Source organism: Chiloscyllium plagiosum, unplaced genomic scaffold (assembly GCF_037043375.1).
Source record: "Chiloscyllium plagiosum isolate Xiang-an unplaced genomic scaffold, Cpla_swu_hap1 HiC_scaffold_6, whole genome shotgun sequence".
NCBI lineage: Eukaryota > Metazoa > Chordata > Chondrichthyes > Orectolobiformes > Hemiscylliidae > Chiloscyllium > Chiloscyllium plagiosum.
This window is the reverse complement of record NW_028270144.1, coordinates 2,379,156-2,451,244: the sequence shown is the minus strand read 5'-3', so window position 1 is coordinate 2,451,244 and position 72,089 is coordinate 2,379,156. Positions and strand designations below refer to the sequence as shown.

The window sequence follows — 72,089 nt, the reverse complement described above, 5'->3', positions numbered from 1 at the left end:
CTATACTTTAGAGATAATGAGAAGGCATTGGAAAGCATTTAGAAAAGATTCATGTGAGTGAGTTATTCCAGGGAAGAGGAACTTCAATTATGAAGAAAGACTGGAGAAGTTAGGAATATTTTCCTTGATGAAGGTTGAAAGAAGATTTAATTTGGTTTTCAAACTTATGAGGGTTCTGGACAGAGTAGATAGACAGAAACTTACTACTCATGGACGTATCAAGATTGAGAGGGACAGATTTATAGCAATGGTTAAGAAACATCAAAACAACAGGATGAAAATCTCATTCACACGTGAATACTGGTAGATAAGTTCTGGATTGCACTGCCTGAGAGTACGATAGAGGAGAAGTCAATCGAAGCATCCAGAAAGGAATTATACTGCTATCTGAAAAAGAAGATTGTTCAAAGTTATGAGAACATGGCAGGAGAATGCCACTAAGTGTGCTGACCTTTCAGAGAGCTGTTGCAGACACAATGGGCTGAGAGAACTCCTTCTGTACTGTAATAAATATACGATTTTGTGAGAGCAAAAGTTAGGTTTTAAACAAAAAAAATCATGGAGCTGATTTTTACACAAGATTGTATTTCACATAACTGTACACAACAAAACACAAAGTATTTCAAGGACAACTTAAAATATTACAACTTAAGATTAACTACTTGCTACTTTTACAGATGTTTTAAATACTTAAAGCTAAAGTAATGTTCAAATGACACCATAAGTCATTCTCTTGAATTTACTGAAACCACATCTCATAGATTATGAAATAAGGAAAGAAGCGAAAGTCTGAAGCTAACAGCTGCTGCTATATTTATGCTTTATGTCAGAAAAATGACCACACCTTAGGAATAAAAATTGATCATTTCGATTGAGTTTTATTTTCGGGATTTTCTTTTCTTTCTTCATCAAGTAAGGATACACTCTAGTGAAGTATTTCATTTTTAATCAATCCATTCAGGAGAGCATTCCATACCAATTATCAGTGTAAGATTTCCCTATCAACCCAGCATGAAAGAACAACATTGTGCCACTTTGAATCAAATTTTAGTTTTCCTCATTCTTCAGAATGGAATCAGTGGCTGGTAAAGGCCAAAATTGTGGTTGCTGTCATTCAAATTAAGAAGCTTATGTGTGATTTGACAAAGGTGTTTAAACATTTGAAGGGATGGAAATGACTGTTTCCAGTGGGTGCGAGCTTTAGACAATAAGGCATAGATACAAAATTCAAATAGTAGATTTGTGTAGCAGGAACAAACCATTTTACACAGTGATGAGAGGTTTTGGAATAGGTTACCACAGTCAACATTTGAAGCAGAATAAGAAAGCATGATGAAATTAAATGCTTGATGAACACTCAACAGACCAATGTCAGACCTTCCTCAGGATTGAGGACTCCAGACTCAGAAGGTAGTTGACTCTTAATTGCCATCTGAGCAATCAGGGATGGACAATTAATACTGGCCGAGCCAGAAACACACACGCCCCATGAACAAATAAAAAAATGCTCTCTCAATAATTGATTTGACTTCCTCTGCACAAACATTAGAACGTGGAATCATAAAATAACTTTCTCTCCAGCTTATAGAATGATAGAATCCCTACAGTGTGGGAGAAGGCCATTGGGCCCATCAAGTTCACACTCAGAAAAACATCTCACCAGACATATCTGTGTAACCCTGCACCAATCCACCCTGACCTGCACATCTTTGGAGTGTGGGAGAAAATCAGAGCACCCAGAGGAAACCTACTAAAACACGGGGAGAATGTGCAAACTCCACATAGGCAGTTCCTTGAAAGTGGAATCCCAGGTAGACAGGATAGCAAAGAAGGCATTGGATATAGTTGAAATACTTGCCTTTATTGGTCAGTGCATTGAGTATAGTAGTTGGAAAGTCATGTTGAGGCTGTACAGAACATTGGTTAGTCTACTTTTGGAATACTGCATGCAATTCTGGCCTTCCTTCTTTAGGAAAGACATTGCGAAATGTGAAAGGATTCAGAAAAGATTTACAAGGATGTTGCCAGGGTTGGAGGGTTTGAGCTACAGGGAGAAGCTGAATAGGCTGGGGTTATTTGCCTATAGTATCGGAGGCTGAGGGGTGGCCTTACAGAGGTTTATGAGATCTAAAGGGGTATGGACAGGGTGAATTTCCCTGTGGTGTGGAAGTCAAAAACTAGAGGGCATAGGTTTAAGGTGAGAGGGGAAGAGTTAAAAGGGACGGAAGATGCAACTTTTTCACACAGAGGGTGTGGTGTGTATGGAATGAGCTGCCAACTGAATTGGTGGAGGCTGATACAATAACAACATTTAAAAGACATCTGAATGGGTATATGAATAGGAATGGTTTGGAGGGATATGGGCCGGGTGCTGGCAAATTGGATGACATCAATTTAGGATATCTGGGACTAGATTAGTTTAGGATATCTAGTCAGCATGAACAATTTGGACTGAAGGGTCTGTTTCCATGCTGTAAAACTCAATGATTCTACAACGGTCGCCCAAGGCTGGAATCAAACTTAGGTCCCTGGCACTGTAAGGCTAACCACTGAGCCACCATGTTACACCCTTATGAGGAAGTCTATAATATAGTAAAACCACAGATCTATGAAATGCATTATATTATTGTTTAGGATTGTCATCAAGTCAATATGCAGGGATCCTGTGCTGGTTGGAGACTCACAGGGGATGAGGTTCACTCCAATGGCAGAGCCAGCTTGAGCTTCCACATTCGACTCTACTCTCTTCCTACAGATGCTGCCAAACTGCTGGGTTTCTCCAGCAATTTCAATTTTTGTTGCATATTTCCAGCATCTGCAGTTCTTCATTTTAAATAAATTTTTACGGGGTTTAATCATTTCCATTTGACAACTCTAGCCAGAATCATAAATGAGTCATTTTGGTACAAAGGTCCATAAATGTACTTGTGAAATTTTGAAAAGTGCGATACCACCTGCAGTAAAGCCATTGCATGAGATCATCCAAATACTCAAAGACTGATCCACACCCCCATAAACCATCATCAAACAAGGGTATCAAATATCAGATGCAAAACAAACATGATTAAACAGACAGAAAAGCTGATTAAGCTCTCAGCATTTTTAATGCCTACATCACAGAAAAGGTGGAATGGGGTGAATTTAAATTCAGCTTGCTGTGCTCCATTTACAGCTAACACAGAGAGGTCTTGGATATTTTACTGCTTTCCCTGAGTATTCCCATCCCTAACTGAGGCAGGTCAAAGAGTGTTCTCCAAAAACTTGTTTTGGAAATCTAATTTTTGAGAGAAACCCACAGCAAAACTATTTAAGACAAAATCAAGCACAGTATTTATAACACAATATCTACAATGCAGGCTGTAATGATTGGAACAAGATCAGCCAGGTGGTTCTCACTGAGCGTGAGTTCCGTGATTGGCGCTGTTAACCTGGTCCAATCAGAGTCCTGACTGACAGATATAAACAGGAGTGTCAGGGGTTCTGCTCACTCTAGGAGCCAGCTCTGAGCTAGCTGGGTCAGGATCATGGATGCATGTATAAATAATGTGAGATTTTGGTGATTGATGTTGTCCTTCTTGGAATTATTTCATAGGGAAATTGTTTTGTTGTGTGCTGCACACATAGACACTCAGGAAATTAAGAAAGACAGAATAGGAGAGTGAAGATAGAGTGCAATTGATAAGAGTAAGCATCTATCCAGAGGTAATAAAAATTAGTTTGTATGAGTTACAACTTCCCAGATGCAGGTGTACAATAATTGGTGAGTTGGGTCAGGTAGTCTTCTTCTTGAAGGCAAACTTCTTTCCAGCCAGTAACTGAACATAGAAAATTAAAGTGTAATACAGGCCCTTCGGCCCTCAATGTTGCACCGACCTATGAAACTAATCTGAAGCCCTTCTAACCTTCTAAGTGGGTGGCATGGTGGTTAGCACTGTTGCCTCACAGTGCCAGAGACCCGGGTTCAATTCCTACCTCAGGCGACTGTGTGTGTGGAGTTTGCACATTCTCCCCGTGTCTGCGTGGGTTTCCTCCGGGTGCTCCGGTTTCCTCCCACAATCCAAAAATTTGCAAGTTAGGTGAATTGGCCATGCTAAATTGCCTATAGTGTTAGGTGTAGGGGAATGGGTCTGTGTGGCGGGTCAGTGTGGACTTGTTGGGCCGAAGGGCCTGTTTCCATGCTGTAAGTAATCTAATCCATAAAAATCCTACACTGTTCCATTTTCATCCTTATGTTTATCCAATGACCATTTAAATATCCTTAAAGTTGGCGAGTCTACTACTGTTGCAGGCAGTGTTACACACCACTACTACTCTGATAAGAAACTCCCTCTGACATCGGTCCTATATCTATCACCCCTCAATTTAAAGCTGTGTCCCCTCCTGCTAGCCATCACCATCTGAGGAAAAAGGCTCTCACTGTTCACCCGATCTAACCCTCTGATTATCATATATCTCCCAACATTCTCTCTAATGAAAACAGCTTCAAATCCCTTAGCCTTTCCTCATAAGACCTGCTCTCCATACCAGGCAACATCCTAGTAAATCTCCGCTGAACCCTTTCCGATGTTTCTGCATCCTTCCCATAATGTGGTGACTAGAACTGTATGCAATAACCCAAGTGCGGCCGCACCAGAGTTTTGTACAGCTGCAACATGACCTCGTGGCTCCAAAACTCAATCCCTCCACCAATAAAAGCTAACACACCGTATGCTTTCTTAACAGCCTTATCAACCTGGGTGGCAACTTTAAGGGATCTACGTACATGGACACTGAGGTCTTTCTGCTCATCTACACTGCCAAGAATCTTACCATTACTACAATATTTATTATTCCTGTTGCTCCTTCCAAAGTGAATCACCTCACACTTTTCCGCATTAAATTCCATTTGCCACCTCTCAGCCCAGCTCTGCCTCCGTGTCCCTCTATAACTTGCAACATCCATTGGCACTATCCACAACTCCATAGACCTTAGACTAACCCATCCTTCTATACTCTCATCCAGGTCATTTTTATAAATGACAAACAGCAGAGCCCCAAAACAGATCCTTGTGGTACATCAATAGTAACTGGACTCCAGGATGAACATTTCCCATCAACCAGCACCCTCTATCTTCTTTCAGCTAGCCAACCTCTGATCCAAACCGCTAAAACACTCTAAATCCCATGCCCCCATATTTTGTGCAATAGCCTACCGTGGGAAACCTTATCAAACTCCTTACTGAAACCCATATACACCACATCAACCACTTTACCCTCATCCACCTGTTTGGTCACCTTCTCAAGAACTGAGTAAGGTTTGTGAGGCACAACCTACCCTTCACAAAACAGTGTTGACTATCCCTAATCAACTTATTCCTTTATAGATGACTATAAATCTTCTGTCTTATAACCTTTTCCAATACAGTACCCATAACCAAAGTAAGGGTCACTGGTCTATCATTACCAAAGTTGTCTCTCCTCCCCTTCTTGAACTAGGAGACAACATTTGCTATCCTCCAGTCTTCAGGCATGATTCCTGTGGACAATGACGACAAAGATCAAAGCCAAAGGTTCTGCAATCCCCTCAATGGCTTCCCAGAGAATCCAACGATAAATCCCATCTGGGCCAGGGGACTTATCTATTTTCACACTTTGCAGAATTGTTAACATCTCCTCCTTGTGAACCTCAATCCCATCTAGTGTAATATCCTGCATCTCAGTATTCTCCACAAACAGTCTTTTTTCAGTGTGAATACTGGTGCAAAATATTCATTTAACGCTTCCCCATTTCCTCAGACTCCACATACAACTTCCCATTATTGTACTCGATTGGTCCTAATCTTACTCTAGTCATTCTTTTATTCCTGATATACCTATAGAAAGCTTTCGGGTTCTTCTTGATCCTAGCTGCCAACAACATCTCATGTCCCTTCCTGGCACTCCTTAGCTCTCTCTTTAGGTCTTTCCTGGTTAACTTGTAACTCTCAAATGCCCCAATTGAGCCATTACATCTCATCCTAACATAAGTCACCTTCTTCCTTTTGACAAGAAATTCAACTTCTTTAATAAACCATGGCTCCCTCACTCGACCACTTCCTCCCTGCCGGACAGGTACATACTTATCAAGGATACACAGTAGTCGTTCCTTGAATAAGCTCCACATTTTAATTGTGCCCATCCCCTGCAGTTTCCTTCCCCATCCTATGCATCCTAAATCTTGCCTAATCGCATCATAATTACCTTTCGCCTGGCAATAACTCTTGCCCAGCAATATATACCTATCCCTTTCCATGGCTAAAGTAAACATAACCGAATTGTGATCACTATCAGCAAAGTGTTCACCTACCTTTAAATCTAACACCCAGGACCAAATCCAATGTGGCATTGCCTCTTGTTGGCTTGTCAGGACACCATCCTGCATGCATTGAACAAACACTGACACATCTAAAGTACTTGAACTATAGTATTTCCAGTCAATATTTGTAAAGTTAAAGTTCCCCATGACAATTACCCTGTTACTCTCTCTCCTGGCCAGAATCATCTTTGCTATCCTTTCCTCTACATCTTTGGAACTATTCAGAGGGCTATAGAAAACTCCCAACAGGGTGACCTCTCCTTTCCTGTTTCTAACCTCAGCCCATACTACCTCAGTAGACGAGTCCTCAAAAGTCCTTCTGTCACAGTAATACAGTCCTCGATTAACAATGCCACATCTCCCCCTCTTTTACCATCTTCATTGTTCTTACTGAAACATCTAAATCCCAGAACCTGCAACAACCATTCTTGTCCTTGCTCTTTCCATGTCTCCAAAATGACCACAAAATCAAAGTCCCAGGTACCAACCCATACTCTAAGTTCACTCATTTTATTCCAGATGCTCCTGGGGTTGAAGTAGACACACTTCAAACCACCTTCTTGCTTGCCGGTGAACTCTTGCAACCTTGAAACCTCATTTCTAATCTTGTTACTCTCAACTTTCTGGACACTGGAAGCATAATTTAGATTCCCATTCCCCTGCTGAATTAGTTTAAACCCTCCCAAACAGAATTAGCAAATTTCCTTCCCAGGATATTGGTTCAGGTGTAGAGGTCCCACCTACCCCAGAATGAGCCCCAATTATCCACGTATCCACAACCCTCCCTCCTGCACCATCCCTATAGAGAAGTGTTCAATTCCTCCCTCTCTCTAATCCTCGCCTTGCTAGCATGTAGATAACAACTCTGCTTGTTCTAGCTCTAAGTTTCCACCCTAGCTCCTTGAATTTCTGCCTTAAATGCCCATCCTTTTTCCTATCTATGTCGTTAGTAGCGATGTGGACCATGGCTTGGGGCTGCTCCCCCTTCCCCTTCTGAGAGACAGAGATGGAAACTTTAAGGCAGGCTATCAACTAAGCCGAGGTAAAAACAATGACTGCAGATGCTGGAAACCAGATTCTGGATTCGTGGTGCTGGAAGAGCACAGCAGTTCAGGCAGCATCCAAAAAGCAGCAAATGCCGTTCATCAGGAATAAAGGCAGTGAGCCTGGAGCGTGGAGAGATAAGCTAGAGGAGGGTGGGGGTGGGAAGAAAGTAGCATAGAGTACAATGGGTGAGTGGGGGAGGGGATGAAGGTGATAGGTCAGGGAGGAGAGGGTGGAATGGATAGGTGGAAAAGGAGATAGGCAGGTAGGACAAGTCATGGGGACTGTGCTGAGCTGGAAGCTCTTCCCTCCTCATCTGAAGGTCAAACAGCAAATGATTCAGAATCATAGAAATATATACTTAAGCAGGCAAACAAAACTAAAGTTTAGTTAAGTAACAAAGGCAAGCATTTCAGATGTTGAGGGTCCATCTGTTGGCAAGTTGGAAAATCATTAAGCTCCCCCATTACAGCTTCCATTGTAAGGTAAAGAGATAACTGTAAAAGCATTAGCACCTATTTTATCAATGGGTATTGAAACTTTCTTTTTTACAGAGTTGACAGGAAGTGTCCGAATCACCTCTAGATGCTTTACATCAGCTTTAACTGGAAAATCTATACACAGTAGGTCATTCAGAAGGTTCTGGAAATATCATGTGAACAGTCCCTGTCATTTTATGACTCCAACAGACTGTCCATTTATAAAAAAAATTCAACATAAAAATGCAGATGAGAATACACTTTTCTTTGGTAGTTTTCTCCATGCCTATATTTTATATCGCCCAATGTTACTTTCCAGTCTGCTTTCCAACTTAGTTCTTTTCTTAAGTTTCATTTTACTGAATACCATTGATGTCCTAATATATCTCAAACACCTTGACAATCATCTAACTTATTAATTTCATGCATTTTTCCTGTTAATTTTCCCTTATAAATTTCTATGATTCTAATTATAAATAAAATTGCTAATATAAATTTGTCAGGCTGTAGTTCCACATTTCATCATTGAATACAATAATTGCAACTATTGACAGACTGTTTAGTAAAAATATGAGGACACAGCATTCAGTGATTCGTGGTGCACCATATACAGGGTAGTGAACATGTATCTGGTAAGGCAACATTTGATTTCAGAGTTGTGAGACCACAAAGTCTTGGATACTGAAGGAAAAGAAGAACCTTTGCTGAACATCCATCCTGATCGTTGTTGCTTTGAAACCAATTCCCGAGTGGCTGGCAGATACATTTCAGACTGGCCAGTTCTCAAATGCAGCAGCATTCATAAAGGCTTTTTCTTCACTCTACATAATGAACAAAACACAAACCTCAATAGATTCTGGAGTATAGTCCAACTAAGAAGTCAACCAGGATCAGCCAATGCCTCCATCTCCAAAACTGGTGGTAACAGAAGACAAAATAGACAGCATTTTGTTTACTGATTTTCAGATCACAGAGCCTCTCTTGGACTTTTAAACATCAAATTATTCCTTGAGGAAGGACTCCTTTCAATTATCAATCTGCTTTGCTGTGAAACCAAAGGATGACAAATTCTTCAGCTTTTGTGTCAAGTGTGTCAGCCACATGATAAACTCTGCTCAAATTACAGTGAGCCCTGTGAAATTCTCAAACTTACCAAAACAAGTTTGATTGTTAAAATAAGATACAATGCCACTTCATTGCAGCTCATTAGGATTTTCACACATGAAACTATACAGGAATAAACAAATAGATTTTAGAAAAGGAGTAAGTGGCATGGAGCCATCTGGAGAAACTGATTTTGAAGCAAAAAAATCAGTAGAAAATGCTCCCAGCCTAATTTTCTGCCAAAGAAAGATAGTTGCCCTGATTCAGTGTAGAAATATGTGGAAACATGTGTAGGTTGCACAGTTCTTTATCTCTTGTTGCTGGGACCATCTGTTTGTAGATAACTAATTTATTGTGGAAAGTAGTATTAACATAGAATATCAAGCCTTTGTACTCTTTCAGATTATGAAATCATATCTAGCGTTGCCCTTCTATTGACATTTTGTGGAGGAAGCAAGTGAATCATTAAAATTGGTCAGTGTATTTTTAGTTCCGTCATGTGTCACCACAGGCTTGGTGGGCCAAAGGGCCTGTTCCTGAGCTGCACTGTTCTTTGTGCTTTGTATTTATCATTCTTACAAAACACAAATACAACCAATTGCTTTTCTTTTCTTTTGAATCATTCGATGTGATCATTCGATAAATAATAAAGGAGCTAAATGTTATTTGCTACAGCAAGGTTCATAAATTAAATCTTCCAACTTTCTGTACATTTCTCTGGTTGTCCTTGATGTCTCTTAAAGGTTTTGCGGATGATAATGGTCAGTAGCATATCTTGGGTTGCATCATCATTTTATAAATTCCTGGCAACAGCACAGCAGTAAAGAGTATTTGGATGCAAACAATTTTTGTGGGGTAAACATTAACTTCTGCAGTATCATTATGCTCCTCTGTTGCGAAATCATCCAACACCCACTCAGTGTAAGTTATACATGATATCATTGGCTAGTCCAGTGGGAATAAAATCATACTGAGAATTACCCAAACTGCTGACATATTAAGGAGTGATCTAACTCACCCATGGTTCCAGTCTACATTGTTCCAGGTATTTTGCAATACTTAGTCTTTGATTGTTGTTCATTTATGGTGGAGCTGAGAGTATCAGTGAGGATGGGAGGGGATATAGTGAAACCTGCAAAATCTATTACAATGCACCAGTCATCTCTTGCATAGTTCTTCAGCAGCAAATATCAAGGCCTTACCCTCTTCCTATTTTTCATCATTTCCCTTCAGCAAAATCATATTTAAAAATAAGAGGCCATTCATTTAATTGAGAGAGGTGCACAGTGTAATGATTGGAACAAATCCATCCAGGTCAACCTCATAAAATATGAGTTCCCAAATTGGGGCTGTTAATCTGGTGCAATCTGGGAGTTCTGGCTAACTGCTATAAAAAGGAGTGTGTGCCTCACAACCTGAGCTGTCTCCGGAATTTTAGTTTTGTCCCTTTTAAGGACATAAAAAGGCGGGCCCTGTATCGACTGCTGCTGCACACCGTCCACCTCTTCTCCCTCATCCACCGTCCAGACAGGCCTTGGCGTGCCCATTTGCCATCGGGCGGTGGAGATCCCCAGTGGAGGGCTCTCTATGTGGGAGTCCTCCCCCTTTCTCTTGGGGATCTGAAATGGAGGGTGTTGCACGCAGCAGTCCCCTGCAACCGCAGATTGCGGTGGTTCACGGACTCCCAGCCCAACCGCTTGTTCTGTGGCACTGTGGAGTCCGTGGACCACGTGTATATTGGGTGTGGGCGTTTGCACTCCCTTTTTGATTTTCTCAAAAACTTCCTTCTCTGCTTTTGGTTGCACTTCAGTCCCACGCTCCTGATCTTCGGGCATCTGGTACGGAGGAGGGAGGGCGGGTATGAAGACCTCCTCGTGGGTCTGGCCAAACTGGCCATAAACAGGTCCAGGCAGCGGGCGGTGGAGGGGGTGGTTAGGGCCGACTGCCTGCCCCTCTTCCGCGGTTACGTTAGAGCCCGGGTGTCTCTGGAGAAGGAGCACGCGGTGTCCACCAACACCCTGGAGTAATTCAGAGAGAGGTGGGCACCACAGGGAGTGGAGTGCATTATTTCCCCCTCCAACTCTATTTTGATTTAATCCCTGCCCTCCCCTTCACTGTTTGATCACACAGCATTGCCCTATGATGTGAAGGGCGCTGCTTGTCACTGGCCACTCGGATGTTTTCCTATCTTCCTGGTGGTGGAAATTTGAATAAAGATTTGTGCACCTTGTGTCTCTCACTGTGTTTCACACTTGCACACACACAACATGGATCAAAAAAGAAAAAGAAATAAACAGGAGCATTCGAGGTTCTGTTCTGCGAGCTGGCTTTGAGGGAGCTGGATTAGTGTGTGCAAGGACTCTCCTCTTGATTGTGTTGAGGGGAGGGGACTGACTCTGGACCAGCTGCCCACAACAAAAAATAAAAAAAACAGGAGTGTCAGGGGTTCTGTTCACTCTCAGAGGTGGCTCTAAGGAAGCCAGACCTGTGTCAAATACACTCCACATGGAAATAAAGAATGATTTGGCGACATCATACCAGCTTCTGTGGAGTTATTTCCATAGCAATAAGTAGAACTTGCATCACTAATTAAATATAATTACTGAGAGCTCCTGGGAGCTATACAGAAAACATCTGCTCTGCGTAAAGGTTGGTGTACAAATTAGATACATCCACCCAAAGAACATAATGCCATCATATTGGGTGAAGCTCATGCAATTTCAGCATTACCTCTTTCAGGAACATTATCTTGTCCAAACAACAGCATCTTTTAAACATCCTTGATGTATCCCTGTTGGAGTGGGGGTGATCTTCTAACTTTTTGATTATCTGTGCCAATTCTGGAAAAACTGTCTCCTTTGCGAGAAAGAAATCTAAACTTCTGGATAATGTACTGTTTGACGACTGGTCTTTTGAATACAACTTTCTTGGTTTTTCACCATCCAGGAAGACTTATAGGTCCTTCTGCACTTTGTATCACCCTGTCATATTCTTTCAGAGTAACTAACAGCTTCCAACCTACTCTCTTTTTCCACCCCTCCCTGGGTAGATGCCATGATGTTGTTGGTTAAAATGGTTAAGGTGATGTAACTAGGTTTTGTTTTCTGGTGCAGATTCAGATTCTTCACATCAATAACTTGGAAGTAATAAAAGGAGGATGAGAAACACTTTCTCAGAAGTTGTCGATGATTATAAACATTTGCATTCTCTTTAAAATCCTGAACATGACTCACTGAACAGGTGAACATCAACATGTTTACTTGCTTCTGGCGATACTTGTCTCTCAGCGCTCTGGCAGTTCCTGCTTCTCCTAAGTAGAACTTTGAAACTGCAAATATATTTTTCTCACGAGAGATTGGAAGTTGTTCTTCCCTGGTATAAGCGTATTTTCCTATTTATTGAGATCAATTGATATTTTGAGATCAATGTAGATAGTGAGTCCTCAATTTCCAGTCTGTTTCTAATATTTTAAGCTGATGCAGCCTTTTAAACGATGCAGTTTCTTTCTTTTTATTCATTCATGGAATCTTACTTGGGCCAGCATTTATTGCCTTTGAAAAGGTGGTGATAAAAAGTCTTCTTGAATTACTGTCATCCATGTGATATCTGCACACCCATATAGCTGTTACAAAAGGAGTTCTGGTGTTTTTACCCATTGGCAGTCAAGGAATAATAATATATTTCTAAGCCAGGATAGTGTTTAGCTTGAGAGAAACCAGCAAATGGTGGTGTCCCCATGTGCCCTTTTTTTTTGATAGTAGTGATAAGGTTTGGAAGGTGCTGTTAAAGGAGTCATGGTAAGTGCTGCAATGCATCATGTAAATGGCACCTACCACTGCCACTGTATGATAATTATAGAGCTGTGAAAACTGATGTTGGTGGATGGTTAACCAAGCAGCTGCTTTGTCCTTGATAGGGTCGGGCTTCTTGCGTGTTTTGGAGTTGCACTCATCGGGACAAACGGCCTGCAATCCAGCAGATGGTTCAGTTCTCTAATCTCAGAGATGGTCATTGTCTGACAAAGCTTACTTGCTGCTGGTTAGCCCAAGCCTGAATATTATTTAGGTCCTGGTGTGTATGGACATGGACTGCTATAGCACACTTAACTCTGTTGCAGTTGAAATCGGAAAACTGTTGGAAACTTCCCAGTACATAAAAGAAGGCTCTGGGCTGTGAAAATTATATTTGTTTCTGACAGCATCAGATGCACCTTCAGGAATCCTACCCATTGTATTTCCAGTAGTCAGAGGAAAATCAGTTAAAAATATCTTCAATACCTTTTTTGAGCATTTTCCAGACAATTTTTCCATAGTTTCTCCAAAGTTGCTGCATTACTGCAGAGAATTCTGAAAAAGACCGCACTTTTAAGGCAACTTGTCAACTTCATGACATGTTACATCCTCACATAAAAGATCTCCATCTCTATTTAAAATCAGTGCAGCTTATTTACACAGTCAGTGAGTTGAACTGTAACAAACAGCCAATTAGCTATATACACACATATATAATAGTCTAACAGTAACAAAAGTAAACATAAATGCTATAGGCTACCTGTAAATTGAGATATCATATCAGTGTAAATCATTAATATTTTTAATAAATGTCAAGATATCTTTCTCAACAAGAACACAGTTTTTGAGGCTTTGTTACATGTGCTGACATAAAAGCAAGCACTCAGAATATATCCTGGAAGTGGCGTTTTACCCTACCGAAATCATTTTGCATCAAAGACAATTGAAATGGACTCTATGCTAGTGATAATTTATGCAATTGTTCTTCAAATGCAATTCTCCAGTAATGCTTACCGCATAGAGTCATAGAGATTTTCCGCATCGAATCAGACTCTTTGATCCAACTCGTTCATGCTGACCAGAAATCCTAACCTAATCGAGTCCCATTTGCCGGCACTTGGCCCATATCCCTCCAAACCCTTCCTATTCGTATACCCATCCAGATGCCTTTTAACTGTTGCAATTGTACCAGCCTCCACCACTTCCTCTGGCAGCTCATTCCATACATGTACCACCCTCTGTGTGGAAAAAGTTGCCCCTAGATCTCTTTTATATCTTTCCCCTCTCACCCCAAACTTATGCCCTCTAGTTCTGGACTCCCCCACCCCAGGGATGTGGAGTGGGTTGGACAGGGTTGGGAGGGTCAGATGGAGGTCAGGGTTGCAAGGGGTTTGGGGCGTCGGACAGTGTTGGGGTTGGGGGGGGGTTCAGATGGGGGCAGGGTTGGTGGGGTTCGGACGGGATTGGCGTTGGGGGGCTTGGACGAGGTCGGGGTTGAGGAGGTCGGATGGGTTACAGGTTGGAGGGGTTTGGACGGGGTACAAGTTGGGGGGATCGGATGGGGGCAGGGTTGAGGGGTTCGGTCAGGGTCGGAGTTGGTGGGTTCGGATGGGGTCGGAGTTGGGGGGGGTTGGACTGGGGAGTGGGGTGTGGGGTTGGACAGGGCTGGGGGGTGGATGGGGGAGTGGGGTTGGACAGGGTTGGGGAGGATGGACGGGAGAGTGATATGCTGCTGCCTAGTCTCCTGAACGGGAGGGGACATAGCAAATGCTCGCTGCGTCAATCCCATTGAACTGATGCGGGGAGGGTTCAGCAATGCTGCAGGTCACTTATGCACAAGTGTGTCTCTGTTCAGAAACAAACCTGAGACAGAGAGAGGGAGCAAGGCAGGCAGAGCAAGGAAAAAGGAAACTTCAGAAAACTCCAAGCCCCAGAGGAGAAGCATTGAATCAATTCACTGAATAATCAATTATCCAAACAAAATAGTACCCACCCATCTTGTTCAGATAATCGTGGTTCCTCTGTATCCCTGTCCAAGAAGCTTTCAACAACATAGCTCGAGGGATCATCAGAATGCACTGGTCTCTCCAGCACATCAAGATGATGATCCGCAGAGTGAGGCAACATTGAGAATCCCAGCAAACTGCAATGTTATTTCTGATATATTATTTCATTTCAGAAAAAAAAATTTAATGATTAATTATAAATACTTCTAAAACACATTTCTACAACATGAAAAGTTTATATGTGATACATAAATGTTTAGTAACAAAGATGGAAAATAGTTAGGAGGGATTTAAATGTTTGCTAAAAGTATTCAGTTAACCTGAAGCATTATGATCAAGTTGGAGCTTGTATAAGAATGTGTCTCACATTTTTTTATGACAAACAGCAACATTTCATTTGGGAAGATTGCTGCTCGAGGCTATCTTAGGGTAAATTCCATTCAGATAGATTCAATAAGCTCCTGAAACAGGAGTTACAGAAACCAACAGAATGTGTAGTTTGAAATAGAAGGGGTGGCAAAGACCATTCCACTCCATTGCCCTTTTCCAATGTGAGCTCATGCTGGACAGGAAATTCATGGACAGTAGGTGAGGTGGCCTGGTGTTCAGAAGCTACTGGCAGGAAGTGATGCAACAGCCATTTCACCACCTGATGCAAAAGGAAAAGCTGTTGCCATGCTTTAAGCACCACTACCACTAGTGTGCCCTGACCAGAGCAAGATCTTGTGTCAGCTGTCATTCCTACAACTATCCAGTGAAGTCTATGCCTTCAAGGTACCATGCAACTCTCAATATCCAGCAACTTGCCAAGTCACAAAAAACAGCAGGCAGCAAACAAACATAACAGCTAACAAACAGCTCAGTCATGCTTACAAGAAAGCCCCAATGCAAATGTACTCTGTGAATATTTTCTTTGGACTACTCAAGAAAAGGAAGATTTCTTCTCCAAGGTCAGGAAGAAAAGACCTTGCTATTTAGTCAAGAAAACTTGGATGGAGGTCGCAGAAGAGATCAGAAACCATGGGGTCATCCGGAGAACCTGACTATGTGATGTAAATACATCAACAAACCCCTATCTCCATTGACGATCAGCAAGTTTGCAAGATTACAAATGCTGGGGAGCTTATGGTAATGGATTGAGGCTGCAGATTTCCTTATTATTCATTGATGGAATATGGGTGTGGCTGGCTGGGTCAGCATTTATTACCCATCCCTAGTTGCCCTTAAGAAGATAATGGTGAGCTGCCTTTTAGAACCATGCAGATCACATATTGTAGATGGATTCACAATGGCATTAGGGAGGCAATTCCAGCAACACTAAAGGAACAGTGATGTATTTCCAAGTCAGGATGGCAAGTAACTTGAAGTGAAACTTGCAGGTGATCTGTTGCCCTTGTCTTCCTAGATGGAAGTGGTTGTGCGTTTGGAAGGTGCTGTCTTGACAGCCTTGGTGAATTTCTGTAGTGTATCTTGTAGATAGTACTGAGCATTGGTGATAGAGAGAGTGGATGTTTGTGGTGCCAAACAAGCAGGCTGCAGGAGTCAGCAGGTGAGTTACTCACTGTAGGATTCCTAGCCTTTGACCTGCTCTTGTAGCATGTATTTTTATGGTCAGTCCAGTTCAGTTTCTAATCAATGGTAACTCCCAGAATTGATTGATGTGTTTATTGTCATGTGTATTTATTACATATATTTGTTACAAAAACAGTGAAAAGTGCTGTGTAATGTTGTCACTTACCATTACCATCTTAACTCACAGAAATAAATCAGACATAGAGTATAAAGAAAGAAAAATAAGGAAATAAAGTTAAGAGTTCAATATTAGAGTCTTTTTAAAGTGCTTAGTCATGGGGCCTGGATCCAGGCTGTTCCACCCTGACAGTGAGACAATCACCAGAATGAAGCAGTCGGTCAGCCTGGAATCCTTTTGCCGCACTGCTGCCACAAAACCATGGCGCCATTCTTTGGCACCATCTCACCTCTACCACCGACAACTCTGCCATGAGTCCATACTGGGCTGATGTCAGAAATGCAGCAGCCAATGAAGCTGCCAGTCCTACACTGGGGACTGGGCTTAAACTTGCCTCCTTCCGCCATTGCCGGTAACACGATCACACCTGCCTCTGCCAGCACCGCTATTGGAACAAACCCTGGTCTCCAACGCTGGACACCTTGATGTCATCCAAGCTCTTCACAAGGAGTTAAATTAGGTAAATGTTTAATAAAAGCAGAAAAAAAAACAAAAGAAAACTGGTTGGAGCAGATGGGCTCTAGACTGCTGGACTCAGGAGCCCAAATGCCGCGTTGCTACTCCACTGCCATCTTGACAGTATGGATTCAGTGATGGTTAGATTCTCTCATGTTGTAGATGGTTATTGCCCAGTATTTATATGCTACTTGCAAACTTGGATGCTACTTGCCACTTGTCAGCCTAAGTCTGGATATTGACTAGATCTTGCTGCATTTGAACATGACTGTTTCAGTTTCTGATGAGTCATAAATGGTGCTGAATATTGTGCATTCATCAGTAATTATCCCTATCTCAGACCCTAAGGTACAAGGAAGACCATTGATGAACAGCTGAAGATGGTTGAACCTCAGACACAATCTTGAGGAACTGAGGGACCTTGTGATACAGTGGTATTGTCCCTACTTCTGAACAAGGAAACCTTGGATCAAGTCACACTAGCTCCAGACACTCAACAATGCCTTTAATTCCTCAGGGGTCTAAGGAAATTCAGAATGTCCCCAAAGACATTTCCCAAATTTTATAGATGTACCACAGAAAGCATCCTATTCAGATGCATCACAGCTTGATATGGCAACTGCTCTGCCCAGGACCAGAAGAAACTGCAGACATACATCATGCAAACCAACCTTCCAACCATTGATTCAGGAAGGCAGTGAACATAATCAAAGACTCTTCCCACCCAGTTATAATCTCTTCCAACCTCTTCCGTTGGACAGAAAATGCAAAAGCTTGAACACACATACCAACAGATTCAAGAACAACTTCTTCCCCACTGTTGTAAGACTTCAAAATGGACCTCTTAAATTTTAAATTTAATGTTGATCTTGATTTTTGTACACCTCCTCTTCTACTGTCACATGTACCTAGGTACAGTGAAAAGTTTTGTTTAGTGTGCATTACAGGCAGATCATACCTTACAAAGTAAATTAGGATAGTAGAACAGAACAAAGATCTGCCTGTAATGCACGCAAAACAAAACTTTTCACTGTACCTAGGAACATGTGACAATGATAAATCAAATCAAATGTGTATTAACATTTCTGAACAGGTTGATTAGAAAATACCCTGAGGAACTTTGCTTCTGTTGTCAGGACATCTTGCATGTAGAGACAGGAACCAATTTTGTGGTTTGGACCAGGCTGCATCTCAACTCTGTGGCTTGCTTTTTTAGTGCTCACTCACTTTGAGCCAGGCAACTTTTCATGATTGTCAGCAGTCATCAGTCAAGGGGATGAACATGTTGCCGTATAGCACCGTGCTACATTAGTGTTCCATCTGCATCATGTTCTAGCCGTGTACACACCAAACATGCTACATGTGCTTCAACTAAATAGTCATATTTTAAAAGCTAAGGGAATTAATCCTCAGTCAAGTCCATAGAGACACCATTCAATCAGTGGGTCCTAGAGCAGTAATCAAGGTTGGCCTCTGTTATTGGTGGCAGGGGTTTGGACATGGTTAGTCAATAGTTTGAATGGTCACCATCAAGGTGTTCATGTCTCTCCAGTCCAAAGAAAAGACCACTGTTCTGAGGGTCCATCATTAAAAATCAAGGTGGGATCATTTGGGGCCGCTGCTGTGGGAGGGAAGCTTGGAAACTAAATTGTCGTGATTGGAGGCAGAATGCTGAAATCAGGAGAGAATTACAATAGTGGAGGGGGGAACAACTTAATACATTAGGGAGGGGAGACGATATTGAGGGAAAGGGGTAATGCAGGAAGGAAATCATCTGAAGTCAGCAGTATCTTGGCTTTAATGGGGATCATTGGAGATTATTCAAATACCAATTATCTGAAGGAGATCTCAAGGTCCCGATAGAAACATTACATCAAAGTTTACAGTGATTAACAGGCACCGTCTCTAAATAACTGACCTCCCACTCTCCTTCTCTCCCAACACTTTCCTTGGAGTTCTACAGAGAATTGCACCCTAAACCACACCCCCCCCCGCCTCCCCCTCTTCCCAGAAATAATCTCTCCAACATTGTCCTGTACAGACCAAATATGGAACCTTTCAAAAATTTGCAGTACAAAGTTGTGTATGTGTATGCGTGTATGTATCTGTGCGATATTTGGTGACTTACCCCACAAAGACAGCAGCAGCAGTATTGTTGTTGGTGTGCAGGCCAGATGCCCCGGAGAAGGGTCGGGGTAGATGGGGAGGGCTCGAGCGCTTTGAGCTTGGGGGAGGGGAGGGGGCAAGGTTGGACCGGGTTGGGAGTGGGGTCAGGTTTGGACCAGGTTGGGGGTGGGGACTCGCGCGTTTGGTTGCGGGGAGCAGGCGTGGTGCTGGATCGGGCTGGGGGTCGATTTTGGACGGGGGTGGTGGGGACAAAAGGGGAGCGGTGTTGGGGGCAAGGTTTCGCGCGCTGTGCGCTGCTGCAGTCTCCTGAATAGGGAGCAGACTTTAAAACTCCGAGGTCCAGAGGAAAGGCATTTAATCGATTCACCAAGTAATCAATTATCCGAATGAAATAGTGCCTGCCCATCAGGTTCAGATAATCGAGTTTCCAATGTACTTGATCTGGTATATTCATATGATAATGTTTTGAGCAAGAGATTTAAAGTAGGGAGACCAAAATTTAGATAGAGGGTTTGGTTGGGGTCCTGGGGATGTTCAAAGCCTATGGAGTTAATAGGGAGTACTGTCAAGAAGGAAATGCTTGTTTCTGGGGTGGGGGGTCACCAATAGTAAGAGCCTGAGCCTGACATTCACTCTTGCAGAATGACTACCAGCATCATCTGTAAATAACAAGTGCAACATGGAATTGAAAATGGTTGTGACCTCTGAGAGGGAAGTATTTTCAATTCTGATAATGTGAGGCCTTTCAAAGGGAAATGGACTCACAGTCTTGTTAGCACTGCATGCTCTGTGAACCTTAGACATGGTTTGTGTGTGGAACTGGTGGACACAGATATAGTTACAATGTTTAAAAAACATTTGGAAAACTGTATATGGAATAGAAAAGATTTGGAAAGATATGGGCCAAACAGGCAAGTGAGGCTAGCTCAATTTTGGAACATGGTCAGTATTGACTAGTTGGACAGAAGGATCTGTTTCCATACTATATAATTCTATGACTCTACGACTCTATTAGGCTACTGTGTTCAGTTCAAATCCTTGCCCCACGTACTCTTGACCATATATACAACATTATGATTCAATTTCACTAATGGTTGTGATGCAAAAGCAATTTTGTCATCCAGAAAGATCGACCTTAATTGCCAAAATGGTAGACACATTCCAAAGTCCCATTTCCTGCATGTGGTGCTGCAGCCACTACTCCACACCTTGGACCATCAAACATATAACGTTATGATAGCTAGTATTTGTACCTTCAGTATTATAGCTGCAGTTAAACAGATATTTGCACACACAGCTGATGAAGAAAGTGAATTGGTGCATTCTCTGAGGCATCCATGCTCTTGTCCTCAGAGGTAGAATGTGTTGCAGCAATAACCGCTTGATGGTGGAGATCGTGGTAATGTCACATTGCAAACAAGAACCAGAGGTTCAGGAGGCATGCCAATAATACATTCACAGTGGAGGTTATAGGAGAAAGTGCAATGAAGGATCACAAGAAGCACAATAGAATTACAGAATCCCTACAATGCAGAAAGAGATTATTTGGCCATCAAGCCCATCCCATAACTCTCCATTTCCATTGTCAATCGTTCCTACTCTGCACATCTTTGGACTATGGGAGGAAACCAGATCATCTGGCAGAAACCTATGCAGACTGGGGGATAATATGCAAACTCCATACAGTCAGTCATCCAAGGCTGGAATCAAACTTGGGTCCCTGGTCTATGAGGCAGCATTGCTGCCACATTGCACCACTGTTAGTCTAACAAACAAGCAAAAAAAAATCTCGATTGTTGATTTTATACAAGTGTATACATTTTAACATGTGAACCATAAAGGTACCGAAAAGAAGTGAGAAATTTTTTAACCACTTGACAGGGAAATTAACAAATTGAATATAGAGGTCAGATATTGTCTATATGGACTTTATTAAGTCATTTGATAAGATTCTGCATGGTAGATTGGTTAATAAGGTTAGATCACATGGAATAAAGGGAGAACTAGCCATTTGGATACAAAATTGGCTCAAAGGTATTGACAAGAGATTGGTGGCAGAGGGTTGCTTTTCAGACTGGATGCCTGTGACCAGTGGTGTGCCTGTGGCCAGTGCTGGGTCCACGGCTTTTCATCATTTATATAAATGATTTGAATGTGAATATAGGAGGCATGGTTAGTATGTTTGCAGATGACATCAAAATTAGTGGTACAGTGGATAGCAAAGAAGGTTATCTCACAGTACAAGAGGATCTCAATCAGATGGGCCAAGAGCCGAGGGGAGGCTGAGAGAGTTTAACTTAGATAAGTGTGAAATGTTGCATTTTGGTTGGGCAAATCAGGGCAGGATTCATACTTAATGGTAAAGTGAACAAAGAAACCTTGGAGTGCATGTTCATAGTTCCTTGAAAATAGAGTTGCAAGTAGACAGGGTAGTGAAGAAGGCATTCGGTACCTTTGCCTTTGTGGGTCAGTGCATTGAGTAAAGGAGTTAGGAGGTCATGATGCAGCTGTACAGGACATTGGTTAGGCCACTTTTGGATTACTGTGTTCAATACCAGTCTCCCTGCTATAGGAAATATGTTGTTAAAGTTGAAAGGGATCAGAAAAGATTTACAAAGGTGTTGTCAGGGTTGAGGGTTTGATCTATAGGGAGAAGTTGAATATGCTGGGGCTATTTTTTCTGGAACATTAGAGGCTGAGGGGTGACCTTATAAATCATGAGGGGCATGAATAGATTAGATTAAATTACTTATAGTGTGGAAACAGGCCCTTCGGCCCAACAAGTCCATACTGATCCGCCAAAGCACAACCCACCCAGACCCATTCCCCTACATTTACCCCTTCACCTAACACTATGGGCAATTTAACATGGCCAATTCACCTAACCTGCACATTTTCTTTGGATTGTGGGAGGAAACCGGAGCACCCGGAGGAAATCCACGCAGACATGGGTAGAATGTGCAAACTCCACACAGACAGTTGCCTGAGATGGGAATTGAACCCGGGTCTCTGGCACTGTGAGGCAGCAGTGCTAACCACTGTGCCACCGTGCCGCCCAATAGGGTAAATAGTCATGGTATTTTTGCTTGGATAGGTGCGTCTAAAACTAGATGTAGGTATAAGGTGAGAGGGGAAAGATTTAAAAGAGACCTAAGGGGCAACTTTTTCACACAGAGGGTGGTGCATGTATGGAATGAAATGCAAGGGGAAGTGGTGGAGACTGGTACAGTTACAACATTGAAAAGGCATATGGATGGGTACATGAATAGGAAGGGTTTAGAGGGATATGGGCCAAATGCTGGCAAATAGGACGAGATTAATTTTGGATATCTGGTCAATATGGACGAGGTGGACCAAAGAGTGTGGTGCTGGAAAAGCACAGCAGGTCAGGCAGCATACAAGGAGCAGGAGAATCGACATTTCGGGCAAAAGCCCTTCATCATGCCTTTTCTAGCACCACACTCTTGACTTTAATCTCCAGCATCTGCAGTCCTCACTTTCGCAGAGTTGGACCAAAGAATCTGTTTCCGTGCTGTACAACTCTTTGACAGGCAGACAGAACATTGATCTGTCTGAACACTGTTCTCCCACACCATCTAGTGGCAGTCACAAAAGTGACAAAAGTTTTCAAGCTATCATATTCTTGGCTTCATATTTGTAATACTGTATCCTGGCAGCCCTGAAAAGTTCACATTTCTGCGTAGGCACACCTCGTGAAATGCTAGGTGAGCAAAAACACAGTGAAGCCCAAATAAACACAATAAACAAGTGTACAGGTTGGATTGATTTCATTACAGTCTTCCGTGATTTCATTACAGTCTTGCTTGAAACATGGAGAAAAGGAGATGAAATTCACAGGTGAGGTAAACTGATCACCTATTTGACATCAAGGTTACATTGACCAAGTTGGCCATAGAAAAACTAGAGTCAACCGGAATGAGGGGGATGTCTCCAATAGTTGGAATCACAGCTAGCCCAATGGAAGAATGATTGTTATTGTTGAAGGTGAGTCATCTTGGATCCAGGATATCCCTACAGAGATTCCTCAGGATGGTGTCTGAGCTGAACAACCTTTCTGTACTTTCATCAAGAAATGGAGATGTTTGCAGATGATAGCACAAGGTTCAACATCCCTTAGCACTCTCCAACGATTAAAGCTGTCCATGTCCAAACATAAAGCCAGATCTGGATAACATCCAGACTTGGGCTAGCAAATGGCAAGTAATATTTTGCCATATAAATGCCAGTCAATGACCATCTCCAATGAAAGAATTTAATCATCATCCCTTGACATTCAATGGCATTACCATTGCTGAACCATCCACAATCAACATCCTCGGAGTTATCATTAACCAGAAACTGAACCAGACTAGTCATCTAAAGGCTATGACTACAAGAGCATGTCAGAGGCTAAGAACTCCGCAACACATAACTTACTTCCTGACTCTTAAGATCCTATCCACCATCTACAAAACATAAATCATAAATGTGATGGAACACTCTCTACTTGCCTGGATGAATGTCGTGCCAATGACACTCAAGAAGCTTGACACCATCGAGGCCAAAGCAGCCCACCTGATTGGTGCCACATTCGTAAATATCAACTCCTTTTAGCACCAATGTACAGCAGCGTCAGAATGTAGCAAATTGAATATGCACTGCAACAATTCATCAAGGGTCCTTTGATAATATCTTCCAAAACATGTTCACTACCATCTAGAAGGACAGCAGTTACAGGTGTAGTGATTGGAACTAGGTATACTTGTTGACTATGAGGTACTTGATTGGGTATTGTCCTGAGTCAATCAGAAAAGCCCTGGCTGACCTATATTACCGGGAGATTAAAATAATCTCATTTCAGACTGACTCTGAGCTGGCTGGCCGCAGCCAATGGTACGGTTGTATGAGTCAAAGAAAAGGTGATTTGATGATGGGACCCAGCCTTTGTGCTGCTCTTTTAGTATGTGGGTTGCAGACTGAACCTTTGTATTGGATTGAGCTTTTGTGTGTGTACAGTGCCTTCATGAGTGGATCGTGTCCTTGTTTATGGACTGGGCCTCTCTGTGTGGACCAGGCCTCCATGCGTGGACTGTGCCTTTGCATGTTCCCATGTGTCCCCCATATGTAGCCTTGTGTAGGCTGACCAATGTGTGTTTAAAAAAAAGTCAAATCAACGGCCCTGTGTTTTGGCTGGCCGATTGCCCTGGGAATGTATGTTTGTCTGTGATATCTTGTACTACAGTTTGAAATGAGATGTGTTTCTATACAGTTCTACATCAACGTCTCTGCTCTTCGGCGAATTGTCTTGATGTTTAGTGACTCGCGTATGAGACACTGCAACCTTATCTGCAATTTACTCCTTAAGCTGAGATGTCTTTCTATAGGATGTTCTATGCTGATGTCTTTGTCTTTTGGTGACTTGTTTTGTTATGTAGTGACTGGTGCTATGTGTTGTGTCTGTGACACCATAACTTTGAATTTTGAATAAAAGAGAAGATAACCAGTAGAAGAAGAAGAAAATAAAATATAACCAGGAGATTAGAATTCCCTCAGAGGACTGACTCTGAGCTGGCTGGCGACAGCCAGAGTACTGTGCACAAGGAGCAGCGCTTCAAACGTTAGTGCTTCCAAACAAACCTGTTGGACTATAACCTTGTTTTATGTGATTTTTTAACCAAGTAAATAAAGAGAGACTTGGTGACAGGATACCAGCCTCAACGGGGAACACACACCACCTACAGGTCCCCTCTAATCCACTCACCATCTTGACTTGGGATAATATTATTGCTCTTTCAGTGTCACTGGGTTTAAATCCTGGAAACTCCACCTTATTAGCATTGTGGATCTACTTACATCAAATCAGCTGTAGTGGTACAAGAACATAGCACATTAACAGCTGCTCAAAACCAACAAGGATGGGCAATAAATACTGACCCAGCCAGTGACTCACACGTTCCTTGAATGGATTTTTAAAAAATCACCAATATATGCTAAAACCTCATATATGATCCAATAAAAGCATTAATCAGTCAAGTACTTTAAATTGCCCCAATATTATTTTCCTTCCAAACTTTTCTTCTTTTCAACCTCCATTTCCAAAGGCATCATATTAATATTAGTACATGGTTATGTGGCAGCAGCAACTGTACAGTACCTTCCCTACATGAATGTTATTTGTGTGTGTTTGTAAAGATGTGAGAACTACTATAGTCAAAGCTGTCCTTAGACTTAATCATTACATTTCACATGCAAATTTAAAGTAGCAGCAATTTGGCAGTACAAAACTTAAGTATTTGCGTGCAATTCTGGTCTCCTTCCTATCGGAAGGTTGTTGTGAAATGTGGAAGGGTTCAGAAAAGATTTACAACAATGTTTACAAGAGTTGAAGGGTTTAAGCTATACGGAGAGGCTGAATAGGCTGGGGCTGTTTTCCCTGGAGCATCGGAAGCTGAGGGGTGATCTTATTGAGATTTATAAAATCATAAGGGGCACAGAGAGAATAAATAGACAATGTCTTTTCCCTGGGGTGAGGGAGTCCAGAACTAGAGGGGCTGGGTTTAGGGTGACAGGGGAAAGGTATAAAAGGGACCTAAGGGGCAACTTCTTCACGCAGAGGGTGGTATGTGTATGGAATGAGCTCCCAGAGGAAGTGGTGGAGGCTGATACATTACAGCATTCTGGATGGGTATATGAATCGGAAGGGTTTGGAGGGATATGGGCCAAGTGCTGGCAAATGGAACTGGATTAGGTTAGGATATCTGGTCAGCATGGACAGGTTGGACAAAAGGGTCTGTTTCCAAGCTGTACATCTCTATGACTATTATTAAAACAAAACATTTTGCTGAAGCTTTTTCAGGATATTCACAAGAATAGCAAGAGAAAATGGGCAGCTTTCTGAGAAGCAAATGTGATTGGTTAGCAAGAGGACTCTGACTAGGGAGGCACTGCTGTGGAGAATTCATTCTCAACAAAACATATCATTTTCATCAATGAAATCTGAAGCAAGCTCTCATCAAATGTTCACATATGCACCCTTTACCCACCTGGCCATTTGGAATGCCATAAACATTCATGCAATGTATACAGCATGATCCTATCTTCCAAAATACATGCAGCATGATTCTTTGATGTACCTTTTTGAATAAGATTGCTGTGGAACATATTAACAAAGCGAACAGACATTATTTATAGACCAAATTCCCACAAAACCTCAATCAATAACAACATTACCATTGATCAGTCATTGACATTTCTAAGTTCTTTACTAGCATGCTACACAATGTTTTAAACTTATTCAGAAAAAATATAGTGTACTATAACAAATCTGAAGAAGCACATGAGTACAAGTGAAAGAAGCAAGAATGGAATAGTCAGCCATGAAGAAATATCCCTGATTGTTTTTGTTTCCTCTGTGCACATCATAGTCATAGAGTTGGAGACAAAAACCGACCCTTTGATCCAACTTATCCATGACGATCAGATATCTTAAATTAATTAAATTAAATTTGCCAGCATTTGACCCACATTCCTCTATGTCCTTTCTACTTGTGTACCCATCCAGTTTTAGGCTCACTGACCTTGGGAAAAAGGCCTTGGCTATTCACCTTACCCATGCCCTCATAATTTTATAAATAGATCGTCCCTCAACTTCCAATGCTCCAGAGAAAATAATCCCAGCCTATTCAGCTTTTCACTATAGCCCAAACCCTCCACCTATAGCAAAATCCTTGTAAATCTTTTCTGAGCCCTTTCAGGTTTGACGTCTTTCCTATAGCAGGGAGCTCAGAACAGAAAATAGCATTCCAAAGGTGGCCTAACCAATTAGTGCCATGGTGGCTCAGTGGTTGGCACTGGTGCCTCACAGCGCCAGGGATCCGGTTTCGATTCCACCCTCTGGCACCTGTCTGTATGGAGTTTCCACATTCTCCCTGTGTCTGTGTGGGTTTCCTCTAGGTGCTCCGGTTTCCTTCAACACTCCAAAGATGTGTAGGTTAGGAGAATCGGCTGTGCTAAAATTGCCCTTAATGTTCAGGAATGTGTAGGTTAGGTGCATTAGTCAGGGGCAAGTATAGGATAGGGGGAATGGGTCTGGGAGGGTTATCTTCAGAGAGTCAATGTGGACTTGTTGGGCCAACATTATAGGGATTTTATGATTCTACATATAGACTCTATGAATGTCCTGTACAGCTGAATTATGGTATCCCAATGCCTATACTCAATGCACTGACCAATAAAGGCAAGTGTACCAACCACCTTCTTCACTAACTTGTCTACCTGTGACTCTACCTTCAAGGAATTATGAACCTACATCCCAAGATCTTTTTGTTCGGCAACACACCCCAGGACCCTACCATTAAGTGTTTAAGTTCTGCCATGATTTGCCTTTCCAAAATGCAACACCCCACATTTATCTAAATTAAACCCCATCTGCCATTCCTTGGTCCATCAGCCCATCTGTTCAAGGTCCTGTTGTACTTTGAGGTAACCTCCTTCACCCTTCTGAGGAAAGGTCACTCGACATGAAATGTTAACTCTGACTTCTCTCCACAGATACTGCCAGACCTGCTGAGCTTTTCTAGCACTTTCTATTTTAACCTTCTTCACTGTCCTTTACACCACCAATTTCGATATGTGTTAAATGCATTACAGCCACTCATGCTGCATTCATCTCAGAATTCTGGAAATATTCTTCAGGGCTTTCTGGAAGTGGATATTTAGCATTTTAGTTTGACAGATCCTGAGCCAGATTGAACAGTATTCTGCTGCTGAGCCGACCAACGTCAGTTAAGGTGAGTATAATGTGTTAAAAATGCTGCCCGGTGTTTCCGTTTTTAATTCACTCTCATCTTGACCTTGCTCCAGTATTGTACAGTGCTGGCAGGTTGATGTCTGATCAAGAGTGATGAGCTTAGGGCATAGTGAGTGGTCAGCAACAGAACTAGATGTGCATTTGCTTCTTGGCTTATGAGTTCTTCAGGTAGAATACATATATTGCAGAGTTGTATTTGTCTTAGTGAAGTCTCCAATTTCTGAAGTGAACCTCTACAATATTCTTCCTCTTATTTTGCAAAGAGTGAACATTTGAAGAGCCTGCTGTGGAAACGAAAACATTAAAATTTAGTAAGAAACATCTTACTGTAGCTTCAGCTTTTCATTAAGGTGCAAGGGAAAGCAAGATCATGTGACATTGTATTGCTTCCTGTGATGATATACATTGCTTGATTATCATATTACAGTTACAATTACCTATTCTACTATTATCTTCACAAATTCATTGATTCAAGTAACATTTGCACTAGACAAATGCCAGGCAATGACCTTGTCCAGTACAAGATAATATTATCACTGTCCCTTCACATTCAATAGTGTTATCATCACTGAATCCTGAATCCCCCACTATCAACATCCTTTGGGTTACTTGACTAGCAACTCAACTGGACATGTCACATAAACATAGTGACTATAAGAACAATTCAGAGGCTGGGAATACTGCAGTGAGTAACTCAAATGTGAATCCCCAAAGCCTGCCCACTATCAACAAGGTACGATAGGAGTGCATTGAAATATTCCCCACTTGCCTGGATGGGTTTCAATAACACTCCAAAAGCTTAACACTGTCTAGGGCAAAGCACTGATGCTCAGTAAGAGCAATCTATACTATCTTCAAAATGCAAGGCAGAAATTGGCCAAAGATCCTTAAGCAGCACCTTCCAAATCCACTTCCATTTAGAAGAATAAGGGCAACGGTTACATGGGAACACGGTGGCACAGTGGTTAGCACTGCTGCCTCACAGCGCCAGAGACCCGGGTTCAATTCCCGACTCAGGCGACTGACTGTGTGGAGTTTGCACATTCTCCCCGTGTCTGCGTGGGTTTCCTCCGGGTACTCCGGTTTCCTCCCACAGTCCAAAGATGTGCACGTCAGGTGAATTGGCCATGCTAAATTGCCCCTAGTGTTAGGAAAAAGGGGTAAATGTAGGGGAATGGGTGGGTTACGCTTCGGCGGGTCGGTGTGGACTTGTTGGGCCGAAGGGCCTGTTTCCACACTGTAAGTAATCTAATCTAATCTAATCTCCACTAATTTTCCGTCCAAGACACTCACCATCCTGACTTATACCCATATCCGCAGAATCGATTTCCGCGGTTTCAGTTATCCATGGTTTACCGCATCCTGAACATATTACAGGGAACCTTCCGCAACTAGGGACCACAAGGCTGCCAGGAAGGTAAATTTCCCATTTAATTGAATGGGTTCGCTCCTATCCATGGTTTTGGTCTTCCGCGGTGGGTCTTGGAACGTATCCCCACGGGTACAGGGGTCTACTGTATACCACAATTCCTTCATTGTCACTGGGTTAAAATCTTGGAATTCCCTCTCAAAGGGATTTGTGGGTTTACCAACAGGGTATGGACTGCAACAGTTCAAGCTGACGTACCACCTTTCTAAATGGCAACAAACACTGGCCATCCAGTGACGCTCATGTTCCCCAAATGAATGAAATAAAGTCCTGGGAATGAAGAGCTTGTCAAATGAAGAGTAGTTGAGGACTCTGGGTCAGCACTCGATATGGTGTAGAAGGATGAGGGGGGATCTCATTGAAACTTACAGAATACAGAGAGGAGAAAGTGAGGACTGCAGATGCTGGAGATCAGAGCTTAAAAATGTGTTGCTGGAAAAGCGCAGCAGGTCAGGCAGCATCAAAGGAGAAGGAGAATCGACATTTCGGGCATACGCTTATGACCTGCTGCGCTTTTTCAGCAACACATTTTTAAGAATACAGAGAGGCCTGGATAGAGTGGATGCAGAGAAGATGTTTCCAGTAGACCCAGAATTGGACTAAGTATTCCAAAAGTAGCCTAACCAAAGTTCTGTACAGCCACAACGTGACCTCCTATACTCAATGCTCTGACCAATAAAGACAAGCATACCAAATGCTCTATCTTGAAATAGAGACTAAGAACATAGTCTGCAAACTTTTCAAAAGGGTATGCAATAGTTAATACTTTTGCTTTGTGTTAATCTCTGTCAGTGAACAAGCCAATTTTAAACTGATCCATACACACATCGATCTGCATTTGAAAGCTCCCAACCTTATTATAAAGCTGATTTAGTGATTTATTGACAACAGCTAGAATGGACAGATTGTTCTGACTAGTTTACCATGAACGTCTGGAATGATTTCTCTTGTTTCCTATGGATCAATTCCAACAGCAGATATACAACATGCCTATGGGACTTGACAGCTGAAGAGGAGAATTCACATTTGTTGCTAAGTCATGCTTCCTTTAAATATTGCACCATAGCTTGTGCTCTTGTATCACATTGTGATTGAGTGGATCAATGAATGTGACATATAACGATGTGCAATCATTCTTTTAAATTTGACACTGTGCTCTGGAAGATTTCTGCTGCTGGAGTCTGTTGATACAAATCCTCCCAAAGGTTGAGTTGTTTCCCAATTTAGCTGAGCTACTTTCCATAGACAACATCAGATTAACTTCACATCCAACGGTTTTGCTCTCCTGTAAAGATCTATGTAAACATTAGCTTGTTGGTTCTGTCTCAGATCAAATAATATCTTGCTTTATCAAAGAGTCAACTTTCTTCTTTACCTTTGGCAAATGTGGAAAGCAACATCTATGGAGTTTTACAAACATATATACAAAATATACCTGCAATCTTCTCACAGCTTCCTGGTAATAGCCAATGCCATAATTATACTTTCAGTTGTTGCCATCACATAATATTATTGGTTTTATTCCATAGAATATGGAAAGGTTCTGCTGAGGTCAGGTAAACAATAACTTTATCTAAAAAAAAATCTTATGATCGTTCATTCTTACCACAAGGCTTCAAGAAAGAGTAAGATCACATGATGTTGCATGCTGTTTAATTAGCTTATTATTCTGATTGAATTAGCCCTTATACCACTGCTTCCAAACAATAATTTCATAAATAATACCAGAAATGGTTTTCTCTTATTTCTCACTCCACATAAATTTCTCCATTTTCTTCCAAATGTCTTCACAAAGGCCTTGGTCAAATCAGTGAACTTAGTATAGAGATTTGTCTTTTTCTTGGCATTTATGTTGGAGCTACTTAACTGTAAACATTATATCAATGGATTCTTCAACTTTGGTGAAAAAGTACCAACTTATTAACAGCACCCTAATATTCCCAAAATGCTGCCTAATGGGAGTGACAGCATGAAGCATAAACTTGTCACTTCTCAAGGTATCAGCATTTATGCTCATACCACTGCCACTCTGCCAATACCCCTGGTGTTGCGTGAGAGAAAGTGGGAACTACAGATGCTGGAGATCAGACATAAGGTGTGGCACTCGAAAAGCACAGCAGGTCAGGTAGCATCCGAGGAGCAAGAGAGTTGAAGTTTCAGGCATAAGCCCTTTATCAGGATTGGGGTGAAGGGTGGGGGGGTTGCAAGAGGGCTGACAGATAAATAGGAGGGTGGGGCTTGGGGGAGGTAGATGCAGGTGGTGATGATGGTGATATGTCAGAGGTGAGGGTGGAGCGGATAAGTGAGAAGGAAGATGGACAGGTAGGACAGTTCAAGAGGGCGATGCCGAGTTGGAGGGTTGGATCTGGGATGCGGTGGGGGAAGGGGAGATGAGGAAACTGGTGAAGTTGATGTTGATGTTGTGTGGTTAGAACATTACAGCGCAGTACAGACCCTTTGGCCCTCAACGTTGTGCCAACCTGTGAAAACAATCTGAAGCCCATCTAAACTACACTATTCCATTATCGTCCATATGTTTATCAAAATACCATTTAAATGCCCTTAAAATTGGCGAGTCTAACACTGTTGAAGACAGGGCTTTCCACGCCCTTTGGTTCAGGAGATTACAATGGAGGGGATGGAGGGGTCTGTTAGGTTGTGTTAATAGAGGGTAGTGTCCCTCCAAATCCTTCCTATTCATATACCCATCCAAATACCTTTTAAATGCTGCAATTGTACCAGCCTCCACCATTTCCTCTGGTAGCTCGTTTCATACATGCACTATCCTTTTATATCTTTCCTCTCTTACTCTAAACCTATGCCCTCTAGTTCTGGACTCTCCCATCCCAGGGAAAAGATTTTGTCTATTTTTCCTATCCATTAATGTGATTGCTTTGGAAGGTTGGACTTTCCATAAACACCACTGTTCAGCCACTGTCAATTTTAAATGGGGCAACCACTTGTTTGTTTAAGCACCAACCTATTTCAAGTACTAAATGGAAATATATATGTAGACACCTAGCATTCTAATTATGCATTTGTGACAAAACTGGATGCCATTTGTACCCTCCAGACTCTGAATAGTTTTGATGGCAAAATAGCTCAAGAGGACCAAAAACAATCTTTTGGTCCAGGGGAAAAGGGCGTGTTTCTTCAGAGACCACAAAAATAATCACAGCCATTGCAACCTGGGCTCTCTTTCCACCCCATTCCAAATGGCAACTTATTTTACTGACAGCTACACATTCCACAGGCCATCTGTCCTAAATCTAATAATTTGCAGTGGAATACATGTTTGTGATTGGAGAACTCATGGTTCTATATGACACAGGCCTCAAAATGACTCTGACATATTCAAACGGTAGCATCGTCAGATTACTAAGGGGCTCCTTATGATCAAAATAATAAAATTTTAACCATATGCAGTCCCACGAATAATGCTGAAAGAGCTATCAATGAATTGGAAAGAGATCTGGGTGCCTAAAAATATTCTCCACTGAATGCAAGTAACCAAGGCAAGGCTACAATCAACATATCCAGTAAAATGTCAATAAAAAAAGTAGCCAAAACAGTTAAATGTAAAATTAAGATCAAACTATATAGTGGTGTGGTTGGATTACATTTTTCATATTTACATTTGTCTAAGACACAAAGAAGACAGTACAGAATGAACCACAAACTGATTCGATATTACAAACTTAAGATGAAAAACGTTGGTTTTCAAGGAGCTGTATATGTAGAACAGGCAAATCTGGAATAGAAATATACAGCTGAATTTTCTGGTAAAATGCATTCCCTAGTCCTCGGATGAAAAAGTTGGTTATAAGCCAAACCATGAGAAAGCCAGCTGCAATACGGCCGTATTGGGGTTTAATTGGCACAGAGTTAAGACCTCTTCTCCCATCTGGGGACGAGGTCCTACCTTGAGGAATTGTCAAATAATCACATTGATCAACAATTTGCAGTCAACTCCTAAAGAAGAGGTAAGGAAACCAAACTTAAAGTAGGTCTGTTGTATTATTGGGGCCTGCCAGCCAGCCCTGCTAAGGGCTATGTTAGATAGGTTGGAGAATGGATTTGGACGTTGTAGTAGAGTGTAATTGAGCTGCAGCTGAACTGCAGAGTCCTGTTACAGACAATCCCTCAGAATATTTAAGGCCATCATAAGCAGCAGCTTCATTGCAACTCTCACATTCAAACATGCCTCTCAAGAAATGTATGATGCTAATATGTAGGCCTTTTAACCCAATATGTAAGCATAAGGGAGCTTGCAGTCTATCGACACATGGGTGAACATACTTCAAAAATTCTCTCACACATCAAAGTGAAGTAGATGATCACTGTGTTCACCCATGCGTCTCTGTGCTGGTTTTTCAAATCTTTCCTGTGTTCCATGACGTGATGCTCCTTCACTGTCAATGACTCTAAGACAGTCTGCTGAGTATGACACCCCCTTGACTTTGATGAACTTGGCACCTGAGAATTCGAAGCTCAGCAATGTGAGAGACTCCTGCTCATGACAAGAATCTCCTCTATTTCTGGAGCATCTTGAGGCACTGATGTCACCTGCAAAAAGGCCATCAGGATTGCTCTGAGTGAAATAACTGCAGACGCTGAAATAAAAACAGAAATTGCCGATGAGACTCAGCAGGTCTGGTAGTACCTGTTGGAAGAAAGCAGAGTTAATGTTTTGAGTCTGGTAAATTTTTGTCTAAAGGCATTGAACTTGGTGTTGAGTTTTTTTATTCATTTGTGGTGTTTGAAAGTCATTGGCTGGCCAGCATTTATTGCCCATTCCTAGCTACCCTTGATAAGGCGGTGGTGAGCTGCCCTCTTGAATTGCAGCAGTCCACCTGGTTTAGATTAACCCAGGTTTAGAATGCCCTTAGGGAGGAAGACACAGAGGCTCTGAGTGAAGACCCCAGATGCATGTCTCCCATTCCCCCTTGCTACGCTGTTGGCTCTTGAGTGCAATGTGACAAGGAATCAACAATTGAGCACAAATCTCCAGCACTCATTGACTGGTCAGTAGTATGTGGCTGTCCAGGAGAGTCATTAATCTCTCTGTAGATGAGGCTACGTATATGTACAAGAGAACGTTTGCAGCACTCATAGTCTGGAGGGTCCACTCCAGTGTCCTTGCCAGAGTGCACATTCCCTTTGGAATCTCTGCTAGATCTTCACACACCTCCCACAGTACATACAGTATCCATCACCTGAGGAGTAACTCTATCAGACAAGGACTCATTAGCATTCTCTGAGTTTCAGAAGCCTATCGGTTTCCAGGATGTGATCTGATGCATTTGCAGTGCCCAACTCAATATGTCTCTCACATCCATCCAATGCATGCAATTCTACATAATCAAATTCGTGAATGGAAGGGAGCATGGATAATATACTGTGAGGACCCCTACATTTCCTCAGAAGTCAATATGGCCCCTTCGGGGTGGTGGCTGTTGGTGCCTTGTTGGATAAAACACTACGTTTAGCAATATTTCTCTGCTCAGATGAATTTCTAACAGAGATTCTGAGCATCTGAGAGTCATCCTTTGTTTTTCAATGCATTACAGACTGATGTCCTCCAGCATTTCATCTCATTACACTGTTCACTCCTACTGTCATTATAATTCAATCTGTTGCATATTCAACTATTCTCTTAGCTGCAAACTCCCCCACCATGACACAGTTCCAGTGCCTGTACAACCATTTGATCAATACCCATGTTCACTGAACAGCTAGAGTACATTCTTCTTCTTCAGCATCACAGATGCATGTTTGGGCAGGGCATAACCTCATCAGTACTTCAACTATCTCAAGCAATATGGACACTTTTCTACTTATCCACTGTGGAAGAATAAAGATTATCCTTTTCGTGAACATCATGCCCTCCTGTTTGAATCCACTTTGCACTAGCAACTGGCATTACACCTTTCTACAGGCCTTTCCTCTCTTTGCTACCACCTCCCTGTTCCCTGACTGATAGACATTGATTGACTCATTTCTGATATTCATCATGCACATATCTTCCCTTATGTGTGCACCTGGGTTGCCAAACAAATTAACTGCTCTTATAGAATAGAAAGAGTCATTTAGGCTCTTCCGACATTCTAGCAATCTCTGGATGATCTCTGGCTGCCGAATTCCTTTGCTACGTCCATCTAGACTTGCTTGGTCTGATGGCAAGGTTGTTTCTTCCCATGTTGCAATGTGAGCATCCCATCACTTAGTCTGTCAGGAAAACGGCGTCATCATCAAACAGTAAGCCGTTCTTGCTTTCGCTCTGCTCTATTGTTCCTGGGTGCTGATGTTATGAGAGTGGATCAAAATGAAATGCTCTAAGAACCCAGAAGGAGCTGATATAATTTGTATGTATACTATGTACTAAGGAAGGAAATGTAATCGACACAGGAATTATCACTCTGATGCACGGTCTTTTGTACTTCTGCTTCACTTTCCTCCCCATCTCCTTTTTTTCAATGTTCCTTTGCAATTTGATGTTGGGCAGAGGAGTGCTTGTTTCTGCCCATGGAACTTATAATCACATTTCTGCCGCCTCTTTAAATATTAGGTCAGACATTCCTTCAGGTTCATGAACTGGTAACACTGACATAGTAGATTCTGCCCTCAGCAAATAATTAACAGGGATCACCAATGCACACTCACAAATTGGCCAACAGGGGCCTAACCATGTCAGAAATGACGCAGTGTCCTGACCAGAAGAGGGCCATTTATCCCACTGTGTTCATGCTCAATGGAAAAGTCTAATCTTTATTTTCCAGTTCTTGGTCAAGATACTGATAGATGCAGCACATGAAATTAACTCATCATTGCTAATTTTTTCCATTCTCAGCCATATCCACTGATGTCAGCTACTGCCTCAATTTCAAAATCTGGAGTGCAAATTCCTCCAACTGACCACACATGTGCATTATCCAGAACATGAGAAGACACAAGTTTTCAATTCTCACATGAACAGGCCATGCATCTTACAAAAAATGAGGTGCTCTTTTATATCTCCACATAACAATCAAACAAATTAAACTTTACAAAAACTACTTAAAACCAAGAGTATTATAGTATTCTTATGTGGGGAGTGAACCAGGTACACAAGTAAATTCACCTGGACCATCTCTGACACCTCCCTACCCTTCCTGGACCTCTCCATCTCCATTAATGACGACCGACTTGACACTGACAGTTTTTACAAACCCGACTCCCACAGCTACCTGGATTACAACTCTTCCCACCCTACCTCCTGTAAAAATGCAATCCCGTATTCCTAATTCCTCCACCTCTGCTGTATCTGCTCCCAGGAGGACCAGTTCCACCACAGAACACACCAGATGGCCTCCTTCTTTAGAGACCACAATTTCCCTTCCTACATGGTTAAAGATGCCCTCCAACACATCTTGTCCACATCCTGCCCTCAAACCCCACCCCTCCAACCATAACAAGGACAGAGCTCCCCCCCCACCCCAGTGCTCACCTTCCACCCTACCAACCTTTGCATAAACCACATCATCCCCAAAGACATTTCTGTCACCTCCAAACACATCCCACCACCAGGGATATATTTTCCTCCCCACCCCTTTCTGCCTTCTGCAAAGACCGTTCCCTCCGTGACTACCTGGTCAGGTCCACGCCCCCACCCCTACAACCCACCCTCCCATCCAGGCACCTTCCCCTGCCACCGCAGGAATTGCAAAATGTGCGCCCACACCTCCTCCCTCACCTCCATCCAAGGTCCCAAAGGAGCCTTCCACATCCATCAAAGTTTTACCTGCAAATCCACCAATACCATTTATTGTATCCGTTGCTCCCGATGCGGTCTCCTCTACATTGGGGAGACTGGATGCTTCCTAGCAGAGCGCTTTAGGGAACACTCCGGGCCACCCGCACCAATCAACCACACCACCCTGTGGCCCAACATTTTAACTCCCCCTCCCACTGTGCCGAGGATATGCAGGTCCTGGGCCTGCTCCACCGCCGCTCCCTCACCACCCGCCGCCTGGAGGAAGAACGCCTCATCTTCCACCTCGGAACACTTCAACCCGAGGGCATCAATGTGGATTTCACCATTTTCCTCATTTCCCCTCCCCCTACCTTCCCCCAGTTCCAACCTTCCAGCTCAGCACCGCCCGCATGACCTGTCCTACCTGCCTATCTTCCTTCCCACCTATCCACTCCACCTTCCTTCCTCTCTGACTTATCACCTCCATCCCCACGAGGTAAAAACAATGACTGCAGATGCTGGAAACTAGATTCTGGATCAATGGTGCTGGAAGAGCACAGCAATTCAGGCAGCATCGAGGAGCTGAAGCTCCTCGATGCTGCCTGAATTGCTGTGCTCTTCCAGCACCATTGATCCAGAACCTCCATCCCCACCCCCACTCACCTATTTTACTCTATGCTACTCTCTCCCCACACCCACCCTCCAACTCATTTATCTCTCCACTGTGCAGGCACCCTGCCTCTATTCCTGATGAAGGACTCCTGCCCGAAACGTCGATTTTCCTGCTCCTCAGATGCTGCCTGACCTGCTGTGCTTTTCCAGCACCACTCTAATCTAGACTCTGGTTTCCAGAATCTGCAGTCCTTGTTTTTACCTACACAAGTACATAATACTAAAACGTAACTTTAGAATTTATTTAGAATAAAAAAGAAATAAATTAAAATACTTGAAATATCGAGTTCAATAATTTTAGAACCTCAACACCTTCTTCCATGCTCTTTACTCGTGCCGGACCTGCCCCCTCCCAACTTCTGGATCTGTCATTATGCTGCAAATAGCTGCTTTCATCAGCCAACTGCATTTTCACCTCCTACTGGTCCCTATTGCTTTCCTTTCTCCACTCATTCTGCATCCCTTTTTTCTTGCAAAGATGCTGTTTTCTTTCTGGGCCATCTTCATCTATTACGTACTCCTGGTCTTCAGCATACATAGGAGAAAGTGAGGACTGCAGATGCTGGAGTACCAGAGTTGAAAAATGTGGTGCTGGAAAAACACAGCAGGCCAGGCAGCATCCGAGGAGCAGGAGAATCGACGTTTCGGGCTTAAGCCCTTCTTCAGGAAATAGAATACATACATACCACATTTTCCTGCCTAAAATCTGTCGTGAAGAAGGGTCACTGGTTCCTCAAACGATTAACTTTGCTTTCTGTCCAGTTTCTCGAGCAATTTCTGGTTTGTTTGACTGGCAACATTGCATCAATTGTATGACACAATTATCTTCTGCTATAAATTCTGTGTCCTATGATCCAGTTCCACAACCCGAAAGCTAGTGCTCCCAAATAAACCTGTTGGACTATAACCTGGTGTTGTGTGATTTTTAACTTTATACACCCCACTCCTCCTCCACATCACTGAAATTTCGGCACAGCCAAGAAGCAGCATGGTGCTATTGTGCGGACGAGAATGAACGGTAGGGAAACAAGTGACAGTACGAATCAAGATGAGCTTATAGCTCCTCATAGTCAAGTGTCGTCGACTCGAAACGTTAATTTCCCCAGCAATTTCTGTTTTTATCACTTCACCGTCTGTGTGGAAGCAACATCGCCTGCAGATTTTTTTTAAAAACTAGACTTTGTCATTACAACATTAAGTTGCTCCCAACTCAGTAAATCTCGTCATTTAACGGCTAACCGTGCCAGCAAATTACAAATCAGGTTTTAACTTATTGCTCAGCTCAACGGTTGAAATGTCCGTTGGTCTTCAGGCGGTCCGCGTGCAGCTGCGACGGCGCGAAGACGGCTCACCTGGCGCGAGGAGAAGTATGTCCACTGCACGCGCTGGCAGCAAGGGGGGGGGGGGGAGGGGCAGAGAGCACGAGTGCGGGCGGCTGGGGAAGGGACAGAGAGCGCGAGCAGCAAGGAGGGAGGAGCACAGAGCGCGAGTGCGAGCGGCAAGGGGGCGGGGCAGAGTGCGAGCGGCAAAGGGGCGGGCAGAGCGCGAGTGGCAAAGGGGCGGGCAGAGTGCGAGCGGCAAAGGGGCGGGCAGAGTGCGAGCGGCAAGGGGCAGGGCAGATGGCGAGCGGCAAGGGGCAGGGCAGATGGCGAGCGGCAAAGGGGCGGGGCAGAGTGCGAGCGGCAAAGGGGCGGGCAGAGCGCGAGTGGCAAGGGGCGGGGCAGAGAGCGCGAGTGCGGGCGGCAAGGGGGCGGGGCAGAGAGCGCGAGTGCGGGCGGCAAGGGGGCGGGGCAGAGAGCGTGAGTGCGGGCGGCAAGGGGGCGGGGCGGAGAGCGCGAGTGCGGGCGGCAAGGGGTCGGGGCAGAGAGCGCGCGCGGCAAGGGGGCGGGGCAGAGAGCGCGCGCGGCAAGGGGGAGGGTCAGAGAGCGCGAGCACGACTGCGGGCGGCTGCACCATGAAGCCGGCGGCGCTTTGTATTTGTGGAGCGTTGCTGCTGTTCCTAACCGCCTTCAGCTCGTCGTCTGCCTCTGGTGAGTGTGGCCACAGCTTCGTCCCTCAGGTGTCTCTCGTCTGTTTTATTTATTTTTGTTTTCCAAGAGGAGCAGGGGAATCTCCCTGTCAGGACCTGGCCTGACTGGATAACGGGACGTTTTAATGGGACAGAGGTACAAGGAACGTTACCTTTTCTTCGTGGTAGGGAAAGTAAGAAGGACGTTCTGGTACGAGTCGTCAATATTGAGAGGCACAATGTTTGTGAAGTTTTTATCCCCAACTTTGTTTTTGATGGAGGGATGTGATGTGCTATCTTGCTGTAACGTTTCCATCGTTGATGTGGAGGACCCCCCACAGAATATATAAGTACAAGATCAAAGGGTCATGCAATCTGAGCCAATGTATTGAGCAAGCCTAGATGACTACTCCATTCTAACCGATTAAAGAATTAGGTGCAGATTTCGATTGATTAATGTGTAAATCCCAGGATTTCTGTCAAGTCACCACCACAAGGAACTTCAGGTTTTATCAGAGTGAAGTTAAAGATCTCACAACTCCAGGTTATAGTCCAACAAGGTTTATTTGGAAGCACTAGTTTTGGAGCGCTGCTCCTTCATCAGGTGGGGTAGGACCTGACGTTGTGTAGTTTTTGACTTTATCCACCCCAGTCCAACACCAGCTCCTCCACAACAGAATAAAGGTCAGGCCATCTTTATCAGTTTCCTCATTTCCCCTCCCCCCACCTTGTCTCAGTCAAATCCATCAAATTCAGCACCGCCTTCCTAACCTGCAATCTTCTTCCCGACCTCTCCGCCCCCACCCCAGTCTAACCTATCACCCTCACCTTGACCTCTTTCCACCTATCACATTTCCGACGCCCCTCTCCCAAGTCCCTCCTCCCTACCTTTTATCTTAGCCTGCTGGACAAACTTTCCCCATTCCTGAAGAAGGGCTTATGCCCGAAACGTCGATTCTCCTGTTCCCTGGATGCTGCCTGACCTGCGCTTTTCCAGCAACACATTTCCAGCTCTGATCTCCAGCATCTGCAGACCTCACTTTCTCCATCTTTATCAGTTTCCAGGCTGAAGCTGTGGGCACTTAATCCATTTATTCACTATAGTTCTTGTTTTACAGTGTTAATACTCTTAATGTTTATAGCACATTGGGTTGCCCTACTTGCCAAAGTTGTGCTTTAGTGCCATAACAACATTCTAGTATCAAGACTGCTAAGGTGACATTTACGTGAGCACGTCTAAGTGTTTATTTATATGATTACATCTCTTTTGTGTAAATAAACTTGAATGTTGTGCAACACTATTTTCAGTGTAAACAAAGAATGTTATTTATACAATTAACCCCAACTTACTTAAAAAGTACTTCACTGTATTTGCTGGGCCTTCAGACAAATTGGACTATAAAATACATCAAGATTTTAAATGAAATATTTAAGAAACGTTGGAGGTAAAATTTAGACCATAGTTAAAAGTAAAATACTGCACATGCTGGAAATATGTAATTTAATCAGAAAATGCTGTCGCAACTTGGCAATCCTGGTAAAGTTAATAGAATCATAGAATGCTTACAGTGTGGAAGCAGGCCATTCGGTCAATTGAGTCCACAGTGACCCTCCAAAGAGTATCCCACCCAGATCCACCTTCCTTAGCCTATAACCATTCATTTCCCATGGTTTTCCTCCACATCCCTGGAAACTGAAGCAATTTAGCATAGCTAATCCACCTAAACTGCACATCTTTGGACTATGGGAGGAAACGAGCATGTGGAGAAAACCATGCTCGGAGAATGTGCAAACTCAACACAAACAGTTAACTGAGGGTGGAATCGATCCCAGGTCCCTAGTGCTTTGAGGCAGCAGTGCTACCCACTGTGCCACCCTATGTTATTTTGAATTTATACTAATAAAATTGTGTATATGCTGAAAGAACAATTAGTTTCCATTGAAGATTATGGGGGGAGGGGATGGTTAAAAAAAATTGAAGTAATGATCCCTTTGAGTTCCTTTTTGACTGCTTCCAGAATCCTTTGGACGCAACTTCCAGATCATAACAATTTGCTGAGCTTTGTTTTTAAATATGATTTTCCCTTGCTTTTTAGTAAGTATTTTCATACTGTGTGTCTTTGAAGAAACCCAGGAGAACAGTTTCTGCTTTCGTTCTGTATCCAAACACCTCCAATTTTGAATTGCTCTATAAAGCTATTTTTAAATGTTCTGTGTTCTGAGGAGAAAAATCCCAATATCTCTAGTCCCTTGACACATCAAACCCCTCATCTTGGCAATATTCAAGTAAACCACTTCATAGCCAGGAGCTGAAAGACTTTATAACTTCATTTTTAAGCTCCTTTTCCTCTGTGTTCTGCCGCAATCCGGTCAAACATGTTTTGATCCTAAAGTTTTATGAATGAGTAGTGCATAAAATTGCATTTTCGAAATTTTCTAGTGGTTCCTGTTGACGATATAGGAAAAAAAGGATAATTTGGGCAAATAAACAAATGTGTTACAGTGCAAAAGAGGGCATTTGACCCATCACATCTATACCAGCATTCTGTGCATTTTCCCTGTAATCCTGCATGTTATTTCTATTTGTGTAATCATCCAATGCCTGCTTGAATGTCTCAGTTGAATCTGCCTCCATCACACTTGCAGGCAATGTATTCTGAATCCTAACTCTTCGTTGTGTGAAAAATCTTTTTTTTTCTCACAATTCATTTATTTCTTTTGCAAAATGTATTAAAGTAGTGTCCTCTGGTATCAATCCTTTGAAAAGTAGGAACAATTTCTTCCTACCCTGTCTAGACCACTCGATATTTTGAAAAGTTCTGAAAATTCTGCTCTTAGTCTTCTACTATTAGGGAAAACAGTCCTGACCTATTCAATCCTTGCTCATAATTTAAATGCCTCAGTAGTCACACTGAACAAAGACAATGTTGTTGAGAATACAAAGATACAGGCTACTATACTAGACAGGGTTGAGGTTCATAAAGAGGAGGTTTTAACAATCCTGGAAAATATGAAAATAGATAAGTCCCCTGGGCCGGATGGAATTTATCCTAGGAGTCTCTAGGAAACCAGAGAGTAGATTGCCAAGCCTTTGGCTTTGATCTTTGTCATCATTGTCTGCAGGACTAGTGCCAGAAGACTGAAGGAAAGCAAATGTCCCCTTGTTCAAGAAGGGGAGTAGAGAGAACCATGGTAATTATAGACCAGCGAGCCTTACTTCACTTTTGAATAAAGTGTTGGAAAGGGTTATAAGGGAGAGGATTTATAATCCTCTAGAAAGGAATAAGTTGATTAGGGATAATTAACATAGTTTTGTGAAGGGTAGGTCGTGCCTCACAAACCTTAGAGTTCTTCGAGAAGGTGACTGAACAGGTGGATGAGGGTAAAGCAGTGATGTGGTGTATATGGATTTCAGTAAGGCGTTGATATGGTACCGTAGGCTATTGCACAAAATACGACAGGCATGGGATTGAGGGTGATTTGGTGGTTTGGATCAGAAATTGGCTAGTTAAAGAAGATAGAGAGTGGTGGTTGATGGGAAATGTTCATCCTGGAGTTCAGTTACTGGTAGTGTACTTCAAGGATCTGATTTGGAGCCACTGTTGCTTGTCATTTTTATAAATGACATTGAGGCATAGAAGGATGGGTTAGTAAATTTGCGGATTATGCTAAGGTCAGTGGAGTTGGAAAGATAAGCTGCAGAGCTGGGCTGAGAAGTGGCAAATGGAGTTTGTTGTGGAAAAATGAGGTGATTCATTTTGGAAGGAGCAACAGGAGTAAAGACTACTGGGCTAACATCAGATTCTTCGCAGTGTCGTTGAACAGAGAGAGCTCTGTGTCCATGTATATAGATCCCTGAAAGTTGCCACCCAGATTGATAGAATTGTTAAGAAGGCGTACATTGTATTAGCTTTTATTGGTAGAGGGATTGAGTTTCGGAGCCACGAGGTTATGTTGCAGCTATACAAAACTCTGGTGCAGCTGCACTTGGAGCATTGCACACAGTTCTGGTCACCGCATTATAGGGAGGATGTGGAAGCATGAGAAAAGGTTCAGAGGAGGTTTACTAGGATGTTGCCTGGTATGGAGGGAGGGACTTATGAGGAAAGGCTGAGGGACATGAGGCTGTTTTCATTAGAGAGAAGAAGATTGAAAGGTGACCGCCCTGCCTGCAACAGTAGTAGACTCGCCAACTTTAGGGGCATTTAAATGGTTATTGGATAAGCATATAGATGAAAATGGAATGATGTAGGTTAGATGGGTTTCAGATTGGTTTCATAGATCGGTGCAACCTTGAAGGCCGAATGGCCTATGTTGCGCTGTAATGTTCTATGTGCTCAATCCTAGCTGGTGTTATGTCATCAACAACTTGGAAAGATTCAATTTGATTCTTTCATCAAAATTGTTCATTATAAATTGTGAATGTCTAGGTCCCAAGAACTAATCCAGTGGAGTTTCCATGTTCGCCCTTTACTCAGAAAAACGCCCATTTCTTGATTATTCCTGTTAGCAGATAGGAAACCATTCACAATCCATGCAAATATAATACTGTCAATTGCATGTCTTTTGATTTTTCACCCTAGTCTCTTTTAAAAGGACCAAAATTGTATGCAGTACTCCAGATGCCATCTTACTTGTACAGTTGCAGCAACACTTTGTTATTTTTATACTCTGTCACTTTAGCAATAATGCCAAAAAATCAGTTGCCTTCCTTATCTTTTGTGCCTGCATACTAGTTTTCTGTGATTTATGTGCAAAGACACCCAGGTCTCTCTGCACTGAACAATTCTGAAGTTTCTCTCAATTTAGATAAGTTGCTTTTTTATTCCTCCAACCAAATTGGAAAACCTCATTACCCACAGTAAACATCATCTGCTAAATTTTAGCCCATACACCTAACCCATCCATATTCATTTGTAAATGTATTATTTTTCTTACTTTTCTCACCTATTTTAGTACAGTATTCAACCAAGGATTCCTTTCTCACTGTGGTTGACAGGGGCTTGAGCCATGTGTGATCAATCACCTGCACTTCTGCCCCAACTCCTTCCCAGACCGATGTAAGAGTTTCCCTTTTCCTCACTTTCCAACCCATTCAACCCATCCAACTCTTCATTCAAAGGATCATCCTTTACCATTTCTACAGCCTCCAGCAGGGTGCCACCACCAAGCACATTTTCCCCTCACTTTCACTGTCAGCGCTGCACAGGGACTGTTGTCTCTGTGATTCCCTGGTCCACTTTTCCATCGCTCTTAATACAGATATACAATCTCTTATCCGAAACACTCAGGACCAGCTGGTTTTCAGAATTTGGAATAAGTGAGAGTTCAACAGTGAACTTTTAAAAAATCTTACTGAACAGCAGACTCACTGAGTACTACAGGCCCTGAGACAGCGCTGGGCCATGCCTCCTCTTCTCTCTTACCCCCCCCCCTCACTTTCCACACATTGTATTTGAGTGATATGCATCGAGTGGGTGTGGAGTTGGGTTAACTGTTTGCACGCCCTTTCACACCTTAAATTACTATCCTTTCTCTACTTCTCTTTCACCACAACTAGCAATCCCTTTATCTTTTGCACTGGCCTTCACAGCATTTAGAGCCCCTGCTGCTCCTCCACCTCCGTCAAAAGCATAAAACCCACCATTTTGTAACTCCTTTCAGTTTCAACGAAGAGTCATATCTTGTATGAAATGTTAACTTGTTCTCTCTCCACAGGTGCCACCAGACCTGCTGTGTTTTTCCAGCATTCTGTTGGTTTGCGGTTTTCAGAATCGGCAGCATTTTGCTTTTATTTATTAGACATTTGGTAGGGTGTCCTTCAATGATTTTTCTTAAAATTTATTCATTCACAGGATGAGGCAGCATTTATTGCCCATCCCTAATTTCCTACAGGGCAGTTAAGAATTAATCATATTGCTCTGATTCTGGAGTCACATGTAGGCCAGACCAAGTAAGGATGGCAGTTTCCTTGCCTAAAGGACTTTAGATGTTTTTTTCTGACAATCAGCAATGGATTCATGCTCATCATTAGACTCTTAATTACAGATCTTTATTGAATTCCAACCCCACCCTCTGCCATGGTGGGATTCGAACCTGGGTCCCCAGAACATTATCTGGGTCTTTAGATTAACAATCCGGTAATAATATCACTGGGCCATTGCCTCCCCTTTTAAGCACCAGAAGATGGCAGTTGTGTTGCAATTGCACTGGGCCTTAGTGAGACCGCTTCTGGTGTATTGTGTGCAGTTCTAGTCTCTTTTTCTTAGATACATTTGCTATAGAGGGAGTGCAGAGAAGGTTTACCAGACTAATTCTTGGGTTAGACTGGAACTGTAATTTAGAAGAATAAAACGGGATCTTATTGAAACATAAAATTCTGACAGGTTGGACAGACTGATTGCAGTAATAATATCTCCCTAATTAGGTGGTTCAGAACAATAGGTCACAGTCTCAAGATATGGGTAGGCCATTTTGAATTGAGATGAAAAATTTTTTCACAGCTGGTAATCTTGTGGAATTCTGTACCAGAGAGAGCTATGGCGACCAAGTCAGAGTCATCGAGATGTACAGCATGGACACAGACCCTTTGGTCCAACTGATCCATGACGACTAGCTATCCTAACTTAATCTAGTCCCATTTGCCAGCATTTGGTCCATAATCCCTGTAAACTCTTGCAATTCATATATCCATGAAGATGCCTTTGAAATGTAATTATACCAGCCTACTCTGCTTTCTCTAGCAGCTCATTCCATACAGCACCACCCTCTGCATGGAAAAGTTCCCTTTAAGTCCATTTTAAATCTTTCCCCTCTCATCTTAAATCTATGCCCTCTAGTTTTGGACTCCATCACTCCAGGGAAAAAACTTTGGCTACTCACCCTATCCATTTTATAAACCTCTTAAGTTCACCCTCCGTATCAATGCTCCTGGGAAAATAATCCTAGCCTCTTCAGCCTGAAGAAGGGCTTATGCCCGAAACGTCGATTCTCCTGTTTCCTGGATGCTGCCTGACCTGCTGCGCTGTTCCAGCAACACATTTTCAGCTCTTCAGCCTCTCCCTATAACTCATATCACCCAACCCTGGCAACATCCGTGTAAATCTTTTCTGAATCCTTTCAAGTTTCACAACATTTTTCCTATAGGAGGGATACCAGAATTGAACGCAGTATTCCAAAAGTTGCCTAACCAATGTCCTGCACAGCTGCAACATGACCTCCCAACTCACATATTTAATACATTGACCAATAAAGGCAAGCATGCCAAACACTACCTTCACCATCCTAGCTACCTCCGACCCCACTTTCAAGGAACTATGAACCTGCACTCCAAGATCTCTCTGTTCAGCAACATTCCCCAGGATCTTGCCATTAAGTATGTAAGTCTGAAGATTTCGACCCCCGGCAGGGTCTCTGGTACCGCGTTTGGTCAATAAACGCTCACAATCGGTCTGGTCCTTTAAGACTTCACACTTTATTTTTCATATGGCCAGGCACAGATCGTCTAGAAATATACACTTCCGTGTTCCTCAGAGGAGCTGTGCACATGGGTTTTTGTACCATGAGCCAAAACCCCAATCTCCCCATCCAGTGCCTTCTGTTATTTGATTGACGAAGGTGCTGATATTATTTACATGCTCGGTAATGTTCTCGATTACGTCAGTAATCCCCATCATACACTTGTCTTTAACTATGTCGCAAACCCCACCCTCTTTGGCGAGTAGGTAGTCAAAGGCGTACTGGTTTTGCTGGGAGAATATATGTAATTCTGAGAGCATGTCCTTAACTCCTGCTAAGGCTGAGGCCGTTTCATTACCCAAGAAGGTGAGACCACAAATAAGATAATTTTGGTTTTGATGGCTAATAATTTCTGCAGATCCTCCAAAGGAAATTGTACTAAGAAATACATAGCCCACAGAGTGAACTTTAATACTGCCCAAAGCCTTAACACACCTCCAATGAGCACAGAATTCAGGTGAAACTGAACATTTGGCAGGGAAACCCCCACCCCATTCCCAGGTATTTGGGCAGAGAACAGTAGTTGGGGAAAGTGTCCCTACAGCTTCAGCACAGAGTACCTATTTCATCAGGAACGAGGAAGTTGGTCGCTTTGCCTTGGCTGAAAAAATAATAACCGAGTTTAGTATAGATAATGGAGGGGGCTTCCCAATAAGAAGCAGGCCTGTCTTTGTGACTACCCCGAATGTATGGGTAGTCCATGGCTACAAAGTATGGTTGACACCCGCTCAGTAAAAAGAGGCGGGTCTTTCGGTAAGAGATGCAGTTATTGTCCCCAGATTGGTCCCTTACATACCACAATTGGGAAGATGGAGGTGCCATTAGGAGGTCACATTAGTAAAGGTGGGTGCCATTACCCATACCACAAAGGGCCAGAACACCAGCAATAAGAGAGACACACTCCTTCAGTAGGTATACACATGAGAGGCGAGGTCCCTCAGAGGAACAGTAGTGGTTGGTATAGTTGACCAAAGCGCATGGAATAGTTTTAGTCACGTTCACATAAGTGCGATTCCATTCCATACCGTTGTAACAATTCCGATTGGCTACCCCGGACTTATTAGAGGAAGTCCACAAGCAACTAGCAGGTGGGGATAAGTAATAGTCAAAAGAAACATTACGTCCGGTAAATGCCTTGGAAGCGTTCCATACTCTCTTGTTGGGATTCGTCAGGGGCAGAGCGGTCAGAGGTTTTTGCTGATTTGAGGGCGTGGCTAACCACTTCATCTGGCCAAATTTTTATTGTGACTTTGAAGAAACAAGTTAGTGAAAGATAGCATTTCCCTCTTCTCTTTTGCGGTGTGCAGACTTAGACCTTTTGAATAGAGGCAAAGCTTACCAGGGCTGCGAATAGCACAATGAAATTAAACTGGCACAAAACACCTTGACAGGATAAAGATCATTGAGACTTGTCCTGTAAATGAACTATCAGATCTACTTGATGAGTTGACCACTGCAGCAATATTTCTTGATAATGTTCCATGCATCAAAGGAATCAGTTTCTCAGCACACAATGACATATTTTCGACATAAATGGTACACAGTCTCTGGTTGTAAAGGATCACACAGGTAAACAGTCCCTTCTTGAGCACCAATGCCAGCAACGAGCCCACATAGCAGGGTAAGTTCGGTCTTCATCATAATGGTCATTTCCCGATCAAGGATTGGGATATCTTAAAAAAGAATAAGAATTACTATTCGAAGCATGCAGCTATATCTTAGTAGTCTGGTTTGATTCTGGTTCCTCTCTCAGTTCCCCATCGTCTCCATCTCCATCATGTTGCTCCTTGGAAGGGGCTCGTGTGATGACCTTGTAATGATGGAGGTAAAACCAGGCAAGAGTGCCTGGCAACCTTAACAGCAGTCAGGGTGGTGAGGAGGACCTGGAAGAGTCCTTCCCATCAAGGTTGGAGGACGCGACGCGAAGAGCCTGGTTCAACAGTTGGAACACTGTCAAGAGAGGGGAGCTTCTCATGGGCAGCACAGACTTAGGAGTGAAGACCTCGCAAAATTTTAGTCAACGAGAGAACATAGGAGGACATGTCCTCTGTCACGTGATGGAAGTAAATAGAGGAGGAGGCATCATTCAAAGTGTGCGGAAAACTCGATCGTAGACTATTTCAGCTGGGGATAAATGAGTTTTACCCAAAGGCGTGCACCGTAGGTGGAACAAAACCAGAGGCAATAACCCAACCCAGGAAAGTCCTGTCTCAGAAGTCAACTTGGCAAGTTTAGCTTTCAGAGTCTGGTTACCACATTCCACCTGCCCTGCAGCCTGTGGGCAGCGAATTTCAAAGTGGGACCAGAGTGCCTTTGTGGAGAAAGTAATCAATTAGAGCGATGAGGCTCGGTATCGCTTGTTGTTTCGGTGGGTATTCGGAGATGGATGGTTGAATAACATTTAGTTTTAGAGCGATCTGAATGGGTTCGCAATCCGTAAGTCTAACTTGGAAAGATGTTTCAGCCCATATATCAGGGTGGACTAAATCAAGGATATCCCAACTTTCATGGTGCAGGAGTGTGGCATTGTGAGAGGTAGACTTTGTATAGTAGAGGACAGTCATCCCTCCTTGGAGTGTTTGCAGATGATAGCAGTGTGGGTCAGCCCTGGTGATTGCATATTGGACCAAAGGGCCCAAGTCTTTAGCATGATGAGGCAGATTGACCTTCTGGCTGAGGTATCTGCTTGTTTCCACAGGTGAATGGATATTTGAACATAATCTGCTTCACCCTCAGGCCCGGTGACCTTATCTAGGATCCATTCAGTACCAGACAGCATCCAAGGAGCAGGAGAATCGACGTTTCGGGCATGAGCGCTTCTTCAGGCTTATGCCCGAAACGTCGATTCTCCTGCTCCTTGGATACTACCTGATCTGCACTTTTCCAGCAACACATTTTCAGCTCTGATCTCCTGCATCTGCAGTCCTCACTTTCTCCTCCATTCAGTACCAATCAAGTCCCTAAAAAAAATCTTCAAGGGATTGGTCTTGGTCTGTCCGATAAGCAAGGGTGACATGACTTCCAGATCTTTGGGGGTTAAGGTCAAGTGACCACCATTGGGGTTTAGTGGACAAGTTCAACTGTGTTGGAATCAAGTTGGACACCATCAGGGGAACAGGCAAGTTTGACTTAAAAGACACACAGCAGATTGCAGGATAATGTGGTAGTAATCTCAAAGCAGTGGTCCAGGGAATAGTCTTGGAAATAGACAGGAACTGGATCAGAAAGTGGATAATAGTGGGTTTCACCTTGAAAGCCAAATAATCTTTTTGATCTTCTTAGAGATTGGAAGATTCATTGTCAGATTTCACTGAAGACATTGAGGCCCCCATGTCGATTAGAAAGGGATACCATCTGTTTTCAACTTTAAGAAAGATTGTAGGTTCCTGCTTATAAGACAGGTTGGAAAGGAAAGTTACTTAGTCATTGGGAAGACTGATTGTTTTGCATCAGAGGGTGATTATATTTAGGGAGATTTTCCCAGCTATCATAGGGGTCCTGAGGGTAATTTCCATATGCGCTTCCTTGGTTGCCCCCTGTTGCCTCTTTAGGGCAATTAGCTCAATGAAAAGGATGGCCACAATTAAAGCAGCCTTGGGTCGGGCAGTCACGAGCCCAGTGATATGGGTTGCCACATTTGAAATAGCTCTGAGGGAGTCATCTGGTGGGGACCCCTCTACCATGTCCACGACCGTGACTGCGAATGGGTGTAGGGCCGCCACTGCAATGCACGGGTAATTGGTGTGAAATCTCCTCCTGCGCAGCAAATTCTGACTTTGTGGGTCAGACCTTTGCCTTCACTATGATGTTTCCACAAAGCCTTAACAGAATGATGGAGTTAATTAGGATTAACGTCGACTCAGTCCAGATTATTTGTCTTGACTGCTGTGACGACAGATGGTGGCAAACAGGTCAATAACACGGAGTTATATTTAGCATTGACAACATGGAAATTCAAAGCTCGATCCCCAGAATAGGACTCATAACATTCTTGGAAGCATTCAAGAAAATCTTCAGCGGACTCCTTACTTTTGGGGTGAAGTTCGGGGATATGAGTAAGGTCAATAGGTTTTGCCAGTATGGCGGATGTAGCAGCAAGGATATCATCCATTCATGGCTGATTCTACAACATTAGCAAGGGCAGCAAAATCATTATGACTAACGCGTTCAGTGAACCAGGCATATTCAGTGCGGGTAAGGATTTGTTGAATAAGGGCCCAAAGGTCCTGGGCAGTGCCGTCATAAACTTTAATGGTGGTGTTTAGGAAATCAGCAAACTGTTGAGGAACCTTGTGGCGGTCTGGCCATTACTGAGAATGCACATAATTTCATGGGGCTTCCAGGGACAGTAGACAAGGATAGTCACGTTTTGACCGGCAGCACCAGTCTGTGGATTCGACAGTTCTCTTAAAGCGGTATGTTTGGACCGGGTATTTTACCTCCTGAGTCCTCAGAAGAGGAACTCAGCGGGGTTTCTGATCATTGTGGCATGGCACGGTAAGATTGGCGAGATTTTGATTTTTGTTGACTGTGAGTGTTCCAAGCTACAGAGACAGTAAACTTGGGTGGGGCGGAGGAGTAGGCGTGGCTACGGCAGCAGTATATGTCTGAGGATAAGCTGCAGTTGCTGAACTAACAGTAATCGGACGAATATGAGAAGAAGCGGCATTAGTGGGGGTAAATCCAGGCGGGAGAAATATAGCGATCGGTGCAACAGAACAATGGGAATTTGAGAATTAGGTGGAACAACAGTTTGATAAGCAGGAGGTTGAACAGTCTGTGGGGAAGGGGTTAGGACAGGGGGCACTTGACTTGTCGATCCGGCAGGGACTGGAATAACCGGGGGTGCATTAAGATTTGCTTGTGGATTAAGTGGGGGTGGGGAGGCGGTAGAGGAACATCAATTATCTAAATCTGAATTTTCATTGTCTCCCACACCCAAACCAAGGCCAACCATCGAACTGCACAGTTCTTTTTGTTTCTGTGATGTTTAACTTAAGCACACTCATTTTTGAGGACCTCAATAGATTTCATGGTACAATCATTAGTTAATTCATTTCCCAGTTTGGTGGCAATATCCTGCCATGAGTGCAAAACCGATTCTTTGTGGCTTTCACAACAGAATTGTCACCACAGTCCAATCAATTCTGTCGTTTTAGAGCTCAGGCTTCGTTGTCAAACCAATTGTTGGGCTGATTTAGCCAACTGAATACTTTTTAGGGCCACCCAATGGCCACTGCTCTTCACCCAATGTCTTATTTAAGGCACCAGAAGGCTTTTGCAGGCTTTCAGACTTTTCCGGATACTTCTCACATAGTTCCACCAATGAAGAAGATGGATCTTCCATCTTATCTATATTATTGCCTATCTTAAACAACCTACCTTTCATAATCCTGACTTAAGACCTTCACTGTTTAACAACCCGTCAACACACAACAAAATTAATGACTTCTGCAAACCCTTCTCAACTTTCCAAAACCCTCTTTAGTCTGATTATAGTGTATCGCGATACTTCCTTATTTCGTCTTTCACAGAACAATTTGGGAATCAATTTAGACAATAACAATCTGACCGAATCTGGGTCCCCGACCCCCTTTTTTTTTAAAAAAGAGTCCCCGACTCTGTTTCAGATCCACAGGTCCTCGACCTGTTAGTAGGAGTCCCCGACCCTGCTCTTTTTTTTTTAAGAGAATTCTTACCAGGACTGAGACAATAGACATCGAAGGGTCAAGTCAACCTCGACTTGAATGCGAGGAAATCCAAACGCAGAAAATCCCCCACGTGTGGTCGGCTGATTCCTCAACACTCAATAGTGGGGGACGCAAGGCTCTTACACCACTGTTCACAATCTGTCTGTACCGAATCCGCATCACAGCAACCCCCCCGGCTGTGTCTCTCGGTTCAGCAATCAGTCAATAAACACTCTCGATCGGTCTGGTCGTTTAAGACTCCACATTATTTTTCATATGGCTGGGCACAGATCGTCCAAAAACACGAAAGTGTTTAACCTCCATGCTCCTCACAGGAGCTGCACTCATGGCTTAAAACAAATATTTTTATACTTTTCTTAAAGAAAGTTACAGGCCATAATCGTACAGTACATTCAGACAATTACCAATCAATTAGAGTCATAAAGATGTACAGCATGGAAACAGACCCTTCGGTCCAACCCGTCCATGCCGACCAGATATCCCAACCCAAACTAGTCCCACCTGCCAGTACCCGGCCCATATCCCTCCAAACCCTTTCCTAATCATATATCCATCCAAATGCCTCTTAAATGTTGCAATTGTACCAGCCTCCACCACATCCTCTGGCAGCTCATTCCATACACGTACAATCCTCTGTGTGAAAAAGTTGCCTCTTCGCTCTCTTTTATGTCTTTTCCCCCCTCGCCCTAAACCTATGCCCTCTCATTCTGGACTCCCCAACCCCAGGGAAAAGACTTTGTCTATTTATCCTATCCATGCCCCTCATGATTTTGTAAACTTCTATAAGGTCACCCCTCAGCCTCCGATGCTCCAGGGAAAACAGCCCCAGCCTGTTCAGCCTCTCCCTGTAGCTCCGATCCTCCAACCCTGGCAACATCGTTGTAAATCTTTTGTGAACCCTTTCAAGTTTCACAACATCTTTCCGATAGGAAGGAGACCAGACTTACATGCAATATTCCAACAGTGGCCTAACCAATCTCCTGTACAGCTGCAACATGACCTCCCAATTCCTGTACTCAATACTCTGACCAATAAAGGAAAGCATACCAAACACCTTCTTCACTATCCTATCTACCTGCGACTCCACTTTCAAGGAGCTGTGAACCTGTACTCCAAGGTCTCTTTGTTCAGCAACTCTCCCTAGGACCTTACCATTAAATGTATAAGTCCTGCTAAGATTTGCTTTCCCAAAATACAGCACCTCGCACTTATCTGAATTAAACTCCATCTGCCACTTCTCAGCCCATTGGCCCATCTGGTCCAGATCCTGTTGTAATCTGAGGTAACCCTCTTCGATGTCCACTACACCTCCAATTTTGGTGTCATTTGTAAACTTACTAACTGTGCCTCTTATGCCCGCATCCAAATCGTTTATGTAAATGACAAAACGTAGAGGGCCCAGCACCGATCCTTGTGGCACTCCACTGGTCACAGGCCTCCAGTCTGAAAAACAACCCTCCACCACCACCCTCTGTCTTCTACCTTTGAGCCAGTTCTGTATCCAAATGGCTAGTTCTCCCTGTATTCTGTGAGATCTAACCTTGCTAATCAGTCTCTCATGGAGAACCTTGTTGAACGCCTTACTGAAGTCCATATAGATCACATCTTCTGCTCTGCCCTCAATCTTCTTTGTTACTTCAAAAAACTCAATCAAGTTTGTGAGACATGATTTCCCACGCATAAAGCCTTGTTGACTATCCCTAATCATTCCTTGCCTTTCCAAATACATGTACATCCTGTCCCTCAGGATTCCCTCCAACAACTTGCCCACCACTGAGGTCAGGCTCACCGGTCTATATTTCCCTGGCTTGTCTTTACCGCCCTCCTTAAACAGTGGCACCACCACGTTTGCCAACCTCCAGTCTTCTGGCACCTCATCTGTGACTATCAATTATACAAATATCTCAACAATCACTTCTCGAGCTTCCCACAGAGTTTTCTGGTACACCTGATCAGGTCCTGGGGATTTATCCACCTTTAACCTTTTCAAGACATCCAGCACTTCCTCCCCTGTAATCTGGACATTTTGCAAGATGTCACCATCTTTTTTCGTTAATAGTTTTATTGACAGCAGCTCAGCCCAATGATATTTCCTGGAAACCAACTTTTGTTTTCCAACACTCAAGTCACCCTTATCTTATGAACTGAGTCTTTGCAACTGCACTTGAAGGTCAGTCAGGATGGCCAGTAGTGTCTTATCTAGTTTAGTTATTTCCATGATATAAGGGAAGCATTGTCTGCTAATCTTTGTTGAGGCAGACTGTAGTTAGTCAGTTATGCAGCGTTAAGGCCACTTAATGAAGCTTTTAGCAGAATTGTCAATTTGCAGCCTAGAAGCCATTTGTCATATTATTTGCATCGAGAAGCCATTTTATTGCCACCTAAGTTAGTAAAAGCTAGTTAGTTAAGTGGTTGTTCTTGACAACATCTGATTACCTCAGCCTGTATTCAGATTTTAGATCCTCAAGTCCTGCCCTGATTTTCTATCCCAAAATGCAATTTGCACATTTGCCATTAAGCTCTGGAACACATGGCCTGAAGGGATTGGGGAGCTCAGTTCACTTGAGGCTTCTGAATGGAGAGTATTTGGAAAGGCAGAATGCTTGGGGCTAAGCCACCTAATAGTTTTAAGAAAGAAATAGATTTCTGGAGGCCAAAGGTTTCAAAGAGAGAGAGTGGGAATCTGATCACATCGAGGGTCAGCTATGACCATGTTGAATGGCAAAGTATGCTTGAAAGACTAACTGGTCTACTCCTACTCTTTCTTTCAATGTTTATGGAAAAAGTCAAGGGTGCACCAGAAGTATGCATTCTAAATTGGGGAAAGGTCGGTTTTACAAATGAAATTAAGGAAAAAGGAGGGGCCAATATGAAATCAAGAAGGTCAGTTTTATATATGGGTGGAAGATATGTCGTTGATGATTTCTTTGCATTTTCTTCACAAAATCACATGTTATGTTTGAGGAACTAAGTGCCATTGTTTTTTTTATTCTTGTTATTAATTTTAGGTGTATTTGCCCCTAGTGCAATATTAGTTTCCTGAGGATATCTGGCATACTGATCTCTTAAGACCATAAGAAGTTAAGGCAGAACCAGACCATTCGGTCCATTTAATCTGCCCTGCTATTCAATGATTGATTTAATAATTCTCAACTACACTTGCCTGTTCCTCATAATTCTTGATTTGTTGATTTAAAATTCTGCTTATCTGAACTGTGAATATATTTACTGACCCAATCTCAACATCCATCTCTTTTTTTTTAATTCACTCACTGGACGTGGGCACACAGGCTGGTCAGCATTTATTGTGCCCTCTTATCCTAGACTATCCCAGAAGGGGAAGCAAATTTTCCTCATCTGTCACTAGACCGTTAATCCAGAGCCCCAGTTAATGTTCTGAGGATCCAGGTTCGAATCCCATCACAGCAGATAGTGGAATTTGAATTCAACAAAAAAAAATCTGGAATTAAGAAACTGATGATGACCATGAAACCATTGTCAATTGTCAGAAAAATCAGTTCCTTACTGTAAATGCTGATGTGCTGTAATTATTCAACATGTCCACCATTTCCCTATTTCCATTGACTACATCACTGTTATTAGCTTTCTAAAGATCCACATTGCTCCTGACTACTCTCTCTTTCCGTATGTAATGTAAAAACTTTTGGTGCTCATTTTCCTACCCTTTTTAAGTTTATTTTCATAGTTACTATTTGTTGTCCTTATTGTCTGTTTTGTCACCCTTTGCTGTATTTGGTCTTGCCAATGCGCCAGCATCTGGGGAAGGGAATTCCCTTAAAGAAATGACTGCTTTACCTTATGAGTCCTACAGTTGTTCCTTGATCCTGACTAGATGTTCTCGTTTTTTCCTTCCCAGCCCACTCCCCCTTAACTTTTGTGGAACTGGCCATCAATACACAATTGACATTGGCAAACACAACCTCTAACAATCTCCCTCCTCAACTGACCACTGGCAAACTACCTGTTACTGAAAGCCATGTTAGTATTTAGCATCAGTCTGTTTCTATTGCCGTTCATGAGTAGAATTTTCTGCACTCCCTGATGACAAACATGAAGGTGCAAAGGGCATTTCTTACCATACTTCAACTCTGTCACCTCTCCAGTTACATTAGAATTATGTCTGGGCCAGAAGGCCCAACTCCTATTCTGCCATTAGTGGAGAACCTTAAGTGGGCAATTAAGACCATTTTAATGGCATCATCCTGCCAATGCTGGGCGAATCACCAATCAATTTTGCCTTCATGTCACCATCACAAAATGAGGCACAACAGTAGAAAGGTAGACAGTCAGGTTTACAGATCCTCCCTCTCTGCTTGGGTTAAGCAAATGCAAGCAATCCTGTGACGCAGGACCTTGCTCTTCCACATGGCAGATGCTGAGGGCTTTTCTATTTTATAATTTGAAAAGCTGGTAAGACATTATTAGCAGGGATAGATACTGTTTGGTATGGAAGGAATGGGTTTGAGTTCTCTAACTCTAGCACAAGAACATAGAACAGTACAGCACAGGAACAGGGTTTTCCGTCCAACATGTCTGCGCCAAACCGATCCCATCTGCAAGCACATGGTCTATATCCCTCTGTTCCCTGCCTGTTCATCTATCTGTCTAAATGTGTCTTAAACATTGCTGTCTGCCCACTTCCCAGGTACTTTCCAGGCACTTACCACTGTAAAAAAAAAAACTTGCCTTGCACACCTCCTTTAAACTTTCCCTCTCTTACCTTAAATCTATCCCCTGTGGTCAAAAGCAGCTGTTCTGGTGGGACTGTTCATTTGAACTGTGCTAGATCTTTTGTATTGGCAAATCAAAGAACTAATGCTATAGTGAGGATTTTAAATTAATTATAGGTAGGAAGGATTTGAGAGATGGGAAATTTTGAGCTTACAAAGCAAAAGGATATGGTAGCAATGCAAGGCAGCTATTTAGATGAACCGCAAAGTGGGACATGAAGAAGAGTGCACAAACATAGGAAAGCAGCAGCAAATAGGAATAAATGGAAAACAGACAAAATTAATGGATCTTTTCTGAAATTTATGTAGTATTTGGAACAAAATTGTTACGCCTCACTGGAGTAGTGCACTGGAAGATTCCTGATGAAGGGCTTTTGCCCGAAGCATCGATTTTCCTTCTCCTTGGATGCTGCCTGACCTGCTGTGCTTTTCCAGCACCACACTCCCAACTCTAATCTCTCCCATCTGCAGTGCTCACTTTTGCTCACTATTCACAGAGTTATCATAAAGTTAAAGATTTTTGAGAATTTCCCAGTTTGCCTGTATTTTAGTCCTGGATGACAGCATGGACCAGGTTTCTGTACATAAAAATTACTATTTATTGCAGATAGACTGTAGATGTGGTAAATAGTAATGAACCATCTGCATATGAATGTACTAGTAAAAACTAATTTTATAAACTGTCCCTTCAGACATAGAGATGCAGACAGAGAAAAAAAGGATGTTCGAGACAGGGGGAAAGACTGGATAGGTCCCTACCCCCAGGATTTGCTAAGATGAACTATTTGGCTTATCAGGATAAGCCAAATAAACAACCTCTTTGTTTAGCTGTGAGCATTATCATTATCATTCCTTCACTATCTTGCAGATAAGTTAGTTCCTACAACAAATGGTCTCTTGTATTCTTTAACTAGTAGTTTTGTGTTCTTGTGATTTTATCTACAGCTAGCAGCTCACAACTATGTCATAAAATAACTCGCAGAGCAATATTTAATTATATAATTTTTTAAGCGTTTTCACTATTTCTGTGTGTGTGGAGTTTACACATTCTCCCTATGTCTGTGTGGGTTTCCTCCGGATGCTCCAGTTTCCTCCCACAATCCAGCGATGTGCAGTTTAGGTGAATAGGCCATGCTAAATTGCCCATAGTGTTCAGGGCAGTGTTGGTTGTGCGTAAATAAAGGGTAGGGGGATGAGTCTGGGTGGGTTACTCTTCGGAGGGTTGATGTGGACATGTTGGGCCAGAGGGCCTGTTTCCACAATGTCAGGATTCTATTATTCTTCATTTCATTAAAAAAATTCAGTTTTGCTCACTGCTTTATTTTTCCTTCTTCTTCTCTTTCATTCTCCCACTTTATCTGGGGAAACAATAGAAACAAATAACAATTGATAGTTCATTAAATGGAAAAAAGGCAACAATTACTATCCATTTCTAAACTGCCAGAAATCTGACTTGTACTTCAGCAGAAATCTGTTGTCAATGAGGTTCAAATCCAATAAGGATATTTTGTAACCACTAAGCAGTCTTTAAATGGGTTACTTTTCCAGTTTTCCAGGCACAATTACTTTGCAGTATTTAATATTTTGGCTTTGGGTCAGTTTTTAATCTGTATTGTATTAATGTGTATTTTCTGTAATGCATAAAGGATATCTTTGCAACATCCAATAATGACCCTTTGATTTTTTTTTTGCTGGCAGCTACTTCTAACACAACTGTGCATCTATACACTGAATCTCCAAACTATACAGCTCCTACACAAACAACCAGCAAAACAGAAATCGCTGTAACAACTGTGTTTCCAATCACTAGAACAGCAACCACCAAATCTTGGAGTAGCACGGAAACTACTACCACAGCAGCTTCTGCTAATAGTACAAGTATGTATCTTTAAAGAGGATTAAAGAGGAAAGTTTGGAGCTACACTCTAATTAGACAAAATTGATTATGATAAAATTTTGGATTTTTTTGCCATTTTGAGTATTTTGTTCGGTTTGTAAGAAATGATTCCTTGGATATTGTTTTGTTAACAGCTGAAATATTGCGAGGGAATTGTTGAATAAAGAGTGGAGTGAAAGTGAAAAACTTAATTTTTAAACCTGCTGTGTGGATGTGTATGTGACAGCAGATGAAGTAACAAGGTTGAATTGAGATAGTGATAAATATAGATCTTGATCCAGGCATTTTGCAGTGCTCAGTGAAGTGGCGGTGCAAGGGCAGTGTGAATGGGGCACCATTTTCGTTTCTGTCAAACAGACAAGTAAGAACATTCTGCATGAGATGATTGAAAGAAGATTGGTCCTATGTTATTAGAGGCCAACGTGGGAAGAGAATGGACATGGGTAGAAAGATTGGAGTCCAGGGAAAGGGTGGGAGTGATAGCAGCATGGATCTGACTTGTTTCAAATGGAGGTTTGAGAAGAATGATCCAGTCTCTCATTCAGAAAAAGTTTATTGTTGGCTGAAGCCCAGTGGCAGTCTCCTTACTGCCTTGTTTTCCTTAACAAACCAGCCTTGAAATGTGGACTTCATTGGTTCAGTTATTTAGAACATAGACATAGAATGTTACAGCGCAGTACAGGCCCTTTGACCCTCAATGTTGCGCCGACCTGTGAAATTAATTGGATGCCCATATAACCTACACCATTCCATTATTATCCATATGTATGTCCAATGCCCATTTAAATGCCCTTAACGTCGGCAAGTCTACTACTCTTGCAGGCAGACAAAAGTGAGGACTGCAGATGCTGGAGATCAGTCTAGATTAGTGTGGTGCTGGAAAAGCACAGAAGGTCAGGCAGCATCAGAGGAGCAGGAAACTGATGAAGGGCTTTTGCCCGAAACATCGATTTTCCTGTTCCTCGAATGCTGCCTGACCCTCTGTGCTTTTCCAGCACTATTCTACTTTTGTAGGCAGGCCGTTCCATGGCCCTACTGCTCTGAGTAAAGAAACTACCCCTGCTATCTGTCCTAAATCTATCACCCCTCAATTTAAAGCTTTGCTCCATCATGTTAGCTTCACCATCTGAGGAAAAGTGACTCGCTGTCCACCCTTTCTAACCCTCTGATTATCTTATACATCTCGATTTAAGTCACCTCTCAACCTTCTCCTTCTCCAACAAAAACAGCCTCAGTTCCCTCCGCCTTTCCTTGTACCAGGCACCATCCTGGTAAATCTCCTCTGAACCATTTTCAAAGCTTACAGATACTTCCTATAATGTGGTGACCCGAACTGCACACAATACACCAGGTGCAGCCTTACCAATGTCTTGTACAGCTGAAGCATGACCTCGTGTTTCCAAAACTCAATCCCCTTCCCAATAAACACCAATTCCCCATATGCCGCCTTCAGAACCCTATCAACCTGGGTAGCAACTTTCATGAATTTATGCACCTAGACACCGAGATCTCTCAGTTCATCTACACTGCCAAGAATTTTAACCATTAGCCCAGTACTCTGCATTCCTGTTACTTCCGAAGTAAACTACCTCATACTTTTCCACATTAAACTCCATTTGCCACTTCTCAGCCCAGCTCTGCATCTTATCTATGTCCCTCTGTAACCCACAACATCCTTCGGCACTATCCACAGCTCTGCCTACATAAGTGTCATCTGCAAATTTACTAACCCATCCTTCTACATCCACCGCAGATCATTTATAAAAATGACAAACAGCAGTGGCCCCAAAACAGATCTTTGCGGTAACTGAATTCCAGGATGAATATTTCCCATCAGTCACCATCCTTTATCATCTTTCAGCTAGCCAATTTCTGATCCAAACCACTAACTCACCTTCGATCCAGAAATTCTGTATTTTGTGCAATAGCTTACCATGTGGAACCTTATCAAATGCCTTACTGAAGTCCACATACACCACACCAACTGCTTTACCTTCATCCACCTGTTTTGTCATCTTCTCAAAGAACTCAATAAGGTTAGTGAGGCACGACCTACCTTTCACAAAACCTTGTTGACTATCCCTAATCAAATTATTCCTTTCCAGATGATTAGAAATCCTATCTCATAAGCTTTTCCAACATCTTGCCCAAAACCAAAGTAAGGCTCACTGGCCTGTAATTACCAGCATTGTTCCGACTTCCCTTCTTAAACAAGGGAACAACATTTGCTGTCCTCCAGTCTTCTGGCACTACTCCTGTTGACAATGATGACACAACGATCAAAGCCAAAGGCTCTGCCATCTCCTCCCTGGCTTCCCAGAGAATCCCATCTAGCCCAGGGGTCTTATCTATTTTAAGATCTTCCAAAATTGCTAAAACTCCTTTGTCATCCTCCATCCCATCTAATCTTGTAGCTTGTATCTCCGTATTCTCACTAACATTGACCTTTCCAATGTGAATACTGATGAAAAGTATTCACTAAGCGTTTCTACTATGTCCTCAGATTCCACACACAACTTTCCACTAATTGGCCCTAATCTTATTTTGGTCATTCTGATAAACCTATAGAAAGCCTGAGGGTTTTCCTTGATCCTATCCGCCAACAACTTCTCATGTCCCCTCCTGGCTTTTCTTTGCCCTCTTTAGATCTTTTCTGGCTAACTTAGCTCTCGAGCCCCCTAACTGAGCCTTTATGCCTCATCCTCCTATAAGCCTCCTTCCTCTGGACAAGAGCTTCCAGTTCTTTAGTAAACCATGACTCTCTTTCTTTGTTGACAACTACCTCCCTGCCTGATAGGTATTTACTTATCAAGGACCCACAGTAGCTGTTCCTTGAATAAGCTCCACATTTAAAGTGTGTCCATCCCCAGCAGTTTCCTTCCCCATCTAATGCATCCTAAATCTTGCCTAATCACATCATAATTGCCTTTCCCCAGTTATACCTCTTTTCCTGTGGTATATACCTATCTCTGCCCATTGCTATTGTAAACATAATCAAATTATGGTCACTATCGCCAAAGTGCTTACCTACCTCCAAATCAAACACCTGGCCGGGTTCATTCTCCAGTACCAAATCCAATATGGCATTGCCCCTTGTTGACCTGTCTACATACTGTGTCAGAAAACCCTCCTGCACACATTGAACAAAAACTGACCCATCTAAAGTACTTGAACTTAAAGTATTCCCAGTCAATATTGGGGAAGTTAAAGCCCCCCATAACAACTACCCTGTTACTCTCGCTCCTATCAAGAATCATCTTTGCTTTTGATTCCTCTACATCGCTGGAACAATTCGGAGGCCCATAGAAAACTCACAACAGGGAGACCTCACCTTTCCTGTTTCTAACCTCGGCCCAAACTACCTCAGTGGATGAGTCCTCAGATGTTATGTCAGCAGCTATAATACTACCCTTGATTAACAACGCCCCACCCCTCCCCCACAAGCACGTACACACACTCAGTTCTTGCTGAAACATCTAAATCCTGGAATCTGCATTCCTGTTCCTCCTCTAGCCATGTCTCTGTAATGGCTACAACATTGAAATCCCAGGTACCAACCCATGTATTCTCATACAAAGCATTTGATTCAGGAATTGATGGTAGTCTTTTTTTTTCTGCCCATCTCCAATATGTTCGGTGGTACAATTTCAGGTGGGAATGTGTGTACGTTTTTACCCCTCCCTCCCTATTATGGAGCATGATAGGCTTGTTAGTGCTAGAAATAGGAACTGTACAACCTGTAATCTGGGCCAATATTTGCCCTTGTACAATAATTAGGGGCTTGAGATAATATGAGCCCTTTCAAATGATAACAATTAAAAATCCTTACCATACCATTTCTTTACAATCTCGATGTGTTGTGAAAGCTGAATTTATTGATCTGAGTCACTGCTTCAGTTTTGGCTTTATGATCAGCCATATAAAAAACAATTTGTTCAAAACGATGCACAGCCAGTTTCTATTAAACATCCTTCTTATCATTGCTATTACTCTGTTGCTTTCTCAGGTACTGATATTACTACGACTGCCTTGTCCATTGTTTCACATTTTGATATTGGAAGCTTTACAGGCGGTATTGTGTTGGCTTTGGCTGTCATAGCTGTTTTCTACCTTGGACGAAGATTTTGCATTTCCAGAAGTGGCACTCGGTACAGAACCATGTAAGAAACCCATATCATGTATAATACAAATAGCGCTGTTAAAGATTTCTCTCTTCGCGTTGTTAAAAATTCCAACCTTAAGATGACTCAATAACACAATAAGTGAGTATATGATTCAAGCTGCAGGTTCAATCACTGGTCTGTGAACTATAAGACCATAAGCATAAGACAAAGGAGCATAAATTAGGCTATTTAGCCCATCGAGTCTGCCCTATCATTCAGTCATAGCTAATAAGTTGCTCAACCCCATTCTCCTGCTTTCTCCCCATAGCCCGTGATCCCCTTGATGCTCAAGAACCTATCTATCTCAGTCTTAAATATACTCATTGACCTGGCCTCTGCAGCCTTCTGTGGCACGAATTCCATAGATGCACCATTCTAAAAGGTCTTCCCTTTACTCCAAGGCTATCCCCTCGGGTCCTAGTCTCTCCTACCGATGGAAACGTCTTCCCAACATCTACTCTGTTCAGGCCATTCTGTATCCTGTATATTTCAATTAGATCCCCCCATCCTTCAAAATTCCATCAAGTCCTCAAATGTTCATCATATGTTAAGTTTTTCATTCCTGCAACTATTCTTGTGAACGTCCTCAGAACATACTATGGGGCCAGTACATCCTTCCTGAGATATTGGGCCCAAAACTGCACTCAATACTCCAATCACTGTTGGAATATTGCATGCAATTCTGTTCTCTTCCTATGGGAATGATGTTGTGAAACTTGAAAAGGTTCAGAAAAGATTTACAAGGATGTTGCCAGGGTTGGAGAATTTGAGCTATAGGGAGAGGTTGAATAGGCTGGGGCTGTTTTCCCTGGAGCGTCGGAGGCTGAGGGGTGACCTCATAGAGGTTTATAAAATCATGAGGGGCATGGATAGGGTGAATAGACAAAGTCTGTTTCCTGGGGGTGGGAGTGTCCAGAACTAGAGGGCATAGGTTTATGGTGAGAAGAAAAGATAATAAAAGAGATCGAAAAGGCAACTTTTTCACGCAGAGGGTGGTACGTGTATGAAATGAGCTGCCAGAGGAAGTGGTGGAGGCTGGTACAATTGCAACCTTTAAAAGGCATCTGGATGGGTATATGAATAGGAAGGGTTTGGAGGGATATGGACCAAGTGCTGGCAGATGGGACTAGATTGGGTTAGGATATCTGATTGGCATGGACAGGTTGGACCGAAGGGTCTGTTTCCATGCAGTACATTTCTATGAGTCGATGTGGCCTTGTCGAGCCTCAGAAGTACATCCTTGCTTTTATATTCAAGTCCCCTCAAAATAAATGTCATCATTGTATTTGCCTTCCTAACTACTGGCTCGACCTACAAGTTTGCCTTGAGAGAATCCTGGACTCAAACTCCCAAGTCTCTTTGCACTTTAGACTTCTAAATTTTCTCCCCAATTAGAAAATAGTCCATGCCCCTCTATTCTTCCTACAAAGGTGCATGACCTCACACTTTCCCACGTTGTCTTCCATCTGCCACTTCTTTGATCATTCTCCCAACTATCCAAATCCTTCTGCAGCCTCCCTGCCCTCTCAGTATTACCTATCCCTCTATCTGTCTTTATGTTGTCGCAAAAGTAGCCAGAATTCTGTTATTTCATCTAGATCATTAATGTATAAAGTGAAAAGTTGTGGTCCCAACACTGAGATTTATAGAACACCACTTTTGGCACCGGCTGCCATCCTGAAAGGACCCTTTTATCTCCACTCTGCTTTCTGTCAGACACCCAAGCTTCTATCCATTCTAGCACCTTTCCTCTGACACCATGGGCCCTTATTTTACTCACTAGCCTTCTGTGCGGCACCTTGTCAAAGGCCTTCTTGAAGGTGGATACATCCATTGGCTCTCATTGGTATAACCTGCTTGTTACTTCCACAAATTCTAGCAGATTTGTCAGGCATGGACTCCTCTTGATAAAACCAAGCTGACTTTGCCTTATTTTACCATACACTTTCAAGTATTCAGAAATCTCATCCTTCATAGTGGATTCCAGAATCTTACCCATGACTGAGATTAGGCTAATCGGTCAGTAATTTTCCATCTTTTGCCTTACTCCCTTTTCAAACAGGGGTGTCACATTAGCGATTTTCCAGTCCTCTAGTGATTCCTGAAAGATCACCACTGATGCCTCCACTACCTCTTCAGCTATCTCCCTTAGAACTCTGGGGTATAGTCCATCTGGTCCAGGTGATTTATCCACCTTCAGGCCATTGTGTTTCTAGATTTGGAGGTGCCTGTGTACAAAGTTAAAAATCACACAACACCAGGTTATAGTCCAACAGTTTATTTGGAAGCACAAGCTTTCGGAGCTTTCATCAGGTGGTTGTGGAGTATAAAACCATAAGACACAGCTTTTATAGTAAAAGTTTACAGTGTGATGTAACTGAAATTATACGTTGAAAAAGACCTGGATTGTTGGTTAAGTCTCATCTTTAAGAATGACCATGTTGGTTTCAGTTCTTTCATAAATCTCAGAACTTTATAAAGTTACATTCTCAAGTGAACCTATTGCTCAAGTTCACTTGAGAATGTAACCTTATGTAAATCACAGAACTTTTTTAAAGAAAAAAATCTGCCAGTTTCAAGCTAATGTTTAGAGTCTAAATGAAGAGAGTTTCAGCTCTGATGAATAGTCATCTGGACTCAATGTTAGCTTGCTCTTTCTCCGTGGATGCTATCTGACACATTGAGAGCTCTAGCATTCGTTATTTTCAGTACAGTTTCCAGCATCTGCAGTAGTTTGTTCCTGTCAGTTTCAACAATGAGGAATGAAATTTCAAAGCTGAATTTACCAACATCAGATTAAATACGAATATCACCATCTTACTGTATTTCTTGACATACAGGTTCAGTGAGGTATGTTGTGATTACATCATTTTGCTGATGTGAAGGATGTTTATGAATAATGGTATCATTGTTTTCCTTAATTAGTGACTGCCATAGAGTCAATGACCTACCTTTTCGAATACTATACTTTTTATATTTTAAAGAAGTTAAACTTTATTTGAGTCTGACCTCTTGCCTCTGGTGTTTCCATCTCTGAATCTATTTGATGGTGTAATCCCTCTAAATGAAGAAGAAAAATTGCTGCAGCATTTGCAGACAGAAGAAAAACATAACTTGTTCAGAATTTCTTTTATTTCAAACTTGTAATTTAATCTCATCAAGTAAGAAGGCTCTTTTTGTTCATTCTCTTAACACCTAGGCTTTGCTACATTTCTGGCATCTAGAATTTTCTAGTAGGGTTCAGATGTCAATGACTGAAAATGGACTGAATGATAGTTCATTATTCATACATTCTTCATAATCTTGCCCAAATATGAATGACTACATTTAACATCTGCATTTCTGTCTGGCAGAAAGCCTATGAATTGGTAACTTAAGTCAGGGACCTTAGGATTGTGTCCATTGTCAAGATTTCAGGACTCACTCATCATAAAATGTGTTTCTGAACTTATCCAGAACTTCATAGATTTCTTAAAGGAAAACAAAAATTTCTGGAGCAACTCAGCAGGACCTGGCAGCATCTGAGAAGAGAAAGCAGAGTCATTGTTTAGAATCTAGTGGGTGGAGAATCATTGGACTCAAACCAATGACTGTCCTTTCTCTACAGATGCTGCCAGGCCTGGTGAGGTTCTCCAGTAACATTTTTGTTTCAGGTGTCCAGCATCCTCAATCGTTGTTCTTTGTGGATTTTTTTCATTTGTTGGTTTTAATTTACATTTACTTCAAAATGTGGTTTACTTAATTTAAAAAGCACTAACTTTTTTTTATATATTCCAGTGAAGAAACTGAGGCAATAATCTAAGCATCAAATATGAAAACTCCCAAGGGATAGCATTGCTTTTTCCATGAATTGGAATCTATGATTGCAAGATTTGTCTTTTCATTAAAATGTCTGTTCAGATTTTTGCATATTAAATTACTGTCTTTTTCCATAAAAGTTTCTACCCAAGAGCATTGTTGCATTGGATTAATGTTTTTAGATTTCAAAACATGAGATATAATTTTAAAATCTGCAAGTGCCTCTTAAGCTTAACTAGTTATCTAGTGACCAGGTGTCAGACTTTGAAGCTGTAGTCATGACTATGAAAGCACAAAGTATGGATTTCTTTGGATATAATCTAATTGGTACAAAAACAACCTTCTTGTTTCCCTTCAAACTTTAGGTTTTCTCATTTGGCTGAAATGTCCAAAACCAAAGCTTTAGTTTTTTTTATTCAAGGCCATTGTCTCTAATGTTCACTCTATATATAGCAATCAGAATGTCAATAGAACTTTGTGCAGAGAGAAACCCTATCTAAGTTGTACCTGCACATTAATAAATTACTTCTGTTTTATGACTGTTGATTTTACTGCGTAAGATTTTTAATAACATCCCTTTAATATTTTACTGGTCATGTCTACACTTAAAATATATTGAAGGATTTCTTGTGAAAGACACCAGTTATAATTTCTAGTTTCTCAACTATGTTTTACTAGGTTTTTGTTTGTTTCATTGCTTAAAAAATAATTTTAACTTGTTTAAAAATAATGTTGTTTTCTGTACTGATTCTTTATAAGGCAGATGGGTGTTAAACTATTCCCACTGTTTCAAAATAAAGGCTTTTATTTAAACTATCAACTATGCAACATGTAAAGCATCCTCTTTGAGCTCTTTTGAGCAAGTGTGTTGTTAGAAATTATAATAGTTTAAATATTTTCTGTGTAAGCTGCCTTCTCTGTTTCTTGCACTGTTGAAGTTGCAAAATTGCATTATTTAGAACCTGTACAGAACTTGTTAAAATTTATTTTAGTAATGTATATTCCTAATGACTTGATTCCAGCCATTTTGAATCAGATTACTCTTACACAAAAAGGATTATCTACAAATTGGGATGAACGTACATAAATATGAATGGATAATGTCATATATTTTGCAGTTTCAAGACAGTAAACATTTTAGACCAGGCGTTGTACGAACACTGAACTTGGATTTACGTATTTTTACTCAGCTGCTTCTAAAAGAAGGTGTTGTTGCCACAAGGAATCAACAGATTTAAGTTAATGCCTTGTGTGAGCTGAGGTGCTATAATCACTATCAGCAAGCAACCTCAAAGTATTATACAATCAAAGCACTTTTATAAAAATGACTGCTGTAGTTGTGAAAATAATTAAAAAGTTTTATTGATTCTTTATTGATTTCAAGGCTGCCTTCTTTAACTCTATTGTGTTATTACACAGAATTTGCCATGTTTCAAACACCATACTCTTTCTAGCTTGCAATGGTGCTGAGATTGCATGGTAGAGTCTACCTCGTTACCATTTTGGTGCCAGTATAAACCATGCCCAACGACACCAATTCTAGCATTGGCAGTTCTGAGCATTTTTTTTTTGCCCAAAATGTCACATTCAGGAGAGATGTTAGGGAGCACTTCTACACAGAAAAGGTCATACACATTTTGAATTTCCTTCCATGATGCTAAATCAGTTGTTAACTTTCAGTCTGATGAAGATAAGTTTTGTTATGGGCCAAAGGCAGGTACGTGGAGTTAGGTCACAGGCTTGTGAGGGGCTGAAGAGCGTGCTGATCTTATGTTCCTTTATAGATTGATAGATCGTTAACTGCTCCATTTTCTGACTGGCTGTCAACCTGCATATTTTTAAGATTCTCTCCATACATTTGATTAGCAGGTAGCCATTCAGATGAGAAAAAGAAACCCTAGGTGAGAAAAGCTGGCCAAACTACAGAAGTGGCAGGGATGTACTGTGGATTTTCACAAAGCAGAGCTGGAAATATTTTCAGATAAAATTACTTAAATCAATGTTATCTGTAGAAAATTTTTAACTTCAAGTGTGGTTATGACCATAGGGTTTAATTTTAGTAGAAAATGCTATATGTACACCTAACATACACTCTACCACCACCTCAGCAATTACAGATGGGGAATAAATACCAGGCTTGCCAGCTAGTGGTGATATCCTCAGTATGATTTTTGATATACAAAGAGGATTTTTGATTTATTTATTTTAAAATCTACTAATTAGTAACCAAAGGAAAACATTTAAAATACTTAATGCTTTCATCTTGACGACAAATGTTTAAAAAAACTTGCATTTGAATAAAGTAAGTGTTGAGGTGAAAGTTTTTTTAAAAGTTAATCTGAAGGTGGGGTATCCAAATCTCATTTTTAATTGGTTGGTAATTAACAGTCGACAACACTGACTTATGTTACAGTGCTTCAAAAAAAAATAAAATGAGCGACAATATATGTATTTGTTCAATATAAAAGATATTTTTCTTGCCAAGAGATGTTATGGTAGTCTTTGTCCTCTGAACAGCTTTGACAATAGACAATAGGTAGTAGGCCATTCAGCCCTTTGAGCCTGCACCACCATTCATTAGGATCATCCACAATCAGTATCCTGTTCCTGCCTTATCCCTATAACCCTTGATTTCACTATCCTTAAGAGCTCTATCCAACTCTTTCTTGAAAGTATCCAGAGACTTGGCCTTCACAGCCTTCTGGGGCAGAGCATTCCATATATCCACCACTCTCTGGATGAAGAAGTTTCTCCTCAACTCTGTTCTAAATGGCCTACCCCTTATTTTTAAACTGTATACTCTGTTCTGCACTCACCCATCAACAGAAACCTGCTTCCTGCCTCCAGAGTGTCCAATCCTTTAATAATCTTATACATCTCAATCAGATCCTGTCTCATCCTTCTAAACTCGTGCATACAAGCCCAGTCACTCCAATCTTTCAACATATGATAGTCCCGCCATTCCAGGAATTGACCTCGTGAACCTACGCTGCACTCCCTCAATAGCCAGAATGTCCGTCCTCAAATTTGGCGACCAAAAGTGCACACAATACTCCAGGTGCGGTCTCACCAGAGCCCTGTACAGCTGCACAAGGACCTCTTTGCTCCTATACTCAATTCCTCTTGTTATGAAGGTCAGCATATCATTAGTTTTCTTCACTGCCTGCTGTACCTGCATGCTTGCTTTCATTGACTGATGTACAAGAACACCTAGATCTCGTTGTACTTCCCCTTTATCTAACTTGACTCCATTTAGATAGTAATTTGCCTTTCTGTTCTTGCCACCAAAGTGGATAACCACACATTTATCCACGTTGAACTGCATCTGCCATGCATCCATCCACTCACCTAGCCTGTCCAAGTCACCCTGTATTTTCATAACATCCTCACATTTCAGCCTGCTGCCCAGCTTTGTGTCATCAGCAAATTTGCTAATATTACTTTTAATACCTTCATCTATATCGTTAATGTATATTGTAAACAGCTGCGGTCCTAGCACCAAACCTTGTGGTATCCCACTGGTCACCACCTGCCATTCCTAAAGGGACCCGTTTATCACTACTCTTTACTTCCTATCAGCCAATTTTCAATCCAAGTACCCAGTATTTTGTCCCCAGTACCATGTGCTCTAATTTTACTCACTAATCCCCGATGTAGGACTTTATCAAAGGCTTTCTAAAAGTCCAGTACACAATAATTCTCCCTTGTCCATCTTCATAGTTACATCCTCAAAAAAATCCAGAAGATTAGTCGAGCACGATTTTCCCTTCATGACTCTGACCTATCCTGTTACTGCTATCCAAATGAGTCGTAATTTCATCTTTTATAACTGACTCCAGCATCTTTCCCACTACTGACGTCAGGCTGACCGGTCTATAATTTCCTGTTTTCTCTCTCTCTCTCCTTTCTTGAAAAGTGGGACAACCCTCCAATCCACAGGAGCTAATCCTAAATCTATAGAGCATTGGTAATCATTTTCCAATGTGTCCACGATTTCTAGAGCCACCTCCTTAAGTACCCTGGGATAGACCTAACGGTCTCTCCAACACCATTTCCTGTCTAATATAAATTCCCCTCAGTTCATCCATTACCTTTGGTCCTTCAGCCACTATGACATCTGGGAGATTGCTTGTGTCTTCCCCAGTGAAGACAGATCCAAAGTACCTATTCAACTCTTCTGCCATTTCCTTGTTCCTTTTGTAGTGGCAAATTGTGAACAATTAATGCTGGTCTTAACAGTGATGCCCATATCTCATGAATGAATATATTTTTAAAAACAGTTGGGATGGCAAATTTTCAAAGCTAGCAAAATTATCCAGGTCTGAACTTTAGATGGTCTTATATACTGAATAAAGTGAAAAATTATTTACTAAAAGCATTCCAAAAATCCACTGAAAACATCCATGTTGCATAACGTCATTATAAAAAAGAAATTTGCCTAAGAAAGGGAGCAGTTTACACAAAAGACACACCTGTTCCTTTAATGCCCATTTTCAACACCATTCTAAAT

The 72,089-nt window shown here is 42.2% G+C and overlaps 1 protein-coding gene across 1 annotated transcript; it reads left to right on the top strand.

The window, feature by feature from the left end:
* The first annotated feature begins 39,645 nt into the window (after positions 1-39,645).
* Positions 39,646-68,950, top strand: tmem123 (transmembrane protein 123). The gene is made up of 4 exons (XM_043691127.2): positions 39,646-39,763; positions 59,420-59,599; positions 63,625-63,778; positions 67,559-68,950. Exons 1-4 carry the CDS (start codon positions 39,688-39,690, stop codon positions 67,581-67,583), a joined length of 435 nt encoding a protein of 144 aa, XP_043547062.1. The 5' UTR covers positions 39,646-39,687; the 3' UTR covers positions 67,584-68,950.
* Positions 68,951-72,089: the final 3,139 nt, after the last annotated feature.

Bases quoted from the DNA above. Each gene is read 5' to 3' on its own strand.
- tmem123 (XM_043691127.2), top strand. From the start codon at position 39,688: ATGAAGCCGGCGGCGCTTTGTATTTGTGGAGCGTTGCTGCTGTTCCTA. The intron at 59,600-63,624 runs GTATGTATCTTT...TTGCTTTCTCAG, and splicing joins AGCTTCTGCTAATAGTACAA to GTACTGATATTACTACGACT. The intron at 63,779-67,558 runs GTAAGAAACCCA...TATATATTCCAG, and splicing joins GGCACTCGGTACAGAACCAT to TGAAGAAACTGAGGCAATAA.